Here is a 72,089-nt window from a genome sequence, read left to right as displayed (position 1 = left end):
CTTGAACCTGGGAGATAGAGGTTGCAGTGAGTCGAGATTGTGCCACTGCACTCCAGCCTGGGTGACAGGGCAAGACTGTCTCAAAGAAAAAAAAAAAAAGGAACTATGGATTTGCTAAGGCCAGTAGTCTCTCTACCCCTTAGTAAAATGTGTTTTGGTATAAAAATCCAGATAATTGAACCATTGCCATTAGATGTTTCGAGGTTTCTATTGACAATGTGGAGGTCTTATCATTTAGATTTCAACACTTTTATTTTTAGTTTTTAGAGACGGGGCCTTGCTCTGTTGCCCAGGCTAGAGTACGATGTAGTGATCACGGCTCACTGCAGCCTTGAACTCACTGGCTCAAGCAAGCCTCCCACCTCAGCTTCCCAAGTAGCTGGGACAGGCGTGTGCCACTGTGCCTGGCTAGGTTTTGTATTTTTTGTAGAGATGGGGTCTTGCTATGTTGCCTAGGCTGATCTCAAACTCCTGGGCTCAAGAAATCCTCCCACCTTGGCCTCCCAAAGTACTGAGATCACGGTGTGAGCCACCATGCCTGATCACTTTCAACACTTATATTGTTGGGGCGAAACTGAAACATATGAGGATTTATTCAAAGTATATGTAGAGAAGGCAAAATTCCACACTGATTCTTCCCGCCTTGGACTGGATGTGTTGTGCAGAGTGAGCGTGGAAAATGAGCCAGTGGTCCTGAACTAATAAAATAAGTCTCCCTGGGGGACAGGTATTTGGCTTCCCATTCCACAGGATGGGGTAGATGTGGCTTATGGAACCAGGATTATTCACAAAGAGGTTGTTCTCCTGTATGTAAAGGCTGGAAGAGCCGTGTACTTGGATGTGTCTGCATGGGGGAGGGCACAGGCTGGGCTGGTGGGCCTGGGAGGTGGGGGAGGTGGGGAAAGAGGCTGTCTGGCAGGAGCTGAACATTTGACATTGTGGGACACTTTGCAGAGGAGGCTAACATGGTTTCGAGGAGATACTTAGGAGCTGGTCACAATGGGTGAGTCGTAAAGAGAAAGTTGGAGCTGGGGGATCCTGGAGAAAGATGATAAGAAGGTTGATTCACAGAACCCAGGCTGGACGGGACTTGTGGCGAGCAGTCCAGCACAGCCTCACAGTGCAGAGCATGAGCTTTGGAGCCTGCCCCCACCCTAGCTTTGTGACCTTAAGTGAGCTACATAGCTTCTCATGTGTAAACTAGTCACAATGGTTCTGACCTCAGTGGTTTGTTGTGTTCTAGGAAATGATGCCAGTGAATGCGTAGTCTCAGCCTCAGCACAGGGGAGCCACCTTGAAGCTCTCAAATATCACTGTTGTGAATACAGAGAGGGAAAACCAACTGTAACGTGCTACCCAAATGTAAGTTTTACTCATATTTTGATGTTAGGATGGATAGCTTGGAAAAAGTTGGAGGGTACGGCCTTTACTATGAGGCATCTATGAAGGATCAGGAATGGATGTAGACAAGGAACTAGGAATGGAAAGTGTTAAAGCTGAAGCCTCTGGAAAACCAGAAATGAGGCTGGGCACTCAGGAAGAAACAAGTGAAGGTGATGCTAATGGTAAGTAGGGGAGGAAAGAGGGTTGCCTTAAAGACCTATGCAGTTAGGGAGCGGGCAGGGTGTTGAACCAAGAAGGGAAAGTTGTAGCTTAAGAACATGAATAGAGAAGATACGTGTAACCACACGCTGTTTGTCCTTCTGCTGAATGAGTTATTCAGATTAATACATCATTCATCAGACTTCATTCGTGATCTCGAAGAGTGACATCAGTCTTCCTTGGAATATGAAGAGAATTTCTTTGGTTCTTCTCTTGCATTTCTATTTGATTTATTTTATTTTATTTTATGTTTTTTGGTACAGAAAGTTCATTACTAGTCCTGTCCAGCAACGTGCCTCTCCTGGCCCTAGAGTTCTTGGCCATAGCCCAGGCCAAAGAGGCCTTTCTCCCCATGGTCAGCCACACGTTCCACATGCGCACAGAGGAGTCTGATGCCCCACAGGAGGGCGATGACCTACCCAAGTCCTCAGCAAACACCAGCCATCCCAAGCAGGGTGACAGCCCCAAGTCCCCAGAAGAAACCATCCAGCCCAAGGAGGGTGACATCTGCAAGTCCCCAGAAGAAACCATCCAATCCAAGAAGGAGGACCTCCCCAAGTCCTCAGAAAAAGCCATCCAGCCCAGAGAGGGTAACATCCCCAAGTCCTCAGCAAAACCCATCCAGCCCAAGCTGGGCAATATTCCCAAGGCCTCAATGAAGCCCAGCCAGCCCAAGGAGGGTGACATCCCCAAGGCCCCAGAAGAAACCATCCAATCCAAGAAGGAGGACCTCCCCAAGTCCTCAGAAGAAGCCATCCAGCCCCAAGAGGGTGACATCCCCAAGTCCTCAGCAAAACCCATCCAGCCCAAGATGGGCAATATTGCCAAGACCTCACTGAAGCCCAGCCAGCCCAAGGAGAGTGATATCCCCAAGTCCCCAGAAGAAACCATCCAGCCCAAGGAGGGTGACATCCCCAAGTCCTCAGCAAAGCCCATCCAGCCCAAGCTGGGCAATATTCCCAAGGCCTCAGTGAAGCCCAGCCAGCCCAAGGAGGGTGACATCTCCAAGTCCCCAGAAGAAACCATCCAATCCAAGAAGGACGACCTCCCCAAGTCCTCAGAAGAAGCCATCCAGCCCAAGGAGGGTGACATCCCCAAGTCCCCAGAAGAAGCCATCCAGCCCACAGAGGGTGACATCCCCAAGTCCCTAGAGGAAGCCATCCAGCCTAAGAAGGGTGACATCCCCAAGTCCCCAGAAGAAACCATCCAGCCCAAGAAGGGTGACATCCCCAAGTCCCCAGAAGAAACCATCCAGCCCAAGAAGGGTGACATTCCCAAGTCCTCAGAAGAAACCATCCAGCCCAAGAAGGGTGACATCCCCAAGTCCCCAGAAGAAGCCATCCAGCCCAAGGAGGGTGACATTCCCAAGTCTCCAAAAGAAGCCATCCAGCCCAAGGAGGGTGACATTCCCAAGTCCTCAGAAGAAACCATCCAGCCCAAGGAGGGTGACAGCCCCAAGTCCCCAGAAGAAGCCATCCAGCCCAAGGAGGGTGACATTCCCAAGTCCCTAGAGGAAGCCATCCCACCCAAAGAGGTTGACATCCCCAAGTCCCCAGAAGAAACCATCCAGCCCAAGGAGGATGACAGCCCCAAGTCCCCAGAAGAAGCCACCCCACCCAAGGAGGGTGACATCCTAAAGCCTGAAGAAGAAACAATGGAGTTCCCGGAGGGGGACAAGGTGAAAGTGATCCTGAGCAAGGAGGACTTTGAGGCATCACTGAAGGAGGCCGGGGAGAGGCTGGTGGCTGTGGACTTCTCGGCCACGTGGTGTGGGCCCTGCAGGACCATCAGACCATTGTTCCATGCCCTGTCTGTGAAGCATGAGGATGTGGTGTTCCTGGAGGTGGACGCTGACAACTGTGAGGAGGTGGTGAGAGAGTGCGCCATCATGTGTGTCCCCACCTTTCAGTTTTATAAAAAAGAAGAAAAGGTGGATGAGCTTTGCGGTGCCCGTAAGGAAAAACTCGAAGCAGTCATTGCAGAATTAAAGTAAACATGTATTCTGAAAACATTGCAGGCAGTCAGATGTTTATAGCTTTTGAGTTCTCTTTTATTATTTACACAAAGTGATCAGGTATAACAAAAGTGTATGTCCAAATGGCACTGCTTGTACATGATAATATTAACTCTACCCTTTTCAAAAAAGAGTCCAAGCATTAAAGTACATTGCGACTGTGTTTCTGTTAGTGGGAGAGTATAAAATTAGAAATTCCCCTGGTGAAGACTGCTAAGTCCCATGGTCTCCTATTTTTCAATCTTGGTATGTATTTATTTTTCACTTGTCTTTGAAAATTTCACGCATTTAGTGTTTGCAGCAAGACTGAAAATTTAGATAATTTTTCTATAGAGGTAGATGACTGAAAGGTGAATGGAAACTTCTTTTCTCATGTCACATATCTTTGGGGATTCTGATAAGATATGTTTGGAAATAAGGAATTTGAAAGATTCACATCTTAGCTAACCTCCTTCTTGTGCCGGAAGTGCTACGGAGGCCTTGGGAAATTCAGTGGGTTTTCCAAGATCTGATTTGTTGGTGATGGAAGTGAGATCAAGGCCGCTTCCAGATTTCAAGTCCAGGGCTCTACCTACTATAATCTACGCTCACAAAATCTCAGACAAGAGATCGGAACTTCAGGTTTCTCAGAGGTTGAAGTCCTCTGGATCTTTGCTGCCTTTATGACATCAGTGCCCTGATGGCAGAGTTCCTGGTTCGTCTCCCTGGTAATTGAGTTCATAATACCTAGATCTTCCTCTGACTTTTTTACTTAAATTTGTTCTTATTTTCAATATTGAACAAGCCAGCCTTTAACATGACTCTACCAGCTTAGACATATAGGCCTAGACTTTAATGAATTAACCTAATCACAGTGCTACCAGAGTCTTGTTTGGACAACTTAGTGAGCCCCAGATGTCTATGAGCCCAAAGTCCCAGGTCTGAACCATAGACAGAGGCTTAGTCCAGAGTGGGTTTTTAAAAATGAATAAAACCAGCTTCATTAGGTATAATTGATATACAAAGAACTGCGCATATTTAATGGAGGGAGTTGGATTAGTTTGGATGTGTTGCATATGCCCTTGATTGCCATCTCCACCATCAAAGTAATTAACACCTTCATTGCCTCCAGAAGTTTCCATGTGTCACTGTGCTTTATTGTTATTACTATCATGGTAAAAGCACTTAACAGATCTACTCTCCTAACACATTTTTAAGTGCCCAGTACTGTACTGTTAACTAGGGGCATGATGCCGCACAGCAGATCTGTGGAACTTACTCATCGGTGTGGCTGAAATTTAACACCCATCAAACAACTCCCTGTTGCCCCTTCCCCCACCCTCTGGCAGTCACCATTCTACTTTTTGCTGGTCCAGAGTGTTTTTAAAAATTTGAATTTGTTGCCAACATTTCAAACATCAGGATTTAAAAAAAAAATCTAGATGTCTAGCTTTTCTTGAAAAATTGTAAGATCTGGCAATCCAGGCTTGCCTTACCTCAAGAAAACCAATCTAACCTTGGGGTCTGAGCGGCAGCTGCCTCCATCTGATAGGGCGCACTCTCTCCAGTCTTCTGCTGCAGAACCTGGCTGGCTTCTTCACTTAGCCAGCTGAGTTGCAATCCCTATCTTAAGTTCAAGACTGGGACTGGGCGCGGTGGCTCACACCTGTAATCCCAGCACTTTGGGAGGCCAAGGTGGGTGGATCACCTGAGGTCAGGAGTTCGAGACCAACCTGGCCAACATGGTGAAACCCTGTCTCTACTAAAAATACAAAAGTTAGCCGGGTGTGGTGGCAGGTACCTGTAATCCTAGCTACTCAGGAGGCTGAGGAGGCAGGAGAATCACTTGAACCGGGGAGGCAGAGGTTGCAGTGAGCTGAGATCGTGCCCCTGCGCTCCAGCCTAGGTGATAGAGTGAGACTGTGTCTCAAAAAAAAAAAAAAAAAAAAAAGGACCAAGACTGCCCCATCTCCTTCCATCATGTGCCTATTGTGACTCTCCTTAGTGGTACCTCAGTTATAGGCTTCATTTGCACCCTTAACAATGGCCTAACAACTGCAAACAAAATGAAATACCTTATATGCTTGGCCTTTTTTCCAAAAAAGATTTGGAATTGCCTACAAAAGGATTAATGATAAAGCTAACGAACCAGAAAGAGGAATCAGAGCCGTGAAGTGAGTAACGTGTCAACTCTGTGGGCTCATATCATGGCTCTGTTAGAGCAGCAAATTTTGTTCTGAACTCTTGGCAAGTGAGAGAGAAGAGATAAATTCAATAATACCCAGATGTCATCACCCAAAATAAGCAGGCTTAGGAATTTGCAAAAGAGTCAAAGCTTTTCCTTAACTAAATTCCTGAATGACATTTCTCATCTGGGACACTACATTTGAGACTTCGATGATAAACGAAGTTCTTGACAAGATTTTTCTATAATAAATTCAGGACAGTTTTTCATGTGGATATTCTTGGTAAGACTCTTTAGTAAAAGCTGAAGCCATAATGGCAAAGGGCTTTTCAACGAGAGGATTCTAGATTCAGGTGTACTGCATTTTCATAGAAATGGGCTTTTAGTGACAGTGCATATATCCACCTGTTATTTCCCTCTGATAGAGAGACCTTCTTCTGACTTTTTCAATCAAATTTGTTCTTATTTTCCATAATGAACAAGGTTAGCTTCAACATGACTCTACTAGCCTAGACATATAGGCCTAGACTTTAACCAGTTAACTCAAACATTGTGCTACCAGAGTCCTGTTTGGATAACTTAGTGAGCCTCACAACACTTAAATTAAATTTAATTTTGAGACATATTCTCACTCTGTTGCCCATGCTGGAGTGCAGTGGCATGACCATAGTTCACTATGGTCTTAGGCTCAAGTGATCCTCCTGCCTCAGCCTCCCAAGTAGCTGAGACTACAGATAAAGCCACCACGCTTGGTTAATTTAAAAATATATATATTTTTTGTAGAGATGGCATCTTGCCATGTTGCCCAGGCTGGTCTCAGACTCCTAATCTCAAGAGATCCTCCCACCCAGACCTCCCAAAGTGCTGAGATTACAGGCATGAGCCACTGTACCCAGCCTCCCACTGTGCAATTTTAAGGACCAGGGCCCCTAAAATCTAACATCAGTGACTTATACTAACTGCTTTTTCTGGTACCATAATATTAAAGACATTTCTGTCAAAGGTCCCTTTTTATATTTAGGTTACTAAGTGATGTCACTGACAATGACCTCAAAATATCCTTAAAAATTATTGTGATAGTAGATTCTTAAGATGATTTAATAGCATTCTTAACATAAGTCAAAGGAGGAGGCAAAGCAAAGTTCTATGAAGGCATTCTGTAGGGCCAAGAAAAAGCAACGCAAAGGTGTGGCTCTCTGATGATCTAGTTTGATCCAGGGATAAAATCTAAACTAGCAGATAATCAATTTATGCCCTTCAAATTACCCATTGTGAGAACCACTTCTTTTGACTGTTTGGATAATAGTTGAACAGCAGCCAGGTCAAAGTTATGTTCTCTGGCAGAAGGCTTGAGTATGGACATTTTCTTTTGCTCAGTAAGAAAGATGCATGCACTTAATAAAAAATCAACCAAACGGGGAGTGGTGACTCACACCTGTAATCCCAGCACTTTGAGAAGCCAAGGCGGGTGGATCACCTGAGGTCAGGAGTTTGAGAGCAGCCTGGCCAACATGGTGAAACCCCATCTCTACTAAAAATACAAAATAATTAGCCAGGCATGGTGGCAGGTGCCTGTAATCCCAGCTATTCAAGAGGCTAAGGCAGTAGAATCGCTTGAACCCAGGAGGCAGAGGTTGCAGTGAGCCAAGATCAAGCCACTTGCACTCCGGCCTGGGCAACGAAAGCAAAACTCCATCTCAAAAAAAAAAAAAAAAATCAACCAAGCAATTGTTTTCATCTCTAATATTTAACATGAAGGACAAATAAGAAGCAGTTCTAATGAGAAGATCCCAGATAATCATATGAGCTGTGAACAATGATAATCTAACCAGAGCCTTAAGAATCAATGGAAAATCTGTTAGAATTAACAAGAAAACTCAACAAAGTGGCAGTAATTGAAGTAATATCTAAAAATCAACAGCTTCCATGTGATTCTGTGGCAAATAATTGGGAATCTGTGAAAAAAAAGTCTTATTCACAATAGCGACAAAATAAAATGTCTAGCAATAGTCCTAATGAGAACTAAGGATGACTAAGAGTTAATTAAAACATTCTGAGATGTATATAAGTAGGTTTGAATAAAGTGAGACAGTGCATTTTTCTCACTGGAGAAAAGACTGAAAGATGTTGACGCTTTCCACTTAATTAGTAGACACTGTAATTCCAACCAATATCTCAATGGGATATTTGATAGAACTTAACAAAATATTTAAAACTTCACTGAGAATAATAGACAAGAATAGGTAGGAAAAGTCTCGAATGAGAAGTAATGAAGAGATATGTGCCCTATCAGAGAGTTACATGTGTAGTTGGTACATTAATTATAAAACAACGATATTAATGAAGGAAAAAGAGAGCAATGAAACATAATAGTAAGCAAAACCACACATTGGCATGTAAGTAGTAATATATGACAAGGAAACATTTCAATTTGATGGAGAGTGAGTGGATTTTTTTTCAAAAAATTGGCAAAATTTTAATATTTGAGGGGAAAAATCAATGTATATCCCAATCCCACATCAGACACTAAAATAAATATAAGCTGAATTAAATGATAAAAAACAAAATATGGAATGATTAAAAAATAGAAGAAAATTTAGCTGAAGTTTTTTTGTTTTGTTTTATTTTTGTTTTTGTTTTTTTGAGACAGAGTCTCGCTGTCGCCCAGGCTGGAGTGCAGTGGCGCAATCTCCGCTCACTGCAAGCTCCGCCTCCTGGGTTCAGGCCATTCTCCTGCCTCAGCCTCCAGAGTAGCTGGGACTACAGGCACCCGCCACCACGCCCAGCTAGTTTTTTGTATTTTCAATAGAGACGGGGTTTCACCGTGTTAGCCAGGATGGCCTTGATCTCCTGACCTCATGATCCGCCTGCCTCAGCCTCCCAAAGTGCTGGGATTATAGGCGTGAGCCACCGCGCCCAGCCAGTTGAAGTTTTTAAAAATGTTTTCGAAACAGGGTCTCACTCACCCAGACTGGAGTGCAGAGGCATGATCACAGCTCCCTGCAGCCTTGAGTTCCTGGGCTCAGGTGATCCTCCCAACTCAGCCTCCCAGGTAGCTGGGACTACAGGCTTGCAACACCATGCCTAGTTAATGTTTAATTTAAAAAATTTTTTTGTACAGACGGAGTCTCACTGTTGCCCAGGCTGGTCTTGAACTCCTGGCCTCATGCAGTTCTCCCACCTTGGCCTCCCAAAGCACTGGGATTACAGGCATGAACCACCGCACCTGGCCAAACATGTATGTGATTCATGGATGGAGAAAGGATTTTCTAGACACAATTGCAATTAAAGAAGTAGATTTGAACATATAAAACAATTCAACATTTTTTTTTTTGAGATGGATTCTTGCTCTGTTGCCCAGGCTGGAGTGCAATGGCGCAATCTTGGCTCTCTGCAACCTCTGCCTCCTGGGTTCAAGCGCTTCTCCTGCCTACTCCCGAGTAGCTGGGATTACAGGCACCCACCACCATGCCCAGCTAATTTTTGTATTTTTTAGTAGACATGGGGTTTCACCATGTCAGTCAGGCTGGTCTTGAACTCCTGACCTCAGGTGATCCGCCCACCTCAGCCTCCCAAAGTGCTGGGATTACAGGCGTGAGCCACCATGCCTGACCCCAACAATTCAATTTTTTAAATAAAAAATATAAACAAAATTGACAGGAAACAGAAAAAGGAAATAATATTTGCCAAATATACAACATTGGATTTAATACATGTACTATAAAAGTACTCTTACAAATCAGTAAGAAAAACAGAATATTCTCATAAAAATAGGCAAAAGACATAGTTCACATTAGAATAAAAACAAGTTTGTAATAAAAATAAAAATAAAGCCGGGTATGGCAACAGCTCAGGCCTGTAATCCCAGCACTTTGGGAGGCCGAGGCGGGTGGATCACTTGAGGTTAGGAGTTCGAGGCCAACATGGCGAAACCCCTTCTCTACTAAAAATACAAAACTTAGCTGGGCGTAGTGGAGCATGGCTGTAATCCCAGCTGCTCCAGAGGCTGAGGCATGAGAATCACTTGAACCCAGGAGGCGGAGGTTTCAGTGAGCCGAGATCATGCCACTGCACTCCAGCCTGGGTGACAGAGTGAGCTCCTGTCTCAAATATAAAAATAAAAAATGTTCACTAATAGGGAATAAATAAGAAAATGTAAACAAAAGTCAATGAGATTTTGATAGTAGGGATGTAGGGAAACAGTTACTCATGTACTGCCACTGAGAGTTAAGACTGCTATAAGTCCTTCTGGAACATAGCGGTATGTTACGGGGTAGAAAGATGCAGAACTTTGCAAACTAGCTTGTGTATTTGTCTGCTCAGGCTGCCATAGCAAAATACCACAGAAAGGATGGCTTAAACAGCAGACATTTACTTCTCACAGTTCCAGGGCCTAGAAGTCTGAGATCAAGGTGTTGGCCATTTTCACTTCCTGTGAGGTGTCATCAGCAGCACAAGATCAGACATAGCCAGGTTTACACAGGCTTGTGTCTTTCCACAAGTTCACTTTATTGATGCTTACTCAATTAGAAAAGCCATGAGCCGGGCGTAATGCTGAGATGCCTGTAATCTCAGGAATTTGGGAGGCAGAGGTGGGAGGATCACTTGAGGCCTGGACAATATAGTGAGATTCTCTTCTCTAAAAGAAAATAAAACAGCCAGTCATGGTGGCTCACGCCTGTAATCCCAGCTACTTGGGACACTGAAGTAGGAAGATCACTTGAGCCCAAGAGTTTGAGGTAATGGTGAGCCATGGTCTTGCCACTGCCCTCCAGCCTGGGTGACAGGCAAGACTCTGACTCTAATAATAATAATAGTAGTAATAATAATAATAATAAAATGGTTTCCTCTGTGCTGCACCCTGAGAGGAGTCCTCAGTCCAGCCTGTGAGCCTCATCTTAAGCAGTTATGGGTTGAAATGTGTCCCCCTGAAATTCATATATTGAAGCCTCAACCCCAGTGGGTGGGGCCACACAGTCTGTGCAGTCCAAGTTCCATCCGAGTCCAAGTTCCAAGCTAGGCTTGGGTGGGTCCATCTCTGTTGAGGTCTCTCCACTAGTATGAATTGTGGCTATGCCTTTGTATTTTTCTGATGATCCAGAGCATAACTATCAGAAGAAATACACACATGTCTATGACAGAATCATTTCTCAGTGAGTTGCCCAGCCCCATAAGGTGCTCCCTCCTGCAGGCGCATCTTCCCACTGCCCCCCTTGTCTGCAGGCTGCTTCTTTTCCACCGCTAGGACTATTTCAGATTATGGTGTGCAGCGTCCTCACTTCATTCGTCTTCTCTCAACTTGTCCCAGCAGGCCTACCAGGGATAAGAAAATGGACTCATTGCTGAGTCATTTCCAGGCCTCCAGCCCACTGAATTCTAGTGAGTGGTGCCTCCCAAATGGGAGATATGGGGGTTACCTGTTACCCTCTTCTCGATGGGCTGGCCAGAGTTCTGAATTTCATTTGCTGTATGGAGCGCCTTCCTCCTTCCTGTCAGTGGCTAGCACCTCCAAATTCACTGTGAAAAGGCCGGATGCAGTGGGTCACTCCTGTAATCCTAGCACTTTGGGAGGCTAAGGTGTGTGGATCACCTGAGGTCAGGAGTTCCAGACCAGCCTGGCCAACATGGTGAAACCCTGTCTTTACTAAAAATACAAAAATTAGCTGGGCCTGGTGGCACATGCCTGTAATCCCAGCTACTCGGGAGGCTAAGGCAGGAAAATCATTTGAACCTGGGAGGCAGAGGTTGCAGTGAGCTGAGATAGCGTCACTGCACTCTAGCCTGGGCAACAGAGAGAGACTCCGTGTTTAAAAAAAAAAAAAAATTCACTGAGAAATGAAAACAAGAAAATAAAAAGCAGGTCAAAATACTGAAAACAGAATTATCTCTATTTTATTTTAATTGGACAAAAGGCACAATGTGTTGCCATTGGCTATCACTGTGTGAGGATTTTTTTTTTTTTTTTTTTTTTTTTGAGATGGAGTCTCACTCGTTGCCCAGGCTGGAGTGCAGTGGTGCAATCTCGGCTCACTGCAAGCTCTGCCTTCCGGGTTCACGCCATTCTCCTGCCTCAGCCTCGCGAGTAGCTGGGACTACAGGCACGTGCCACCACGCCCGGCTAACTTTTTGTACTTTTAGTAGAGACGGGGTTTCACCGTGTTAGCCAGGATGGTCTTGATCTCCTGACCTCCTGATCCGCCCGCCTCGGCCTCCCAAAGTGCTGGGATTACAGGCGTGAGTCACCGCGACCAGCCTGTGTGAGGATATTATTTTTACCATCATTCTCATTTTGTTTTTTCCTGATTATATAACAAAAAGAAAAAACAATCAACTGAATACTTTGAAGACTCCAACTGTTTAGATACTGCCAGGGAACCCAAACAACTACTAGAAAATACAAAATCTGGGAAGCCTGAGCAATGGGGAATAGGTGAATGGCCCAAGCTCAAGGGTGTTCTGGCAGAGCCTCCGAATGCTGGCATTATGCAGATGTTCTGTATTCTAGTTGTGCGTTTTGGGCCTTTCAGGCTTCAGATTACAAATGGCCTAAGAACAGACCAAATTGGAAGTTATTCTGTTTGGAGATGAACTACCTAAGTGATCATGGGTGTTATGGGATAGGTGATATATTCATTTTCTCCGTGCAACTGACAAAAGGCCAACTCAAACCTGCTCCAGCAAAAAGGGAGAGGGTATTGGATCTTGAAAATGGAAATTCTAAGGAGATCAATGACTTTAGGCAGATTCAGGGATTCAGACAACATCAGAACATGGTTTTCTACCCTTAGCTCTGCTGTTCATCTTGATTTTATCATCAGTTGCTTCCATGGCTCATAATCGCAGATAAAAATGTGAGCCTGTTTCCTAATAACTCCAACAAAAGTTCCAGGAAAGACTCTGATTGGCTGCATCATGTGCCAATCCCTGAACCACTCTGCATATTTGGAAGAGTTGAAGGACTCTGATTGGTCAGGCTTGGTCACTTGTGCACACTCAAAGCAGGGTCAGGCCCATCAAGCCTTAGGAGCTGAGTGGATTAACGTGGAAAGTGGGAGGAAGGAAAGGCTGCCTGCAATCAGGCACATAGATTTCAAGGGATGGCATTTGAGCACTCAACATTAGACTAAGAGTCCACATTAAGAATATGGAGAATATGGTCAGAATCACCCTTATCCCACTTATAAATCCCCATGAAATATCAAACCCAATAAGAAGAGGTTGTACTTTTATCAAGTTCCTTTTAAACGCAACTTCTCATTTCACTTTCATCCTGATTTCACATTCAATCCGATTTCCTTGAATCTGTCTGTCCAGCCTTAAAACTAAATAGCTATCTGTGCCTTATTCAAATGACAAATTATCTTATAATAGTAACTTTTGCTAACGTTGGCGTATGGGATATAAATCAAAAGAGAATATGAAACCTGATGAGTGAATGCTTAGAAAGATCCAAAGCATGGCTGGGCGCGGTGGCTCACTCCTGTAATCCCAGCACTTTGGGAGGCCGAGGCGGGCAGATCACGAGGTCAGGAGTTCGAGACTAGCTTGGCCAAGAGACTAGCCTGGCCAACATGGTGAAACTCTGTCTCTACTAAAAATACAAAAATTAGCCAGGCGTGGGGGCAGCACCTGTAATCCCAGCTACTCAGGAGGTGGAGGCACGAGAATTGCTTGAACCTGGGAGGCCGAGGTTGCAATGAGCTGAGATTGTGCCATTGCACTCCAGCCTGGGCAACACAATGAGACTTGGTCTCAGAAAAAAAGAAGAAAAGAAAGAAAGATGCAAAGGATGTAAACAGGGTGAGTCAGTTCTGGGGTCTGTTCTTCTAAGTGATGCTTTTGAAACATGTTTTTCTCTAAATATGAACAATCTGGTTCTTCATAGACTATGCCTTCAGTGTTCAACACTTGTGTCTTTTTGAGACTCAAATGGTATTTCAAATAAATTATATTCAGCAAATACTAGAAAGTTATGGTATGTTGTTACTTAGAATTCTATCGTGATTTTTGGCAGATTTTTAAGTTTCCCAGAACTTGTAAGGGAACTGTGAAATGCTACACTCTATGGAGATAAAAGTTAACTAAAAAACAAAGCAAACCAAGAGATAAAAGGAAAAGTTAGGCTGCAAGTTTTGAAATAATAATGGTACTTGAACCATGAGATCCTTTAATACCCACAATGAAAATAGACACCCAGTGCAACAATGACAAATATTTGGATGTAGACACCACAGAGTCAGATAAAACCCAAGGCTGTAGCTTAAAGATTTAAGGAAATAAAAAATTTCAGATTCCAGGATGGAAAAAAGATAATTTATATGAAAATGAAGAAGTCGATGATAGAAAATGGTAGATAGGAAGAAGTTAGGGCCAGTAACGACAGGCAGTAGTTGAAATGAAGAAATGTGGATTGTGAAAACGAAAAGAAAATGTGATCGTTCTACTACGTATTGATTTGAAGTGTAGATTACTTTTACACACACAAGTTGAGGGTCATCTTTGTTTAGGTTAAGATGGTAGTTTCAAGTAAGAGGGAGATATGGCACGGGGAAGGACAGGGAAGAGTAAGGTTGTCCCTGTACATTACGTTTCTGCTGACCTTAATGCTGTTTTCGCGAATTCCTGGTTTAGAAAACTAAAAGTTCTCTGATCTCTGGAGAGGCACCTTTCTGGTACGTCTTGAGAAAAGGTGAAAAAAAAAAATGCTGCTTCTCTCTCCCTGCTCTATGAAAGCCACAAAACGTTGGTGTTTAAAAGACAAAGCTAAATGCAACTCTAATGACTCATAGATCAATATCTTTCACTGACCTTAGGAAGATACACGAGGAAGTCACCAGTTAGCTAATGATTCTCAGTTTAGAAAGGGCAGAGGAGGCTAGCCGTCTCCCAGAGAAGGCTTTAAGGAAGACTTGCTTTAAGTCATACCAGTTAACATGGCTAGACTGTAATATATTGTCATGCTATCAGAAGCAGCTACGTAACTGGAATTTGAGAGCGCTCAACCTTAATGGATTTTTTTTTTTTTTTTGACAGAGTCTTGCTCTGTCACCCAGGCTGGAGTGCAGTGGCATGATCATAGCTCACTGCAGCCTCAATCACCTGGGCTCCAGCGAACCTCCCACCTCGGCCTCTCGAGTAGCTGGGACTGTAGGTGCACACCACCGTATATGGCTAATTTAAAAAAATTTTTAGTGGAGATGAGGTCTCACTATGTTGCTCAGGCTGGTCTTGAACCCTTGAGATAAAATGATCCCCCTGCATCGGCCTCCCAAAGTGCTGGGATTATAAACATCAGCCACCACACCAGTCTGAATTTTTTTTTGAGACAGGGTCTCACTCTGTTGCCCAGGCTGAAGTGCAGTGGCATGATCATGGCTCATTGCAGCCTCAACCTCCCAGACTCAAGTGATCCTCTTGCCTCAGCCTCTCAAGTAGCTGGGACTACAGGTGTGTGCCAGTATGCCCAGCTATTTATTTTTTTTTAAAGAAGAGGTCTCACTATGTTTTTGAGGCTAGTCTCAAACTCCTGGGTTCAAGTGATCCTCCACCTTAGCCTCCCAAAGTGCTGGGATTACAGGTGTGAGTCACCTTGCCCAGCCCAGTAATGGATATTGATGATTCCCACCCTATGTTCATTCCCCTAATTACTTTGATTTCTTACTGTGACGTTAAAATTACTCATACTTACTTTCAAATAATCTCCATTTGTTTTGGCATTTGAAGGTTTTTAAAAAAGTATTTATAAGTCCAGATTATAATCCTATTTCATTTTGGATTGCTATTTTTGTATATGTCAGACATAAACATGCTAAAATAACATTGGTAGTTACATAAATTGGATACCGGTGGTCAACATTCATCCTCTTCAGGCCCACCTATGGCACTTATTCTTTCCTTATGTGCTTAAAAAATAAAAGACCAAGATTTATTATGTGTGGTTCAGATGCTACTCGTGTTTATTCTTGATACCCAGATTGAAGACAGAAAGATCAATGTGTGTCAGGGAATCGACTGCTACAGCAATGAGCCCTATTTGCAGCCCATAGACAAACGGTTTCAAATGCAATGAATATTCAGAGTTCCCAGGTGTGCTCTAGGAAAACTGTTTGCAGGTGAATACAAAACTGAAAACTCCTCTATTTTGAATTAAAACTAAGAAAGTATCATCTAATTCTTAGGATTCTTCTGTGCTTTATTGACTTGCTTAAATATGAGGGCTTGATAACCCTAGTTTTATCTCCCTGAATGAAGATTACATTCCTTTTTAACAATTCAAGTGAAACACATCCAAATCTCCCCTCTCCAGAAAGAACAGTGGTTGAACTGAATAGCAAAGGAATGGGGAGTTCCTTAAGGTCAGGGGGCTGAGAGTAGGGGTCCCTCTCATCCCAGGCAGCAAAGGAAGCAAAAGAAACGGAAAATGAAGTAGTCAGGTCGAGGCGCAAGAAACCATTAGGGGACTTCAGAAGTTGCCAGAACAATAGGGGTATCAGTGGGTTTGAGTCAGAATGTGGTTGCTGGGTGTGGAGATGAGATGGGAGGGTGTGAGATGACATAGGGAAGATATGGGAAGTAGAGGAGGTGTGACCTGGGACCACCACAGATGAATGTGCTGAGGAGCGGTGCAGAGGTGGGTCATCCTGGCTTCAAGGGCCTCGTTGGACCAGTTCTGTTCCTCCCCGTATCTGAGCATGTGCACGTCACCTAGCAACACACTTGCTATTTCTTTTCTAAGAAGATCATTGAACTTCACCACACATCTAAAGTAGTATTGCTTATGAAATTTTCAGAAACTGGATAGCTGTCACTACATCATGCTTACCAATATCATTGTAAATTAGGTAATATGATGGGTGGCAAAAAGTCCCTCTGAAATACAGGCTTTTTAATCCCATAATGGGTCTTGCTGTTGCTTGATAAAAGACAAAAACAAAGTTTACTAATGAGTGGGAAAATATTGACCATTTGGATCTGAGCCTGCCTTTGGCATCCTTTGCACTTAAATTTTGATACTTTTCTACCCTATTATTTTGTTTACAAAAAGGGAGAAATGCAAACTCAAGTATCTAGGGATGAAATACCATGTTATCCAGAATTTGTTTTAAAAATACTGAGGCAGGCTGGGCACAGTGGCTCATGTCTGTAATTTCAGCTCTCTGGGAGGCCAAAGTGGGAGGATGGCTTGAGGCCAAGGAGTTCAAGCCTGCAGTGAGCTATGATTGCACTGCTGCACTCCATCCTGGGTGACAGAGCTGAGCCAGTCTCTCTCTAAAAAAAAAAAAAAAAAAAAAAAGATACCTAGAGTTGCACAGTAATCATTGGGAAATTTATGCACAATTTAGGCAGAATATTATTTTTCACCATGTCTCATTTTTATAAGAGAATTAGAAACAGGAAATAATTTTCACTTTATATAAAACAACCTGTTGACTGAATGTTTTTTATATTTTCAACTAGTGGTAGTTCTATCACATAGGTACTATTTTTTGAATTTTATTTTTTATTTTTTTGTGAGATGGAGTTTTGCTCTTGTCACTCAGGCTGGAGTGCAGCACAATCTTGGTTCATTGCAACCTCCCCCTCCCGGGTTCAAGCAATTCTCCTGCCTCAGCCTCCCGAGTAGCTGGGATTACAGGTACCCACCACCATGCCCAGGTAATTTTTTGGTATTTTTAGTAGAGATGGGTTTTTGCCATGTTAGCCAGGCTGGTCTCGAACCCCTGACCTCAGGTGATCCGCCCGCCTTGGCTTCCCAAAGTGCTGGGATTACAGGCATGAGCCACTGAACCTGGCTAGAAATGTTATTTTAAAAGTACCTAGGCCGGATGGCAGAAATGTTATTTAAAAAGTACCTAGGCAGGGCTTGGTGGCTCATGCCTGTAATCCCAGCACTTTGGGAGGCCGAGGCGGATGAATCACCTGAGGTCAGGAGTTCGAGACTGGCCTGGCCAACATGGTGAAACCCCATCTCTACTAAAAATACCAAAAGCTGTGTGGTGGCAGGCTCCTGTAATCCCAGCTACTCTAGAGACTAAGGCAGGTGAATCGCTTGGACCAGGGAGGCGGAGGTTGCAGTGAGCCCAGATCGCGCCATCGCACTCCAGCCTGGGCAACAAGAGCATAACTCTGTCTCACACACACACAAAAATAGCTGGGCCTGTGGCACGAGCCTGTAATCCCAGCTACTCAGGAAGCTGAGGCAGGAGAATCGTTTCAGCCCGGGAGGTTGTGGTGAGCTGAGATTGAGCCATTGCACTCCAGTCTGGGCAACAGAGTGAGCCCATGTCTCATAAATAAATAAATAAATAAATAAACAAATAACATTTCTGTGCCTTAGGTTCTTTGTCAGAGATAATTTTAACCAAGTCATTAAACTGATGTGAAGATTATTAATACCTACTGTAGAGGGTTGAATGGTAGCCCCAAAGACATCAGGGTCTAGTACTATAAACCTGTAAATGTTACTTCATTTGGAAAAGGACCTTTGCAGATGTGATTAAGTTAAGGCTCTTGAGATGAGGAGATAACCCTGGATTATCCGGGTGATCCCCAAATGCCATCACAAGTGTCCATAGACAAGAGACGTAGGAGATTCAACACACGCGAAGAAGAAGGCAGCGTGAAGACGGAAGCAGCAGCTGGAGCCATGCGGCCACAAATCAAGGCTCCCTGCCAGCAGCCGCCAGAGGCGAAGAACAGATTCTCCCCTGGAGCTTCCCAAGGGATCACAGGTCCGTCAACACCTTGATTTTGGACTTCTGGCCTCCAGAGCTGTGAGAAAATACCTGTTGTTTTAAGCCACCCAGTTTGTGATAATTTGTTACGGCAGCCATTAAGAAACGAATGCACCAGTGAATAAAACATTTTTGCAAAAGGTGTTTAAATGCAAGATAGCAATGAGGAATCAGCGTTAGGATATACTTAAAGGAAATGTGTTCCTGTGTATGGAATAAGCATTTCTAGTATGTTTTCTTCTTCTTCTTCTTTTCTTTTTTTTTTAATCAAGCCTTCTTTTTTTTTTAAATTATTTTTAATTGACAAATGATAATTGTGAGATGCCATTTCACACCAGTCAGGATGGTGATTATTAAAAAGTCAAGAAACAATAGATGCTGGTGAGGCTGTGGAGAAATAGGAACGTTTTTACACTGTTAATGGGAATGTAAATTAGTTCAACCATTGTGGAAGACAGTGTGGCAATTCCTCAGGGATCTAGAACTAGGAATACCATTTGACCCAGCAATCCCATTACTGGGTGGTATATACCCAAAGGATTATAAATCATTCTACTATAAAGACACATGCACATGTATATCTATTGCAGCACTATTTACAATAGCAAAGACATAGAACCAACCCAAATCCCCATCAATGATAGGCTGGATAAGGAAAATGTGGCACATATACACCATGGAATACTATGCAGCCATAAAAAGGAATGGAATTGTGTCCTTTTCAGGGACATGGATGAAGCTGGAAGCCATCATCCTCAGCAAACTAACACAGGAACAGAAAACCAAACACTGCATGTTCTCACTCGTAAGTGGGAGTTGAACAATGAGAACACATGGACACAGTGAGGGGAACAACACACATGGGGCCTGTTGGGGGTGGAGGCGAGGGAAGGGAGAACATCAGGACAAATGGCTAATGCATGCAGGGCTTAAAACATATGGCACATGTATACTTATGTAACAAACCAACATGTTCTGTGCATGTACCCCGGAACTTAAAGTAAAACAAAAACAAAAAAAAAAAAAAGGGAAAAAAAAATTTACATTCCCACCAGCAGTGTACAATGATTCCAATTTTTCCACATCTTCACCAGCACTTGTTATTGCTTGTTTTGTGGCTATAAGTCATTTTAACTGTGGTGGAAAAAAAATGATCAAACTTTTTTTTTCTTTTTTAATTATTATTATTTTTTGAGAGACAGATTCTCACTCTTGTTGCCCAGGCTGGAGTGCAGTGGCATGATCTCTGCTCACTGCAACTTCTGCCTCCCAGGTTCAAGCGATTCTCCTGACTCAGCTTCTCCAGTAGCTGGGATTACAAGCGTGTGACACCATGCCTAGCTAATTTTTGTATTTTTAGTAGAGACGAGGTTTCCCCATGTTGGCCAAGCTGGTCTTAAACTCCTGACCTCAAGTGATCTGCCTTCCTTGGCCGCCCAAAGTGCTGGGATTACAGGCTTGAGCCACACCCGGCCTTTTAATTATTTTTAGTTGACAAATGATAATTGTGTATATTTATTGGGTACAATGTGATTTTTTGATATATGTATACATTTTTAAAAAGATTCAATCAAGCTAATTAACACATGCATCACCTCAACAACTTACCATTTTTTTGTCATAAGAACATTAAAAATCTATTCTTTTAGCAATTTTGAAATATGCAATACATTGTTATTAACCGTGGTTACCATGCAGTACAATAGATCACTGAAACGTATTTTTCTAGTCTAACCGAAACTTTGTACACTTTGGTCAACATCTTCCCTTTCCCTACCCCTCTCCTTCCCTGCAGCCTCTGTTTCTACGAGTTCCCTTGCTGAGTTCCCAGACCTAAGCCAATTTTCACATTTGGAGCTCATGGACTGAAGAGATGGCCAAGTCCCCAGGAAGAAGTAGGCAGCAACACCACGGCTAAGAAAAACCGTGAGGATTCCCCCAGGACTGTCCCAAAGGGACCTATGGCCATTTACTTGGGTCACTATATGTTGGGGAGGAGGGAACACCCAGACCTTGCAAAGATTGTTGGACACGAGGACTTAGTTGACATGAATACCTCGAGATCTGAAATGTCATCTTGCGTGTGTCCCTTCCCCCTCCCACCTTAGAGCCCTGGCTAAAGTAATATGTTTTATATGTGTACAATCAACCCCTCGGTTGCCACGCATCTACTTAGTGGTCACTTTCTTGGGCCCTGGCTGCTGAAATAACACCTTTGAGTTCGTGGTGTGTGGGGTAGGAGCTATCACATTAGGGAAGGCTAAGTGGGAGTCAAAGCTGCCCCCACCCCAGGACCAAAATAGTAAATCAAAGCACTATTGCATCACAGGGTTTAATGCCTATTAGAGCTTGAAAGGATACAAGGTGGTGGTCCCTCCTATCATGTCTCCATTTGCTCAGCCAGTCTGATGCTTGCAATGATCTGATCGTAGAATACCACAAGCCTAACCAAGCTGCGGCCCTGCTACAGCTGCCAAACAGAGCAGTATTGTTGCTAAAGCAGATTATTAAAACCTCAGGTACATGTTATGTGGCCACTGATTTGGCAAATGTGCTCTTTTGTATTCTGAAGAGCAGCAGTTTGTATTCATGTGGAACGGACAACAGCATTAATTTACTGTCTTGCTTCAGGGCATTGTGAACTTTTCTACCCTCTGTCATCATATAGTATGAAGAAACCCAGACAGTCTGGACATCCTGCGGAACATTGCAGTGATCCATTACATGGGTGACATCATGCTGATTGGGCAGCACAAACAGGAGGTAGCCAGCATTCGGAGGTCTTGTTAGGACAGGGACCTGCCACTTTAGGAAAGTTTTCAGGGGTCCAGTAATCAGAAGTATGCCGGATACTTCCTCCAGATTAAAAGATACATTCTTGCTCTTGCATCTTCTGCCACAAAGAAGGAAACAGTGCCCAGTGGGACACCTGGACCGAAGCTGTATTCCTAGCATGGAATGTGGTGAGCAAAGACAGATGAGAAAAACTACAGGGGAAGGAGTTGGAGGGAGCTAGCAATGGGGTCTAACATTGATTTAAACCCACTGCCAAAAAGAACAGGTCCATCTTAAGTCTGAAACTAGTAAAATAGTGTCTGAGGAGTTCAGAGCACAGACTACAGACAAGAGAATTAAAAATACACTGTTTTAAAGGGCTAGTCTCGGAAACACATAGCTTCTGGGGAAGAAAAAGCAAAGCAAAAAAACGAAGGGAATTTGTCAGTACCAAAAACTACATACACTCTTACCTTTTGAACTACAAGTCCCATTTCTAGGAATCTACTCTTTAGAAATACCTCCAACATATGAAAATACGTATGCATAAGGCTATTTATTGCTCACCACAAAGACTTGCAGTGGGGTGGGCATGAGACAGGAATATTTTCACCTTGCATTCATCTACTGAACTGACCAATCTATAAATCAAGCTTGGGCTCCTTCCTCTTTTTCCACCCAGTTGTACAGAACCCTCCATATGGCCACGGGTGTGAGCCTGAGGTAGGAAGCTGGGGTAACCACTGTGGGTGATATAGAGTTTGGGCAACTTGCTCATTGATTGTTAATTGCGAGATATTAGAGACAGCCTAAATGCCTGTGCATGGGAAAGTGGTTGAATAACATCCACTGAGTGGAGTACTATGCAGCTGTAAGAACAAGGAAGTGCTCTATGACCTGTTACAGAGTGAAACTAGTATAACTAGCAAATATCCCATGTCTAGGGTGTATTAAGTGAAAAAAGCAAAGCACAAAAAGGGCATAATATTCTACCCTTCAACTAAAAATGAGCATTATACAGCTTAGGCAACATGGGGAGACCCGTCTCTGCAAAAAAATTAAAAAGTTAGCCTGGCGTGGGGGCACATCCCTGTGGTTCCAGCTACTTGGGGGGCCGAGACAGGAGGAAGGCTTGAGCTCAGGAGGTTGAGGCTGCAGTGAGCTGTGTTCATGTGTCTACACTCCAGCCGGGCAACAGAGTGAGACCTTGTCTCAAAAACAGAAGCGCATTATGTAAGAAAATATACGTACATCTGCTCGTTTGTGCCAAAGAGTAAATTAGGAGCTGAAATTGGTTACCTACAGGTGTTGGGTGATAACAGAGGGGAAATAATGGTATTGCTGAGAATGGAGTCACAGGAATCAGGGAGAGATACTTTGCTAGCCATGTTCATACTTAGAACCATGCTAATTTTTACTCTTAGAGCCATGTTAATGCCTCACAAACTCCCAAAAAAAGTGGTTAAAACAATGGGGATGGGACAAAATGGAATGCGAAAAGTAATACATGAATTTACTATAATTGTATTACGAATGAATAACATAACCACACTGAAGGGGTGGCACTAGCCAAAGTTACTTTGGAAAACAGTATTTTGATTGTATATTGTAAAGGAAAAGGCAAAATGAACTAGACACAAATATTGTACTCTAGTTTCCTATCTGTTTTTCACAGGGGTATGCAAGAATGAGACTCCTTCATATGCATATTATGATTCAGCAGATCAGTAAATTTATGGAAGGTGATGAGACTCAAATGTTATTAAGAATATCATAAGGAAGAGAAACTGTATTTCCAATTCATTTAGTGGAAGTGGATCATCGTAAAGGTCTTCATCCTCATGGTCTTTACGTTGAGTGGGCTGAGGAGGAAGATAAGGGAGGAGTTGGTCTTGCTGTCTCAGGGGTGGCAGAGGTGGGAGAAAATTCCCATGTAAGTGGACCCACACAGTTCAAACCCACGTTTTTCAATAATTAACTGTAATTCAAAACAAAAATTAGAAAACCATAAATACATGTTGAGCAGCTTCCGTGTCTCAGGCCCTGTTGCAGATGCTAGAGATATGCCAGCGAACAGCATGAGGCATGAGGCCCCTGCTCTCATGGGGTTTACATTAAGTCATAGGTCGCATGCTAATCACTCACCATTTGTAATAAAGACAATGAGAATTTACCCTGTACAGATTGAATTATTCTGACTGAAGGTTTACATAATTTATGGTGACACTTGGCTTCTGTCTTAATGATGTCACAAAAGAAAATGTAGAATCAGGGACCAGACATTGTTTACTACACTGCTGAACAGCTCTGGGATTTATATACTCATTTCCAAAAGTACACAGTTACTAAGTCTTCTTGGTGGGCACAATCTAATTTCAGCTTAATGCATTTTTTCTTAAATTGAACCATGCTGATAAGATTGATGTATGATAAGCCACACCTGATAATTGCCCTTTACATGAAAGTCTAGAAACTTCAAGAACGATCCATACACATTTAATTAAATCTATGACTTGTATCTGAATTGTGATTTCATTTCCATTATTTAGCTTTACAATTCTTCAAAATCCACAATTCTATTGATCTTTGACCAGATTACAAATAGGAACAATGAGAGTTGCCGTGGCCATGGGCTCAGTTCGTTTGTCCCATTTGTGTATGAACGCCTTCCCCTGCGGGGAACTGGGCAAGGGGCAAGCCTGGTGGTTCAGTCCTCTGAAGTCCTGATGCTTGTTGGGCTTTTTCTTTTTGCCAGCATGCTCTGGCACTGGCAAACAAGTCATTTAGAGGGAGCTGAGGAGAGATCAACAGAATCTGAGAAAAGTAGGCAATGTGTGAGTTTTCCAAGGGTTCAAGAATTTTTATCACAGCTATAAGGTCAAGTACAATGTTGTGAGCCACTAAGGTGGATACATTAAGTCTCCAGGGTTTTCTCATTCCAAAAAAGAGCCTAGATGCAAAGGAGTGGCTTCCGCAATACAGTAAGGCAACCCTGGAGGAAGTCCGAATGGGGACAACTGAGCCATCCATAGTAATAACCATGGCCTCCTTTCCTACTTACCTCTCTGGCCACTTTTCTTCCACCCAAGCTAACTCATTCTACTTAATGAGATATTTGAAAGTTGCAGTTTCCCAAGAAGGAGTATGAGGTTCTGGTCATTTCTCTGTCTGTATTAGGTGACCTCCTACATGCCCGTGACCATTCATGCTCAAGACTTGGAGGTTCAGTTTTCAGCACAGAGCTGCTGCTCCTGAGTTCCCACCAGAACACTCTATTGCTTATTTAACATTTCCTCATGAATGTCTCAAAGGCATCTTACATCAAACTGGCTTAGTGATCTTTCCTTCCCTGCACCCCAACATCAGAATCTGGTCCTCTGTCTCTGTGACTAGTACCATCATTCATTCACCTGCACACACCAGAAGAAGGGGAGTGATTCCTCACTCTCTTACTTTCTCTTACCACCCCTGTATCTAATCAATAGCTGATTGGTTATTGATTCTACCACCTAAATATCTCTCAAATCTGTTCGTATTTATTTGCTCCATCTCCACTGTGTCTACCTTAGCCCAAACTGTCATTCTCTGCAATACCATCCTCTGTAATATCATCCTCTGTCTTCTGAATTATAGCACTAATCTAAACAGTTCTCCCCATATTCCCTCTTACTCCCTCTAATCCAATCACCACATTGTAGTCAAGAGAACTTTTAAGAATTGCTCATATGACTCTATTGTTTAAACCCTTTGATGGTTTCCTATTTTCTTATGATAAAGACTCAAATCCTTAATATGGCCTGAAACAATCTGCATAATCTGGCTTTTCAGCCTCATCTCCTGCTACTCACTACCCACTTTATTCACCATAGCACATCAGCCTTTCTTCTACAATTTGCAATGAGTCACGCTCATGTCAGCCTGGCCTTTGCATATGCTGTTCTCCTTTCCTGGGTATCCAGATATCCTTCAGGAGATACTTCTTATTACTCCCTGAAGGAGATAATCTCCAAACCCTCAACTCAGTTCCCACGGGTTACTCTCCCAGTACCCTAGACCTCTCGTTCCTAGTGTTTACCACAATTCAAATGAAATAATTGTATAGTTATTTCACTTTTGTCTCTCACTCTTGAATGTAAGCCTATAAGGGTAGGGACCATGTCTATCAGCTCATGACTAATCACCAGTACCTGCCACAGTGCTGGGCACACAGCAGTAACTTAACATTTAATATTAATAAGGTAACAGTGCTGGAATCAGGCACTATTATAAGCTCTTCATGTGTAGGAACTCATTGAATCCTGGTAACAAACCCAGAATGTAGGTATTCTTCTTCTTCTCATTTTACAGATGTAAAACAGGCACAGAGAGGTGGAGTGAGCTGCAAAGATCACACAGTGGAAAATGGAACTTGAACCTAGCAGTCTAGATTCAAAGCCTGTATTTTACTTTACTGCCTCAATATTTATGGAAAGCATGCCTGTTTAAATGTTCACTGAAGTCAATAACTCAGAGAATTGCTCATAAACAAATTCATAATTATAGAGCACCTCTACTGTAAAGTTTAACATGTTTAACTATGGAGAAGTAGAGGGGTATAAGTACTTTGATACCATCCGTACTGAAAACAAAAAAAAATCTTTGCCAAGTCCATAAGAGAGAACTTGTCCAAAGGTGAATACTATTAGTGATTCAAATAGGTTGAAATAATATTCAAAGCCTTTGTACTTCTTAGACTCATGAAAATTTGGTTGCTTGATATGCTGGAGTGTATATATTTGCTAATACTTTAAGGCCTTTCTGTGCTGCATTAGCCAATCTAAAAAGAGCAAACAAAATGAACATAGGTCACATGGTTCATGATTCCTAGCTTAAATGTTAAACAATAGAGAAGTCAATGACATTTTAAATTGTTGCCTTGATCACTGTGGGTTGTCATTTTATTGCGGCTTTGGGAAGAGCAAAAATGCACAGAATAGAACATTGGGCAATGTCCCCTGCCCATAGCTGAGCTCTATTACTAAGATGAGATGCTGTCATCTGTGTTTTCATTTCCACATTTAACAACAAAAGCGGCACTTGCCAACTGTCATGAAGTTGTTCTGAGTAGGGTGTGATGATGTTTGTAAAGTTTGTAGTGCTGGAAGAAAAGTACTAATAAACACCAAAGCACAAACCACTTAAATAGTGCACAATTTGATGTGAAGTAGATGATTCAAAATGACTCAGTGATTATTAATCTAATGCTCTAAAATATGAATAGGGGATTAATCCCAAGATGTTTCACATATTCTTAGAATATTAGAATTTTAAATTCTTATATGTTTTAAGACTATACCTACATGATTTTTGAAGCAATATTGAGAAGCGAAAAAACAGTTGATTCCAATGACAGATGACTCAAATGGGCAGAGATTTCTTAATAATATAGACTGGGAAACTAGAATACATCCAATTCAGGCTTCCCATTAAATCTATAGTGAATGGGCGATCATTCATCCTCCCATAGGGGAGTTACTGGGAATTTCCTCCGCATGCTATTCTGCTAGTTGACTATTTGCACATGGGGGCTTCCCAAATGGTTTCCGGTAAGAGAAGTGTGCTTCCCGCTATGGAGGGACTGGATCAGCCTAGGCTAGCTGGCCCATGGAAGAGAGTTCTTAGGCCGGCAAAAAACTGGAGTTTGTGAGGGCCTTTAGGGTTGTCAATTCACAACTAAACCTATGTGGGACACTATCCTTTGGACTGATTGTCACTTTTAGCTTTTTTTTTTTCTTAAACAAAAACAAAACTTGAACCCCCATTTTAATAAACAATTTTTTTTGTATTCTACCTTAATGATAATTGACTTCTCAAAATAAATTTTGTGAATAGGAAGAAATCACAGTAAAGGTAAATTTAGAATATGCTTCAAACTACTTAAGCACTCTATCCTCCTGCATCCGGAGTTGATTCCTTCCAGTGGGTTCCTGGTCTTGCTGACTTCAAAAATGAAGCCCCGGACCTTCACGGTGAATGTTACAGCTCTTAAAGATGGCACAAACCCAGGCCAGGCGTGGTGGCTCATGCCTGTAATCCCAACATTTTGGGAGGCCAAGGCGGGTGGATCACTAGGTCAGTCCTGTAATCCCAGCACTTTGGGAGGCCAAGGCGGGTGAATCATGAGGTCAGGAGATCGAGACCATCCTGGTTAACACGGTGAAACCCCACCTCTACTAAAAATATAAAAAAATTAGCTGGGCATGGTGACAGGCGCCTGTAGTCCCAGCTACTCAGGTGGCTGAGGCAGGAGAATGGCGTGAACCTGGGAGGCGGAGCTTGCAGTGAGCTGAGATCATGCCACTGCACTCTAGCCTGGGGGGACAGAGTGAGACTCCCTCTCAAAAAAAAAAAAAAAAAAAAGAAAGAAAGAAATGATGGCACAAACCCAAAGACTGAGCAGCAGCAAGATTTATTGTGAAGAGCAAAAGAACAAAGCTTCCACAATGTGGAAAAGGACCCAAGCAGGCTGCCCCTGCAGGCTGGGGTGGCCAGTTTTTATTGGCTTATTTGTCCCTGCCCATGCCCTGCTGATTGGTCCATTTTACAGAGTGCTGATTGGTCCATTTTACAAACCTCTAGCTATCTACAGAGTGCTGATAGGTGCATTTTTACAGAGCACTGATTGGTGCATTTTACAAAACTCTAGCTAGCTACAGAGTGCTGATTGGTGCATTTTACAATCCTCTTGTAAGAAAAGTTCTCCAAGTCCCCACCCAACCCAGAAATCCAGCTGGCTTCACCTCTCACTCCCAGGAATTTCAGGGCTGAAAACACATTCCTCCTGGGTGGCACAATCTTCTGTGAATGCCAGGCTAGCAATTCCAGCAGGCTGTTCCTGGATGGACCCTGATACCTGGATCGCACATGAAAACTTGGATTTGGTGCCTACTTCTAGACTACTGTTTCGTCTCGTTTATTTTCTAGACAAACTGTGCTGCTCCATGGCAGTAGCATCAATATGTCTTTTGTTTCGTGGCGCTACCTAGGGATTTAAATTCAAACCGTATCACAAAATACAATAAAGGTTTATTTACAGCACATTGGTTTCATTTGACGTTCCTGTACCGGACTACCCTGGCAATCGGCTAAAGTTTTGTCAGCAAGTTTGCTGCTGGGATTTTTCTTATTTGGTTCAGTTTACTACAGCCTATCGTAAGTGATGCAGATGGAGTTAGTTTCTAACATGTGAACGTGAGAACTGTTTTGGTTTGGGTCCATCATTAAAACTGAAGAAGATTATTTGGGTTCGATGGTGTAGATTTTTGACTTTTATTTCTAGTTTCTGTGTGCTTTGTCATATTTCCCCTTGCTTCCTAGACGAGGTGCGTTTCCTTATCTGATTTTGCATCACTGGAGAGAACTCAGGAAGCAGGAGAGGCTGAATTGGATACCACGGGGAATGCAGCCCTGCCAACAGAGGATTGGATAGAATTAGAGCAAACGGACACATCCCCCCACGCCTGTTCTCCACAGGGCAGATTTTATTAATATATTTCTAACATTGGGGCCTCGTTTCAGTCTTCAAGTTTTTTCTTTTTTAGCGCAAACTAGACGCGCTCTGAGAGCCAAAATTAGCGTCCGCGAACCCCACCCCATTCGCCTCCAACAGACCTAGCTCTCCTTTCCACCCACAAACAGCCGTTACTACAGTTCCCAGCAAGCACCGCGCAGGGCCGCAAAGGGCCAGGCCCTCGGCGAAGGCCCCGCCCCGCAGGGGGCATGCCGGGAGTTGTAGTGAGTGGGCGCTTCCCTACTACTACTTGTCCCTTCCACTGGGCATTCCCACTTGGAAGAGTGTGATGCGCTGCCAGAGCAGTTTCTCTAGTTCCGTACTCGGAGCTCAAGGTGACAGAGGACTGCGCTTCCAGCCCTGCGCTGCGCATCGCGTCGGTCCCGCGGACCTTTGCCCCGCCTCCTTCCACACCCGTTCCCTTGACAGCTGGGCTGCGCTCCGGGCCGCGGCAAGCCGCGAGCGCGCAGGCGCAGCAGCCCCGCGCCGCGCTAGGCAGGCCTGGAGGGCGGGACAAGCGCTAGGAGCTCCCGGCCGGGGGCGCGCACGTAGGCACGCAGAGGCCGTCACGTGGGTCGCCGAGGATCGCAGTGCGCGTGGCCGTGGCGGCTGGTGTGGGGTTGAGTCAGTTGTGGGACCCGGAGCTGCTGACCCAGCGGGTGGCCCACCGAACCGGTGACACAGCGGCAGGCGTTAGGGCTCGGGAGCCGCGAGCCTGGCCTCGTCCTAGAGCTCGGCCGAGCCGTCGCCGCCGTCGTCCCCCGCCCCCAGTCAGCAAACCGCCGCCGCGGGCGCGCCCCCGCTCTGCGCTGTCTCTCCGATGGCGTCCGCCTCAGGGGCCATGGCGAAGCACGAGCAGATCCTGGTCCTCGATCCGCCCACAGACCTCAAATTCAAAGGTAGGCAGAACGGGGACACCCCCGGGTGGGGTGGGGCGCGCGGACGGCTGGCTGGCGGCGGGGGGCGCGGAGGGCACGTCGGCGTCCCTGGCCCAAGGGAGCGCCCCCTCCCCCACGCCCCGGCGCCTTCCCTTTCCCGGCTGCTTTCTTGCCGCCACCTCGGCCGGCCTGCCCCTTGCTCCGGCCCGCTTCATCCCCTCCCGCCCGCCCGCGCTGCGGTGCGCGCGCCGGCCGGGGCGAGGCGGAGGGGAGCCCGGCCCTGGCGCCGCCGCCGCCGCCATCTTGCGGTCCCGCGGGGGCGCCTCCTGGGCGTCCGGTCCCGCCCGCGCCGCGGTCCGCCTGGGCCCGCGTCCTTGGCCCCAGAGGCCGACGGCGTGCTTCGGCGGGGCGTGGGCGGCTGGGCACCCGAGGGCGTGCGCTCTGGGCTGCGGCGGGGAGTGGGCTCTGGAGGTGGCGCAAGCTGCGTCTGTCGCCCGCTCCCGGCTGTCAGCGGCGCGGGGAGGCTAGGGCGCGGCGCGGGACCCCTTGGGAGTGAGAGCCGCCCCCCGGCCCCTGCCCCGGCCCGGGGAGAGCTCGGTGCAGCCGGCCCTCGGGTTCCGCGGAGGGCGTCGCTTGTCACCTTTCCGCCAGGTTTAGAACTCGGTCGTCAGGTGTAGGACGCGCCGGGGAGGTGGAGAGTCCTTGGAGGTGCCTGGCGAGGGCTGCCCGGTGCTGTTGGCACGGACCCAGGTGCGTGCGGGCAGGAGCGATGCGTCAGCCGCAAACGGAGAGTTGTAGGTTCATAGTAGCGGGGCTTCCTGCCTTCTACGACATTTCAGTGTGCCACCCGCGTGCTTTTATTTAGCCCTTTAGTTGAGCTCCTCTGCTGAGAAACCTTCAGTGCGTGTGACTTTTTTGCTTTTACGTTTGCGGTTTCCGACAGATCCTGAGAAGGCTGATAAGGTGTCACCCAGCTCTGGAACTTTGTAGGTTTTTGTAGTACTGCCGGTGATAAGTTTTTAGTCTGACTTGGTGATCCTGGAAGAATCCCAGGGGCTTTTGGTCCGTTTCCTTGTCAATGTGTAGTGTACTTTAGGAAAGAGAGTTAAAATGTACAGATTTTTATTTTTTTTTCTTTGTTCTTAAGGAATACTGAAAGAGTGTGGACATCTAATAGAAAGTAGGTTCCTTCCTATCTTTAGTTAAGTGTAAAGTGAGTCCCGTTTTGGAAGTCTATGTCTTATATTTCAGTTGTTGAATGAGAACAATTTTTGTGAGGTGTATAGCAATTCTAGTGCTAAAAGAAAAAATTAAATCCTTTATTGTTGTGTAAGGCTGAGTCCAAGAGAAAACCAACTACATTGTTTTCCATAGGAAAAACTTCAGTTTTAGGAATTTAAAATATATTCTGGAATTATGAGATTAATATTGCATAACTACATTGCAAGCTTTTTAGTGCGTTTACAAATTTCTTTGAATAGAAGTGTAAGTGAGCTACTTGTTGGGTAAGGATTTGGTTTTAAGGTGCAGTGAATGTATTTTATTGCAAGTTTATGTAAGTTGTGTGATTTTTACGTAGTTGTAGCTGGGGGAAAACCTTTGAGGAATTATGAAGAGTCCTGACTCAGCCATTATCTTGAGATAATTTAATGTAAATCTGTATGGTGTGTTTTTTTTTAATATTTCGTTTTTATCTTTTGATTGGCTGTGTTTACAGTGAACATTTCCTCTACTGGATAACTATGTGTAAATTGCCATTAGGGATTTATAAACCTTTACAACCAGTTTTAGGCCAGGAAATGTCCACAGAGTTTGAAGTTTTCTTCTTAGGGAAGTTGTTATGTTGCTATAGTAAGGGAGTAATAATAGTGGAGAAGCAGGTTTAAAAAACAAGCAAAAGCCCTACACAGTGACTTACTCATATATTTCCTTTTTTGGGGGTGTTGGAGAATTACAGCTATGATTATAGAACTCATTGTTTTTGTGTTGCCAGTAAAAATAAGACTAGCCAGGGAAGCAGAAAAGGTGTGTAGATGGTATAACAGAGACACAACCGTGTCTGAGGAAAGAAGCCCTTTCTCTATGTGCCCCATCCCTCCCTTAGGAAGCATTTAAGGAAAAGGCTTGTTTTTCATTTCAGGGGAGGTTTAGGCCAAGAGAGTGATTGAGTAAACACACTGCTGTGAGAGAATGCCTGGTACTTAAATGCCCAATAGTTTGTTGTGTGTTTCAGTTTAAAGATGGAGATAATGGGGAGGATTGGGAGGTGACATTTGGTGTTTGATTCCTTAATATTATCGTTTTAGTCAAAGGTAAATTGTTGGCTTTGATGGAAACCTTTGTGTATTTAAATGCACAGTTCAACACTGAGGAGATTCATTTAGAATGTACAGTCTACTTGGGCTTAGTTTATGATAGAAAAAAATCATTTAACTGACTTACCCTAAGTCATTCAAAACTTTCTAAGTGAAGGACTTTTAAAAGACAGTTTTGCAAAATTCTTTGTCATCTTCTAGTAGGTTTATTTTAGTTACTTTGATTCTGAGTTTGAGATGGTTTCTCCAGGAGTGACTCAGGTAATCATTCTGAGATTGGATGGTTTTTCTTTTATACACCTAACAAGCATCTTGAAGATGAATTAACAGTATGTTGCACAATTTTGCAAAAGCAGATACCAACTATTTCAGTACATTTTTCTGTATACCTCAGTATTTAAAAAAAAGTTTGTTTTATACAATCGTTAACATAAAAGTGTATTTACGATGTAATGAATTCTGAAGTAGATCACTTGTGTTAGTAAAGAAAAAGAAGTAGACACTGCTTTACTTCAAATTCTGTTTAAACCTTGGAAGTAATTTTACCTAGATTTCAGATTTGAAACTTGGTATTTTATGTGAAAGATTTTTTTGTCTTTAAAATTTTTTACATGATAAAATTCCATTTATAATGTATTACACATTTTATTTTTCTACCTATTAGCAGTTTTTAAAAATTTTTTTATTTTTTGAGACGGAGTCTTGCTCTGTTGCAGTGGCTCCATCTCGGCTCATTGCAGTCTCTGCCTCCCGGGTTCAAGCAATTCTCCTGCCTCAGTCTCCAGAGTAGCTGGAACTACAGGCATGCACTACCATGCCCAGCTAATTTTGAATTTTTTGTAGAGACGGGATTTTGCCAGGCTGGCCTCGAACTTCTGACCTCAGGTGATCCGCCTGCCTTGGCCTCCCAAAGTGCTGGGATTAGAGGCGTGAGCCACCGCACCTGACCCCTATTAGCAGTTTTGTAGAAAAGTTTGAAGAAGAAAGTTTATAAAATGCTAAAATAAATTTCAAATATATTCTTCTTAATGATCAGAGAGAGACGAAAATAAACCAAAATCCTTATGTTGAGAGTGGCCGATAACAATAAATCAACAAAGAAAATTAAGCTCTCTGAGGGATCGAGGGACGTGTGGTGTTAACATCAGCTAGTGCATCTGCATAGAAGCAGCACGGGGCGGGGGGGAAATTAGAGAATACTCCTCTGGATGGATATTTAGCACATTTTTAGGTGTTTCCAGTCGGCTCTTCATGTTTCCCAGTGGCTATACAAAACGCCTGGGGCTCTAAAGACATGAATGTAATCTTTAATCATATTACTCCATTCCTTAGTTTTTAGGTAACTCTCAATTGCTCACAGAATAAAAGTCAGATTTTTTTTTTCAGTAAGACATACGATCTCTTCCATGATGTGCCTTCCTCTTGTAACACCTGTTAGTCTGTACACATCCATACTTTCTTCCCTGAGAAAGAAAAACCCTGCTCATACCCAAGGTTCTTTGTTCCTCTATTTTTGCTGGCTAAGGTAAAATTCCTTATGACTCAGACCATGTTCCATGAGATGTTTTCCCGCTGGTTTTCAATCACTGGCTGCATTGTTTTAACATATAAATACACCAGAGTCTTTCATTTTAAAAACAAATGAGCAGACATGTACTTCTTTGACCATAACTCTTTCTAGTATGTGTCACTCCCTGTCCTTCATTTCCTTTGCATTCAGACTTTTTGGAAAAATAGTCCATATTCACTGTTTTTCCAGTTACTCACCTTTTATTCTCTCCTTAGTCCACGGTACTTTTATCCTCTCACTACTTATTGCTAACTTAATCATTTCCAGTTTTTATCTTACTTGACCTCCCCCTGGCTCTTGACAGTACCGACAGTTTCTCTAAAAAAAACCCTCAATTCTTCTGGCTTCTATAACAGCATTGTCTTCTAATTTTCTTATTTGCTCCATTTATTGTCTTATTTGTGGCATTTTCCTCAAATGCTCATGTTTCTGAGAATCTGATTTGGTTTCATTTATCTCACTCTGTGAACTTTCTTTGTTCATTTCATTGTTTTGAGGTTTTCTCTTTATCTTCCTTGCTCTCTGCAGGTATTGCTACACCCCCAAGTCTGTTTTAATTCACATTTTACCGTCAGTCAAGAGCACATACTCAAACAACTTATTCACTATTTAGATTTGAATATTGCACAGATATGATATTCTAAACTCAAAATATCTCAAAATTTTTACTACCCATGCCTACTCTTCTTCCCATATTTTTTATTTTTATTTTTGAGATGGGGTCTTGCTCAGTTGCTCAACCTGCAGTGCAGTGGCATGCACGTTCTTGGCTCACTGCAGCCGTGACCTCCTGGGCTCAAGTGATCCTCCTGAATAGCTAGGACTGTGGGTGCATGCTACCATGCCCAGCTAATTTTTTACGTACATATGGGGGTGCCACTGTGTTGCCCAGGCTGATCTCGAACTCCTGACCTTGCGTGATCCTCCTGCCTTGGCCTCCTAAAGTGCTGGGATTACAGGCCTGAGCCATTGCACTTGGCTTTATTTTTATTTTTTAGTGGCATCATGATTACTTACACCAGAAACAATATGCATATCTAATAATTAAAATCTGTGTTTCTATTTTTGACATAATCCCTTTGTCCACTTCAATGTGTTTCTACTTCCAAATTCATTTATTTTAAAAATTCATTCAATTATGGATCTAATTTGATTAGATTTGAGTATCTGCTACATGTCAGGTATGATGAATAAATATTGGAACTACAGTTATGAGTGAAACACAAGCCATGTTTTCATGGGGCAGTTCTAACAAGAGGGATAGATACTAATAAAATAATCAGAAGAATAAAGTGTACCCCTGAAGAGCTATATAGTGCTACGAGAATGTAAAATAAGGGTCTTCGATCAGGCTGTCAACAGTTGAACTAAGATTCCAACAATGAGTAAAAGTTATCCTGGTGAAGAAGAAAGGAAAATGCATGTTGAAATATCCGGTAGCAGGAGGGACTGTGAAACATTTACCATACTGAAAGAGGTCGGCGTGGCAGTGGTGAAAATAGTCAAGATGAATGTAGTGCTGGTTTAGTAGGTCAAGTTAGGAGTTTTGTTTTTATCCTGAGCCACTAGGGTTTTTAAGTGAGGGGAGGAGCAGTAAAGATGGAGGGAATCGAATAACATCACATTTGCATTTAAAAATAATTCTGGTAGCAATGTAAAATTATACTAGAGGGGAGAAAGATGAATTAGGCAGCTGCAGCAGTACTGGCAAGTGGTGACCCCTTGGACTGAGGTCATGGTATTGGAGGTGATGAAAAGTTAGGTTAAATCTGTGAGACTTGGTGGTCTTTATGTGCACTGAGAGAAAAGGGTATGAATGTCTGAGATTTCTGCTTATATAACTGGGGAAATGGTGGTGCTATTTGTTTGAGAAACGGTGGATGTCTGGATGAGGACGAAATGCATCTTCTTTGGGGGTGTGTGAGAGAGGTGTAGGAGGAGGACGTATGGTAGATATGTTTAGGTCTTTCAGGATATTAACAAGAAGGTGGATTTGGTTAAATGGGTGTGTTACTTAAGAAAAGGTCTGGGCTTTGGATAATTTCCTTCAGGTCCTTTTATATTTACTAGTCAGCAGACATCTCCTTTTCTTTTCTTTCTTTCTTTCATTTTTTTCTTGAGATGGAGTCTCGCTTTGTCACCCATGGTGGTGTGCAGTGGCGCTATCTCGGCTCACTGCAACCTCTGCCTCCCGAGTTCAAGCGATGCTCCTGCCTCAGCCTCCCAAGTAGCTGGGATTACAGGCGTGCACCACCATTCCTGGCTAATTTTTGTATTTTTAGTAGAGACGGGGTTTTGCCCTGTGGGCCAGGCTGGTCTCCCTGACCTCAAGTGATCCACCTGCCTCTGCCTCCCAAAGTGTTGGGATGACAGGCGTGAGCCACTGTGCCCAGCCTCCTTTATTGTCAGCTCTTTACCCTGTCCTCCACACTGCTGCTGGAACTACGCTTTGGAAAAAGGAGGCTGTTACTGTTAGTCCCTTGGTTGAAGAACTCTATATGTTTTCTTATTATGTACTTGAAAAATCCAAAATCCACTGCCTAACTCTCCAGCCTCAGTGTCTATTCTTTTTCTTCTGTCCATAACTTTGGCTATATGAAACCATTTTCCCAAACACTCCAGGCCACTGCAATGCTTTGCACAGGCTCTGCTCAGAATATTGTCCTCCCTCACGTCTGTCAGGCAGCCTCTTATTTCAAGAATCACTTCCTCTTGAGAAGTCGTTGATGCTCTACCAGTCCAAGTTGGTCAGAGCCTTCATGCCACTGTTGAAGCTTGTGCTTACCTGTAATAACAGTACTTTCACATTAGATAGTAGTTAGGCTTACATATTCTCCCCTCCCAAACTATACTATGAACTCTGAGTATATACCTGTTAATGTTTGTAGTAACAAGTTCTGGCATCATAAAATGATTGCCCAGTAAGTGTTGATTGAATTAATAAGACTCAGATGATTTCTCCAGTAATTTTTATTTTTTGGTCTTGGATCTTGACTCAGTTGGAGTTTTCACCTGCTTTTGCAGGTAATAGTGCTTTCAAAATTTTGTACTTCCAGAAAAGGGGTGGTAGGCTATTTTGTAAAGAGCTGACTAACCCTAAAGATAGGTTGTTTGATGTTTGTGTTTTTTTCATTTGTAAAGTGAGAGGTTAGGACTAGGTGATTTCTTGGGTGTTCTGTCTTTAAAAGTTTGTGTGAATATATGACAATTGAGTACAAAAAGAAAATGCTATTTTTCTGTGAAGCAGAAAAATGCATATAAAGAATAGGGAAAACTATACTTTTAATCCTTTAAAAAGATTTTATTGTGTATATTTGAGGTATACATATAACATGATGTTATGGGATACATATAGATAGTAAAATGGTTACTATAGTGAAGCAAATTGACATATGCATCATCTCAACATAGTTTCTTTTTATCTTACCTTTACTGACCATTTAGTGAAATCTTATTTGCCTTTCAGAGGTGGAAGTTGATACAGGATGGATCTTGCTCTCTTTTGATCATAAAGTTAGTTTTGGAAAAAAATTAAATGTGTGAGAGGACTGTTAACTTGCAAATGCTTGTTTACTGGTTTAATTCATTTTATAACTGAAATGTGACTCAAATTAGTTTTAAATTAGTAAGTTTTAAACGTTTGAAAACTTTCAAACATGAGCACCTTATAATATGAACCTCAGTATGCGTTAATTTAGTAAATTAAATTTAAATATAAATTTAATAATTGACATTTTACTATAATCATACGTGTTTATTTATATATTTTTGTTTGCCTCCATGTTTGTATTTTTTTGCAGCGGTCTCACTCTGACACCAGACTGAAGTGCAGTGGTGCTGTTATAGCTCACTGCAGCCTTGAACTCCAGGGCCCAAGCGATCCTTCTGAGTAACTAGGACTACAGGTGCATGCCACTGTGCCCAGCTAATTATTATATGTTTTATTTTTTGTAGAGACAGTCTTGCTATTTTGCCCAGGCAGATCTTGAACTCCTGGCCTCAAGCGATCCTCCTGCCTCAGCCTCCCAAAGTGCTGGAATTACAGGCATGAGCTACCATACCTGGCCTGCCTCAGTATTTTTAAAACAAATCCTGAATGATAGCATAACATTTCATCCCTAGATACTTGAGTTTGCATTTATAACCAAAAAAGGACATTTTCTTTGCATAATCATGATACTGTTAAAACGTAATAACATTAACAGTAATTCTTTGATATCCTCTAATATTTAGTCTATTACAAAGAACAAAATCACACTTAAGAGTTTATTAACGAGCAATCTCAATGGCATAGGAAATCAGGTATACCTGGCCTCACAGGAAGAGGCTGTTTATAATCTAGATTCAAGGCCAGCCAATGTATATGCTGGTGACTGACCAGTCAAAATTTTGATGCCTCACCTTGAAACACAACTATAAATAGATGGTTATAGGTTTCAGACCTTCAAGGTCATATGGACTGGGAGACAAAACAGTGGCTAATTTGGACCAGTGGCAAGCAGAAGCAACTAATTGAGAGAAAAAAGGCAGAGAAACGTAGGCAGAGAGGTCTTTTGATCCCAGGAATTAGTTTCTCTTGAATACAGCCTCTTCCTGTGATGCCAGTTATACTTCATTTCCTGTGCCATTGAATTGCTTACATCTTTATGATGAACTCTTCAGTATGGGTTTTTTTAATAATAAAATATTCTTTGCTTAAATGAGATTGAATTTGATATTTTCTGAAGACATATTTGTAACACATTATTCTTTAACATTTCACTTTATAAAAAATAAATTCTGTAATCTGTTATACATATTTCACTTTGTAATTGTTATTCTGTAACACATATTTCACTTTATAAAAAGTCTAAACTAGTGTCTTCAATGCTTATAAAAGAAACCTCCACATCATTTTTGCTGACTTATGCATCATTAATATACCATAGCATGCTTAGCTGCTTTTCTCTGGTGTTTGGATGTTCTTTATAACTAGTTATCACTAATGTTTGATACTGTTCTGAAAATTCAGATTTAAAGGAGTGAGAAGTTTAGTTACGTATCTTTTAGCTTTTTAAGGAAATGATTAGATTGAATTACCATTAAAAAGTAGGGATGTTAATTAAAAAAGAATTGTTGCTATGAGAGGACTTTTAAAGGTATGTTTATAGTATAACTTGACAAATTTCTCATGGGCCTATGTTTTGACAGCTCTTTTGTTTTGTAGCTGTATGTTTCATGTATGTGTGTATATGTGTGAAGTGTATATGAATATGTATATAATTTTAATTCTTGAATAATATGACATGGAGTGACTGTCATACTTTAAAGACATAGGGTGCCTTTAAATCATACAGTGTGTTTCCTGTTTAGTTTTTCCTGTGAAAAAATTTTACTTTTTAAAGCCTGCAGGGCCAGAATCTCTTGGTCTTGTTTTCTGAGTACTGTTCCCACTGAGAAAAACCTCACTAACAACAGATCCCCAAAAAATCTGTGGTTCTGAATTTTTTCAGTTTTTTCTTCCAGGATTTTACAAGTAAGAGGATTTATAAGCAAATTAAGCTACTATGGGTACATGTTTAAAAGTCCCTTGTTATATAAAATCAGTGCTAAATTAGAAAATGGAAAAAGTATAGATATTATAAAGCCGTCTATGGCCATACCACCCTGAACGCGCCCAATCTCGTCTGATCTCGGAAGCTAGCAGGGTCTGGTTAGTACTTGGATGGGAGATATTATAAAGCCAATAAAAATTACTCAGTCTCACAAAATAACCTCTGTTAACATTTTGATAAACTTTTTATAGCTATGCTGTGTATAATTATATATTTATATTTTGTATGTTTTTAGTTAAGATTATTGTGATCATTTTTTCATGTTATATTTTCCCCTAGCAAAAACTTTAGATCTAAATAATAAAAAAAAAAGTTTGTTTCAGGTTCTCTGAAAATGTACCTTCTTTTCTATTTCTTTACATCCTACCTGTCTAGAATCCAAAAACTTAAACTTTAGATGTGGACCGCTCGTTTCTATTTTAATCAAGATGTTAAATTATTAGTAAGTAGCATGCACTAATTTCACGTTCATTCTTGAACACTAACATTGTTCTTTTACAAATAATTTACGTATGTGTACATCTTATTGTTCTTTGGAAGTTTAGAGTGGAGGGACATAAAATTGGTATGAAATGTTGCAAATCAAAGTGTTCCACTTCTGTGTTAAGACTATTGTTTATTTTCTCTGCCTTGTTTTCAAGATTATGTCACCAGGATTGTTTAGGTCAGACTGAGCAGTGTATACATCAGAATACCTTAAAAAGCACTCCTAAAACGTTTAAGGTAGTTTTTTAAAATGAAATGTCAATAAAGCTGTGATGGGTTTAAGATTGAATTATCTCCCATCTTTACCACAGGGTAGAAGATGTTCTTTAAGGTGGTAAGTAAAGTTAATCACAATGTCACATGACATGAGAGAAGCCTTAGAGATCATTTTGCCTACAAATTCTAAAATGAAGCAGGTTAGACTGGGATAGAGAGGGGAAGTGATTTACCCAAGGTCCATCAGCTAGGTAATGGTTTTAGCTGTTAAGCCTCAGATTGAACATACTACATTATGCTTTTTTTTTTTAAAGTCATAGTATAACATCAGTAACAGAAATGAGCATCTCCCTTGCCCCAGAAGGCTGCCAAAAGAATGGAAAGAAGTGTTTTCATTTTTTATTTAGGTACCTGTTTATGTAAAGGTGATGGATGAGTATTTATACGACCAGAACAATAAATACTACACTGTATGAAAATGGTGTAAAAGAAGTAAAAGACATGGTCCCTTCCGGTTGGTAACTTTTTCATACTGTAATTTTAGGCTCCCAGAATGGGAATACTGGTTTATAAAAAATGATTACATGACTGTATTAAGTGGATTTTGGAGAGTTTTCATGATACATTCTGAAACTGTTGATTGTATAGTATGGATAAACTGATTGTATAATATGATTGTATAATATGTTTGTATAATTGTATAATATGATTGTATAATATGGACAGTGAGGCAATTTCAGTAATTAAAGCCCTTAGAGGCTTAAATAAAATAGTGCAGTCTTGCTTTTCCATTAATCTCAGGATCCATACTTTTATGATGTTAGTGAAATCTTATGAAGAGATATGTTTTAGTGCTTCAATGACTAAGTTTTTAAAAATAGAACTAAGACTCATTTTTTTTCCCAGAAAGTAGTACTCTATTTGTACAAAAATATTTATACAAAAATATTTCTTCAGTACCTACTACACCAGGCATTGTGTTAGTTGCTGGGGATACAGCAGCTAACGAAACAAAGACCTATTCATGGAGCTTACATCAAGTCTGATATTTCAATGTGTTTGAAAAAAAAATAAGGGTAAATTCAAGTGACATCATTTAAAAAATTTGTAATAAGAATGTTTTAGGGCTTTCTTGGATGTAAAATGTAAAATATTTTTTGAGTGCTTGATACTTATTTCAGGAAGTGTTCAGTGTTGACCTGTGTGACCAAGAGAAATACAATATCAATTTAAAAATCTTTTTCATATATTGCTAATTTGACTGCACTTTCATGCTTTATTGTGGCAGAAGTCTACCTGGAATACTTATGAATTAGAAAATAAATACCGTTTGGTTATACATACAAAATTTATGAGAGTTCAGGCCCTAGAGTCAGACCTGGTTTGACTTCCCACTTTCATTGCTTTGAGTTATATGACCTTGGACTACTGTTTACCTTCTAAGTTGAATCATTTGTAAACTTGGTATATTAAAATGTAATGAAAGTATCTACTTCATGGACTTGTGAGGGTTAAATAACATAGTTCATACAAAGTTATTGATACATGAGTGCCCAATAAACGCTAGCTGTTCCGTTAGTAGATATTCTGTGTACTATATAGTATTAATATATGTTTTGTATATATGATTACCTTAACATGATGCCACAGATACTCAGCAGCATAACCCTTGTGTAACTGGGAAACAGTTTAATCAGTGATACAACTTAATTAGCTAAAACCTGTTAGAAACATTGAAGGTAGTCATCACCTGCATTGCTGTGGCTACATTGTTTGTGTATTTGAACAGAGCACCCAGCCTTCCTCATTAGTCTGCACTGCATAGCTAAGAATTTACAAAGACCTTGTCAAGAACTGTGAAGGGACTGAAAATTTAGCCTGCTGCAGTTTTGTAGATGTTGGTAGAAGACATGAGATTTCCTGAGTTAGACAGTGGACATCATTGTTCATGGCACTGCAAGTGGAATGGGCTTTATATTTGTGTTGTTTTCCTTGCCCTCCTCAAGTTCCATGGAGGTGACAGAGGTGTTCGGGTAGATGCTACTCACATAGTGAGTTTGCATCATAACTAGAAACCCTGAGCTTAGAGAACCGGAATCTTTCATAGTGGGCTGCACAGAAACCTACCTGACCTTTGTTCCAGTAGAAGACCTTATCTTGATTATATTGGTCAGTGAACAAACCTGCCCCTCTCCTCAGAAGGGAGGTGTTGTCTTCTAAGACAGTTCACTATTTAATACATTCTTGAAAAGATAGCCTGGGTAAAAACCCCCAGGACTACTTCTTGCAAGATGTGCAGAAATGCTAGAGGCCCATGGAGAATTGTCTCCTAAACACACCTCTGAGTAACTAGCCTAAATGGGGGTCACAGAGTTCATTAATTAATGTTCATGTGCATTGTCTGTTTATTCTTAAGTTACATTTTAGAAGTGTTTTCTGTTTTCTGAAATGCTCTGTGTGATATACTACTGCTTATCCCATATTAAAATTTTATTCTCTTAACAGAAAACAAATACTAAAGTTGATATGCATACTGAGATGTTCAGGAGTGACTATATTGGTGTCTTCAGCTTAGTTTGATGTGCATCAAAAATTAAGTGGATGTCTGGACAGGGCAGATAGACATGCTGCAAAGTAAATACAGCAAAATATTCATCGTAGAATGTGAGTGATGAGTGTATGAGTGTTTATATAATTATCTCAACTTCTGTGTCAAATTTTTCATAATAAAATGTTGGGGGAAAAGCTAGCTGTTCCCCTCCTCCACAATTGATTCTCTTTGCAGCTGAACTCAACTCAGCCTTTCAAGATAACTTTGTTATCAGTAGTTCACATCAAAATATGGATGAATGATAACAGTTTTTAAAAACTGTTACAGTGGTTCTTTTTTTTTTTTTTTTTTTGATAGCTCTTCTTAGCTTAGTGGGATTCCTTTTAAGACTGGGTGGTTTGGAGAATAAAGGTCCCGCTATTTAAAAGGAAGTCATTGTTCTGAATGGTTGAATTTTACATATATGGACTGACTAAAAAGGGTATTTCCTGCTGGAAAAATGTTTTTAGGCAAAGGAGGCAGGCCAGTCTCACTTGACTGACTTCTGGGTGAGCTGCCTTAAAATTTTCTAATATTTTTGACATCTCAGGCTCTAAGTTTTTTTAAAACTTATGTTCAGACTTGTTTACTCAAAGGCCACATTTATGTATGTGTTACATTTCTGTTTGATTGTAAAAATTTGGGACTGGGAGTAGGATTTTGGCTTAATGACAGTGACAGCTGTAGAGGAGTTGGGACAGAATACTTAGTGGCAGGAAATGGTAGGGCTTCCAAAGAACAACAGCCACATAATTGAAAGGTAGAAGTATTTTAATTGTAGATTTTTTTCAATATAAGAGTGCAAATAAATGTAATGTATGCAGTTTTCTTTTTTCATATGGGATAGTTCATTATAAACAGTGACATATCTCTAACATAAGTTTCTATCAATACTTTTGATTAAAATGGACTAGTTAAAAAATTGTTTCCTAAATGTTAAACTAAGCATTCATATTGGGCAAATGATAGGATTTCCCTGATTTATAGGGATTAAGTTTTAGAAATCCTCTAAACATATTTATTACATAAATTGCATCAGATGTTCACTTTGTCATCAAAACTGCTTTTCACTGTTTTTTCAATTTTTCAAGGTTATTTCAAGGATCAGTTTTTCTGAAAAAACATTTTTATTGTTTTTCATAAATAAAAGATATATACAGTTCAAGGAATTATCAAAAGTTAAATACTCATATAATCACCTCCAGGGTTAGAAATAGAACTTGGCTAGCATTCGGCAAAGTGCTCCTTTTACTCTCTCCCAGTTACTTCCACTGCAGGATTAACCATTATCCTGACTTTTATGGTGGCCACTAGTTTCTCTTGATGGTTTAATCACCTAAGCCTTACAAAGGATACATTTTCAATTAGTGAAGCAGATTATTGGTTTAATTCAGGGGTTCTTAACTCTAACTTCATAACTCATTTTTATATTTTGTAATGCTATTGCTATCCTGAAATGAAATTCATATATAAAATGACCAACATATGTAATTAAAAATGTTAAAATATATTTGCCCTAGCTATAACATAAGCGGAAAAGGAAGTAATTTTATAATGGAATGCTCATTTTAAGTGTAAATGTTTGGGCGTGACTACACTAGAAGACATAATGAAGTTGTCAGATACTTGTACCCGACTTAAGTTTGTAGGTACAGTAGTCAGATGTTTGTATCTACTTAAGGTGAGTAAGTTTGGATTTAAGAGAAATAAGAGTTATCCGAATAGTACTGACAGTTTTCTTAACATTGTTAAAAGGGCAAAATAAGAATATGCCGTTTTAGGGCATATAGGTAGATTCATGTGAATATAGGTAGATTCATGTGAATGTGTTACCTACAGATGCCTGCTGACTAATTCAGATGTGTTGTATTGGTGATTCAGGTATGAGTGGCATTGCTATTGTTAGAATAGTCTTCAGTAATAGTGAACTCACCTTTTAACATTTTGAAGAAAAGAGTACACATTTTTCCTGTTCACGTAATAGATGAATACTTGGAAAAGAGGTTTTTCACCAATATGAATTTCTGGAGGAGTATTTGAAAATTCGGTGCAATGGGAACCTAGTACTTCATTGTGTGGGTCTGCATTGCAGAATGTCTACCGTCCTGTTTCCTGCCCCCACCCCCTGCTCCTAATGAAAGGAGCAGTTACCACCTAAAGGGTTATGTTTGTAGCACTTTCAGTAAAGTATATAACTTCTCTTTTTTGAAGATCTTAAGGTAGATTTCTTCATCAGGCCTTTTAATCAGCAGCTCCTGGCGGGGTGGGGGTACATGATACAACCCCTCCATCCCTGAACTCAGCTCTCCAACTCATTTTACCTTCCATAAAAGTCAGTGTAAAATTTTTTTGAATATTTACCTATGTATGTTTTTATGAGGTGGGATATGGCTTTCGTCAGGTTCTTAAAGGATTCTGTGACTCACAAAAGTGGACCAGATATTTCTTTTCATGACTTTTTTAAGCTATTAAATCTGGTTATTCCTTTGCTAATGGTCATCAGTACTTGATAATTTTCCATTTTAAACTAGGAAAGGGGCTCAAACTCTTAGCTATCTGCTGGGAGCAACCCTCATTGAGAGGCTAGAGGGATACAATGGAGCAGAAAATCTCAAATTCAGTAGTTAAGTGGGTTTATTATAGATAATTCTACGTTTTACTCGCAAGGTTAACATGTCCTGTTAAGAATTTAGTTTTGAAAGAGTGAGGTGTATTTCTTTTGATATATTATCATCATCTTTAGATAATTTATATTTTTATGTCTAGAAAGCCCACAATCTGTATTGACAATTTATAATCCCTGGTGGGCAGTATCGTGAAATGTAAATACTGTTTCAGAATTCGTACAACTCTTGTAGAGTTTGTTGATGAAAACTGACCCACAGTCATTTTAAAAATCAGTTTAAAAAATTATTTTACCTTAGTTTGGATAATTGGTACTTTTTAAAATTGGGGAGAATTAAAATTAAATTAATAAAACATTTAATTCTAAAAACTTACATAATTATGTTATGAAAATACATAAATATGTAATTAAAATAATTAGGCATTCACTATGGATTAGGATTGTTTAAAATTAAAATTTTGTGACATGTCTTTTTTGTCATGTTACTAAGAAATTGGATCTTTATTTTAATCTGTGATTGCTACTAATGTTAAAGTCCTAGTCAAAATAGTCCTATAACATTTTACATTTTTAAGCGTTTGTAGTAATTATGGGTTTGAGAATGTTAAGAAATGGAATTTGCCTTTAAGACTTCTAGTTTTATCAGTTCAGAACGTATCTCCAGCCAGCCATTTTGTGGATTCATGTAGTGAAATGGACACATTGGAGTTTTCGTCTTTACTCTCATACTAGTTTTATGGTGGAGTTGTTAATCAGATGCTTTTCAAAAAGATTATGCAAGCTCTTGGGGTTGAAGAAGCAGCAAGGGTTGTATGTTGTAAATGGAATGATTAGTTTGACCATATAATGAAGCAAGCAGTTCAGAAGATCATACTTTGTCATATGTATGCTTTTTTTTTTTTTAAATGCAGACCTGTTAGTTATATTAAAATGCTTTCTTTTCTATAACTGGTTCTCTGCCTTTCTATGCTTTCTTCTAATTTTCACTCATTTTTATCTCCTTCCTCTCATCCTAGTTCCAAATTTTTATTTATTAGAAAATATTTTACTACTAACAAACTTTAAGCATAGCATAAAATCATTTTGCTTCTTAGGGCTTGAAATAAGTGTCTTTTAATGACTTTGCCTTTGTAAAATTTTAAAAGACATACTTGTTCTTAAGATTGAAATAAAGAAAAGAGAGCCTTTATAATAGTTGTCTTTGATTCCAGCCTTCTAGCTTTTTTAAAAAATACATAACTTTAAACGAATTGTTTTTAGAACGATTTAAAATTACTTTTGGAATACTTAGAACTGTGGTTATTGTTCCCAACTGGAACATGTTTTTATCTTCTTCCTCCAAATTAACAGGTATTTATTTTGTTGTCTAAATTAATCTGCATAATTTTTCTTCAGGCTTTTCTTCAGCAAAATGGATCAGCCTTTTGGGTTCTTTGTTTTGTAATTTTATGTTGTTTGGGTGCAGAACCAAAGCTTAAAAACTTTGTATCTAGAGCATATGGCATAATAAACACTTAACAAATATGTGAATGAATGAATGGATTGAATGAATGAACAAACAAAATTGAGGTGAAGCAAAAGCACTGATGTCATAGGGTGTAGGGTCTTCAGATGTAGAGATTTTTGCAGTTGGCCTAGTAAAATGAACTTGAAGATTGGCACTGGTTTGCAGACAACTGGGAAATTCTGTTATTTTCAGCAACGTATTAACAACATACTGTAAAAATACAGTTGTAAAGTTCATAGATCCAAAGTTTCATAGTACTTTTTTGATAGAAATCATACATGTTTATGGTAGAAATTTTGTGAAATACAGGGAATGAAGAAGAAAATATGACTTGTTTTTAAGTCTGCCACCTGGAGAAAGGCAGTGTTAGTAGCCATTTGGGATATTTATGCCTACAAATGTCAGCACTTAATTAAAATTGAGGTTATATATTTTCAGTTTTGAATCCTTCGTTGTTGAGAATCCAATTAAATTTTGTTTTCTCTTTAATTTTTAAACTTTACAGGCCCCTTCACAGATGTAGTCACTACAAATCTTAAATTGCGAAATCCATCGGATAGAAAAGTGTGTTTCAAAGTGAAGACTACAGCACCTCGCCGGTACTGTGTGAGGCCCAACAGTGGAATTATTGACCCAGGGTCAACTGTGACTGTTTCAGGTAGCAAATCATGTTCTGAATTTATGTACATTTGAATTTTGACCTTTTATGATTATGTTTTTGTTTAATAAGGTTTCATCTGGAGGGAGGGAAATAATTCTTATATTATTCTGGTTTTGCCTTTAAAGACGTCTTGTTACAGTACTATGCAAGCTGTTTCAGAAAATTTCTCACTCATCTTCTGTGTAGGGAGTGTGGTCAGTTTATAAGAAATTATTGTCAATTACAAACTTTATATCTAGTCTTTATTTCTACAGCTAACCACTACCTTCTCTGCCTTTGTTATTTTATCTTTGAAAAATTGTATCATTTTTCTGATGGGTCATTCTCCTTCAGATCATGATCATATTACACATTGCATGCAGCTATAGAAGTGTCATAATTCTTTTGCTTAAAAAGGTGCAATGCCACTTTTTTGCCTACTGTGTCAAATCAGATGAGTCTTTATGCCTTTCATTGTAAATGTCAACAGCGTCCTGTGTGTGAAAACTTTATTTTTATTTTACTACTCTCTTATGTGTTTACTTGTCAAAGAAGTATGCATGCCATATATGGATTACTTACTCCTGCTATGGAGTTGATACTGGTACCATATCTAATGCCCCCTATAAACTGTTTCTTTCTTTCTCAGTCCCTCTGACTTCACTAATATAGCTGAGAAATAGGAAATAGGAAGTAAATATGAGAACTTTTATGGTTCCATGTATTTTACTTAGGGGAGAACCTCTCAGGCTGCATTTACTCTTTCTTTACAGCAGTACTTCTCAACTCCCACTATATGCTGTAATAACACAGGGAGCAGGAACACACATGGATTCATCTCTCCCAGATTGGAATCTCTAGGAGCATGACTTAGAAATGTTATATTTAGGCCGGGCGCGGTGGCTTATGCCTGTAATCCCAGCACTTTGGGAGGCCGAGGCGGGTGGATCACGAGGTCAGGAGTTCAAGACCAGCCTGGCCAAGATGGTGAAACCCCATCTCTACTAAAAATACAAAAAATTAGTCGGGTGTGGTGGTGGGCGCCTGTAGTCCCAGCTACTTGGGAGGCTGAGGCAGAGAATTGCTTAAAACCAGGAAGCGGAGGTTGCAGTGAGCCGAGACTGCACGAGTAAGACTCCGTCTCAAAACAAACAAACAAAAAAAGTGTACCTTAAAAAAAAAAAAGCCTGGGTGATCTTGATAAGTAATCCTAAGATATTATAATAATGCTGTATCAGTTTTCAAGTCCACAGCAGAATTGGGTACAGAGAGAGAGAACCCAGGGTAGGCTCATTGAGAGAGTATTTAGAGGTGGAGCCTGACTACAAAGGCCATGAAGGACAGACCATAGAGTTCTTGGTGACACTAAATCTTCCCTCAGCAGGTATAGCCAAAAACCTCAAGAGCTAGGAAAAAGATGTTTTAGTGAGTCTTGCGGTAAGGAGGCCTGGGAGGAGTGCTTTTCATGTTTCTTTGCTAAGTCTAATTCATCAGTTCCTGGGAAAGAGAGATGGGAAATAAAGATGAAGGAATGCATGCACTCTGCGTGTTGCTGCTTTCTACTACATCTTTAAGCCTTTAGCACAATTGGAAGAAGAGAGAATTCTTTCTTTTTTGAGACAGTGTCTTGCTTTGTTGCCCAGGTAGGAGAGCAGTGGTGTGATCTCAGGTCACTGCAACTTCCGCCTCCTGGATTCAAGTGATTTTCCTGCCTCAGCCACTTGAGTAGCTAGGATTACGGGTGTGCGCCAACATGCCTGGCTCATTTTTGTATTTTTAGTAGAGGCAGGGTTTCACCATGTTGGCCAGGCTGGTCTCGAACTCCTGACCTCAAGTGATCCGTCTACTTTAGCCTCCCCAAATGCTGGGATTACAGGCGTGAGCCACTGCGCCTGGCCAGAAGATATAATTATTTCAATCCACATGGCTAAAAATAGTTTATTGGTACAAACAGTTATATCCCCAGGAATCCATACAACTATGCAGAATGACTTTTTCTTTGAGGGGCCTAGATTGCTGGTTTCTGTGTATTAATATTTCTTGAGAAAACAACGTATCAAAACACTTTCTCCCACAGAAACCTGACTTATTAAAACCTTCAGACAAACTGGTTACTGATTACGCAAACATGCCCTTGGATTGTTCTACTTAATTAGAATTTGGCTTTTCCAATTTTTAGTGTAGTGTATTTCCATTTACAGTCACTCAAAGCTATGCTTCTTCCAACAACCTTCTCTGGTTAATTCTCTGTACTACATGCTCATTTCTCTTTTTCCCTGTGTCCCTTTGACGCTTTGTTTTTTGAATTTGCTTCAATTTGTGCACATTTTTATATATGTTTTCAAGATCGTCTTTGTCTTGTTATGTGGTCTGCAACCTAAATTAGAGTATAACTCCTATAAGCTTAACCATGTTGTAAGTTTTCGTTTTATTCACAAATTTTTGGTTCATAGTGATTGGCTTATAATGATTAACTCAGTGAAGGTTGCTAATGGAATTTTATTTAGCTTAAGCTGTATTCTGAGGCATTTTATCCAGTACATTTCCTGCTGCTGTGTATTTGGCCCCTTGAAAAAGTTGTCTTAACCTTGATAGCAGTTAATGGACTTCTCAGACACACCTTATGAATAAGACTTTATTACATAATTATTTCTTACATTTATTTACCCGTGTTTATCTTTTTGAAAGTGTAGAGATATATCTTAGAAATAATCTAAAGTTAGGGAAATAATTTCTATAATACCATGTACATATTTTGTGTAACTGTTGATTCATTCTTTGTATAGCCTGTTATATTGGACTCATGTTACATAAATTTAGCATGACTTACAACCACATGGAACCTTAGAAAACTTAAAAGACGAGAAATTATAAATGCTTAAAAATTGCTCACGCCTGTAATCCCAGCACTTTGGGAGGCTGAGACGGGCGGATCTTGAGGTCAGGAGATCGAGACCATCCTGGATAACACGGTGAAACCCCATCTCTACTAAAAATACAAAAAAATTAGCCGGGCATGGTGGCAGGTGCCTGTAGTCCCAGCTACTCGGGAGGCTGAGGCAGGAGAATGGCGTGAACCTGGGAGGCAGAGCTTGCAGTGAGCCGAGATTGTACCACTGCACTCCAGCCTGGGCGACAGAGCAAGACTCCGTCTCAAAAAAAAAAAAAAAAAAACTTAAACATTTTGAATGTTATTGAGACTGTAGAATAAATTTTAGAACTCAAGAGGCTATATGGTTTCCTTGTGTACTTTTGTTTTCTTAGAAGATTTAAATAAATTCATAAACTCTGAAATAGATGTTTATTTAAAATACATTTTTGAAAAATTAATTATATTAAAACAATATATGGGCCGGGTGCTGTGGCTCACGCCTGTAATCCTAGCACTTCGGGAGGCTGAGGAGGGCGGATCTCTTGAGCCCAGGAATTCTATACCAGCCTGGGCAAAATGACGAAAACCCTTTCTCTACAAAAAATACAAAAATTAGCTGGGCATGGTGGCATGTGGCTATAGTCTTAGCTATTTAGGAGCCTGAAGTGGGAGGATTGCCTGAGCCTAGGGAGGTTGAAGCTACAGTGAGCTGAGATTGCGCCACTGCACTGCAGCGCAGCCTCAGCCACAGAGTGAGACCCTGTTTTAAAAAACAAAAAACAGATGGTAGTGAAGTTTTAAGTTACTGAGTATTTCTCCTTTAAATATCTCAGTTGTATAATTTTAAATCAGAAAACACTAAAATGAAGCCTAAATTCATAGTTTTAATAACTTATATTTAATCTGAGCTTATAGGCATTATAGTTAACGTTGGCAAAGTTTTGAAAATTTTCACAAGCTGAGTTTAGAAAGGGCAAAATCATAGATTCATATTTAATTTTTAATTGTAATTGTTTATTTTGTTGGTTGTGCAAAACTTAGTAAATTAGAAAGACAGACAATTTAAAAATACTTGGGATCCATTAAGTTGATTCTTAAACATTCCAGTGTTTGGTTTCTTGAACCCTTCTTGGTTTTTTTTAAATTTGCATATTTGTGAAGTAATAGGAATACTATTGCCAGATACGGTTTAAGGCAAATCCCAGACTTAGTATAATTTAATCTGTAACTGTTTCAATGTATGTCTTTCAGACATGCAGGAGACAATATAATATATCCTTTTTTTCTTATTTAGTAATGCTACAGCCCTTTGACTATGATCCGAATGAAAAGAGTAAACACAAGTTTATGGTACAGACAATTTTTGCTCCACCAAACACTTCAGATATGGAAGCTGTGGTAAGTATAGAAGAAGAATTTGTTTTGGGAAGTGGAGTTTAAACTGTGGGTGTTGTTTAGCAGTCAGTAGAAAAACTTAATTTCTAAAAACTAAAAGTTAAATTTAGGTTTTTAAAAAACTGCCAATTTCTTCATTATAGATAATCCTAACTTAAAGAATGAAAGAATTTTTAAATAGTATTTTTTTTAGAAACAATTTAGAAATGCTGCTACTGGCCTGGTGCAGTGGCTCACACCTGTAATCCCAGCCCTTTGGGAGGCCAAGACGGGAGTATCTCAAGCCCAGGAGTTTGAGACCAGCTCAGGCGACATGACAAGACCCTGTCTCTACAAAAACAAACAAACAAACAAAAAACAAAAAAAAACCATCACAACAAAAATGAGCTGGGTATAGTGTTGGACGCCTGTAGTCCCAGCTACCCAGGAGGCATGGGAGGATTGATTGCTTGAGCCCAGGAGGGGCGACTGCACTCCAGCCTGGGAAACAGAATGAGACCAACTGGAAAAAAAGAAAAAAGAAAGAAATGCTGCTCCTAAGAAGAAAGTCCTATGGTTGCTAGTAATATCATCGTGATTTTAATGGATGGTGATAGTAACTCTAGGATTATATAAAGGTTCTGTGACATTAGCCGATAACAATGGCAGGGTGATCAATAAAGAGTGCACCAGTGTGTTTCAGCCAAGCCAGGCAGCTTCACTCATCTTTTAGCTGTCCCGTGAGGTGAAACTTACTTACCATGATCATACCTCCTATGTCTCATGTTTGGTTTTGTTTATTTTTAGTGGAAAGAGGCAAAACCTGATGAATTAATGGATTCCAAATTGAGATGTGTATTTGAAATGCCCAATGAAAATGATAAATTGGTAAGTAGGAGAATGTAAAAAAAATTGGGAGCTGTTGAGCTCTCAGTTCCTTTGATTAATTTTGCTTTTATTTTTGACCTTTGAGGTATGTGTGATATGGCTATTTCACTTCATAAGACTCAGTGGTTAAGTTTTAAAAAACTTGGTATGCCTTTTTTTTTTTTTTTTTTTTTAAAGTAACATTTTGTTTATCCAAGAAGAAAGAAAGACTCACTTTTAGGTCAAGACTGCATCCTGGAGAAGAATCATTTAAGTCTACCAGATTTTTTGTGACGTAAACCACTACAGGTTCTTTTTTAGAATGAGATGTGTATACATAATTTAAAAATACATATAAATTGCTTTTTGGCCACTATGTACCGGCAGTTTGGGGATAAATTCACTTACATGGACAGTTTATTCCAGGTTTAGTTATTCCTAGGTATTTTGCTCACTTTTGTTTTTAGTCAAATCCATCTGATTGTATTCTTTAGTAAGTAATAATTATGTTGCTTACTCATTAGTGTAAGTCTAATACAATTTGGGGGACTGAGGGATGTATTTGTTTATTCAAAAACAAACAAAAAGTAGTCTGTGAATGTACAGAGTGGGTTGTAGTCACTTACCTTGTCCATTTCCCTGTCTGGATTGCAAATTTGAATCTTTTCCTATGGTGAGAGAGACTTGAAAGATAAATTTTTCTGTGTGTGTATGTGACTTAATACATACAATAATATGGATAAATAGAATGGTTTGGCACAATTTGGTTAGAATCTGACATGACTACTGCCCTTAATCTAGTGGCCATTTGCTCTATTGAAAAGTAAACATGCAGATTAAATATGTGGGCTCAGTTATTGTGTTCCTCTTTCAGGATAAGCAGAAATGAAAAGGTCTCTGGTAATTAGGTGTTGACCAAATTATATTTTGAATTTTTAAAATGCCTCTTTTAAGTGATTTTTGAGGTATTTGCCAAAAGCAAAAAATTGTGAACACATGTATTCTCTCTGTAAAGTGAGTGTTAGATGGCCTGTGTATGCTTCCCATTTGGAGGTTTTCTTTTTTGCTTAGGCGGAGGGAAGCTAATAGCTTGCCCAGCTCTTACTGTTGAAACCAAGAAAACAAAACAGCATGTTGTCTGGATTGACTTTAAAAAAAAAAATTGGATATTTTCTCACTGAGAGTTTTATGTCATTTTTTACAGTAATTCGGTCAGCGTAAATCTATCTTCTATCTGGGCTTCTGCTATGCTCTGGATAGCACACACTTTGAGATGTGTGAAAAGGATTGGAACCCCAGGTATTTGATACTGCTGATTAAGAGTAGCTCTCACTGGTTTAGAAACCAAACCAGAAGTTGATGGGAATGATACGGCAATAACAGTTGAACCTCGCCATTTACACATCTTGGGTGAAAAGAGCAGTTATGCCTACCTATTGGTCTAGCCCATAGTTATCCAAGAAAGTAGTTTTGGGTCTGTTTTAGTGCTTGAACAAATACTGAATGGAGTTCCCAGAATCCCTTGCGGTGGAACTCGAGCAGGAGTAGTTTGAGCCTGGAACCTTTTCAGAGCAGGTATTACTAGTAACCTAAAAGCTGTTAAGTAACTTCAAAGTACTTTAGAGAATATCTGAGTCTGAACCTTGATTAGCTAGCTGCAGAATGTATTTTTACTAATTGGATTATCTGGACTTGTATATTAAATTGTAGGAAATATCTGCTAAAGATAATTTTTAAGATTTATTTTGAAAACTTAGAAGCACCTAGAAGAGTAGGTAGGTGGAGTACAGTGAACCTCTGTGAACTTATGAGCAGCTTTAACAATGACTAGTTTGTGGTTAAGCTTATTATATATAAATCCTGTTAATTCTCATCTTAGGTATTGTTTAAGGCAAATCCCAGACTTGGTATAATTTAATCTGTAACTGTTTCAATGTGTATTTTTCAAAGTACTTTAAAAAAAGAGATAAAACAGTTTTAATGACAATACTGTTACTATGCCTTTAAAAATTTAGTATATCCTTAATATCAAGCTGTCCAGACAGCATTAAAACTTGTCACAAATGTCATTAAAAATTTTTTTTTCTGCAGTTTGTTTGAATTAGATGAAAATAAAGTCCAAATAGTTCTTATTTTTTTTTTGAGACGGAGTCTTGCTCTGTTGCTCAGGCTGGAGTGCAGTGGCACGATCTTGGCTCACTGCAACCTCTGCCTCCCGGGTTCAAGCAGTTCTCCTGCCTCAGCCTCTCTAGTAGCTGGGATTACAGGTGCACACCTGGCTAATTTTTGTATTTTTTGTAGAGACCGGATTTTGCCAGGCTGGTCTCAAACTCCTGACCTCAGGTGATCCACCTGCCTTGGCCTCCCAAAGTGCTGGGATTACAGGTGTGAGCCACCCCACCTGGCCAAGTCCAAATACTTCTATTGGATGATATGTTTCTTAAATCTCTTAGTTTGTTACGTTTCCTCTCTTTTTTTTTTTTTTTGCAAATTATTGAATGTTTTTATTATTAAACTAGGTTTGCCTATAGACTTTCCCACAGAATTGATTTTGCTGATTCCATCCTTGTGGTGCTATTTAACCTTTTTTCCCTGTCCCTGGTATTTCCTGTGATCGAAAGTTTGAAATGAGTGGTTCTTATCCAGGGGCAATCGATTTGCTCCTCTGGGGACCGTGCTTGGAAACATTTTTGGTTTTCACAACTGAGAGGTAGGTAAGGGTGCTACAGGTAACCTGTTTAGTGGGCAGAGGCCAGGGATGCCTTTCAACTTCCTGTGATGCACAGAACAGCCTCCACAACAAGAATAATCTGGCTTAAAATGTCAGTAAAGTTGAGATTGAGACAGTATGACCTAGGTCTGTTAATTCATTTAAGATTGTCTGATGGTCATACTCTGTCATTCCTACTTCATACACTACTTACAATACTTGTGTAAGGAGAAACTTGTGCTTATGTAATATTTGATTATTCAGTGGTAGAGTTTAAAAAGGCAGAACAAATGCCAAAGTTTCTCTTTAAAGGTTTTAAAAAATGAGTTGGTTTATAAGCATCCCACCTCGTGATGTACAGTTGATCTTCCACCTTCCATCCTTTCTTTCTTCCCTGCTTGCTTCTATATTGATAAAACTCATGAATTTAAACATATTTGAATTTTAACTCTTGGTAGTTAATTATTATTATTGATCCTCAAATTGCCTGGTAAGGAGACTTTTTAAATTGGTCTTGAGTTTGTTTGACCCTCATAGTCTTTGGTAATTTTCTTGTCTAATGTGGCAAGATTTTTCCAGGTCCAGACCTGGAAAGAAGCTCAGGGCCATTTCAGTGGGAGATGGTATTTCAGAACTATAATCGACCGGGTACCTGTGACAAAATTGATTTTTAATTTTATCAAACTTTCTATTCATTTTTTTGACCAAGGTAAGAGTGGAGGCCCATTTTTCACTTGAAGGTACTTCTTCAAATGGTAAAATTTTAATGATAAAACTGTGTCAGCAGCATATAGGATGATGTGGATCCTTTTATTTCTTGGGGTAATGATTGCATTTTATGGTTGGGTTATGTTGGGTAATTCAAAATGTGCAAAATCCAATACTGATCCTGAAAAGAATGGGTGGGTACTTCTATGAACCAGCTGAAGTGGTGTTTCAATTATAGCAATACATAAATACAGCTTATGACTTTGATGGCTCACTGGCCTCGTCATTATGATTTTTGATGGATGTTTTTGAGTGTTTATAATTTACATTTCAAGTTTTACACATAAAATGAGACTTAAAGATTGTAATATATCACTATTTCAAATTTATGTAATTCAAACTTGCAAAAATTGTGTCTATACTATTTAGGCTAGAAGTGGCCTTAATTGATTAATGTGTATGTTAAAGAGAGGCTAAAACACAATTGTGTTTTTATAAGGCAGTATTTCCCAGTGTATTAGGTTGGAAGCGTTCTGTAGACAGGTGAGCTTGGAAAAATACTGTAAATGTCTCCAAGAGGAATCACATTGTGTATTTGCCTATTAAAGGCTCTGAGAAAACGTAACGGTAAAGAAATATATTTAACCCAGTATTTTTTTTAATTTAAAATAACCTAATTAACTTAGGAAATATCTGATGTTCTGAAAAAATATACTTTGGGAAATACTATTCCTGCCTAAACTCACTGTTGTAGTATTAACTACCCTGCAGATTGTACAAGAAATGTTACTTACTGAGAAATGTGTTTAAACTCAGTGCAACCTGGCACAGACCCAACTCCATCTGGGTTGTTAGTTGATTATGTGACTTTCAAGTTAATCAGTTTAATGTTGCATCTCATCTTTTACAGAAAATATGAAATCTTAAGGTACCAAATCTGAAGTCTTATGATAGTACAAAATATATAAGAAGTTTTTGTTTCTAACAATTAAGGATAAAACCTTTTATGTCTATCTAAAGATAAACAAAACACCTCTTAATATTTTATTCATGTGGTAATAAGACCCTATTGATAATTGTATCCTGCTGTTTCTAGGTCAATAGTCTCTATAGATGAAGTTGATAAAACTGGTTAAAAAAAAGTATCTTTGACATGTTGGTTTCTTTCTAATATCTGTAGATAAAACTAGTAGTTAATATTCCTTTTCTTTGTTTAGCATGAAATTTGGCTCTTTGGAAATTAGGGCATTATTGGATAGTGTGATGCATAGATACAGTTTGTTAATTTACTTCAGATGAATTGATAAAATGCTGTATGATGCTGAATCCTGACTTACACAGTTGCTGAAATGACACTCCCTTATTCAAAGAAAATACATTTCTAAATGTGCAAGGTTAACAAAAATGGTTTGAAAACTGTTGGTGATGTATTTTTTAAAAGTATAGAGTAGAAAATATACTTTTTATCTTATAGTTATGATTGTGATATAGAGAATTCTTTGAGATCTTTTGACCCTTTATTCTTTTAGTTTATTAGTATGTTGTAAAAAGTATGTTAACTTAAGCAAAATCAGTTTAGCTTTTAACTGCGTTGCTGGTAACAACTTAGGATTTAACGTAGAACTCTGTGGATGGCATTTGTATTTTTTTATTCAGCTTTAGTGTTTAGAGCAGTGCACAAGTTCATAGGGGTTCCTTACACCTTTATTTTTTGTTTCAATATATGCATACATTATTAAATGATCACCACAGTCAAGCTAATTAACCTATCAATCACCTCAGATAAGCACCATTTTTATGGGTCACTTTATTTTAAAGAGTCGATCAAAATTTCATTTTTGGTAGTCAACTTAGAAATATTTGGTTAGTGTTCAAAGCAGATTCTGTAATAACTGTCATAATTGTTGATGCACTCTCCTCAAATATTGTAGCGATAACAAGTCTTGAACTTTATGATTTTTTTTTAGTGTGTCTTAACCCCACTCCCTCACTTCCTCAGCCCCCCTTCCTGTATCTCTTTGCAGAAAGAAGTACGCTGGTATTTAAGTACTGTATTAGTCTGTTCTCACATTGCTATAAAGAAATACCTGAGACTGGGTAATTTATAAAGAAAAGAGGTTTAATTGGCTTACAGTTCTGCAGGCTGTACAGGAAGCAGGGCGGCTTCTGCTTCTCAGGAGGCCTCAGGAAACTTCTAGTCATGGTGGAGGGCAAAGGGGGAGCAGATGCCTCACATGGTGGGAACAGGAGCAAGAGAGAGCGAAGGGGCAGTGCTACACTCTTTTTAACAACTAGATCTCATGAGAACTCTTATCATGAGAACAGTATCATGGGGATGGTGCTAAACCATTCATGAAGGACCCACCCTCATGATCCAGTCGCTTCCCACCAGGTTCCACCTCCAACACTGGAGATTACAATTTGACATGGGATTTGCCGGGGGACACAGATCCAAACCATATCAAGTATGTTGTATGCGTATACCCCACTTGTTTGAGGATTTTGATCTTTTTATGGATGCTGTTAATTCTTGGGTGTTTACATGTTTGGAACACATGAAAAAAGAGTATGATGTTATTTTGTTGATTTCTTTAGACTTTTTAGGACCTTGATACTGAATATATAAGTAAGGAAATGATTGAAGGTTTGTGGTCATCTTATAGGGTGAAAAATGGAGCCAGCTTTAGAAGCACAGTGGCTGAGTCCATGGTTTTATTTTTATAGTTTAAATAAATCATTTATTTGTGACAAAACAATTCTCATTTATTTGAACCATCACTAAAGTATGGGCTACTTTTTGGGAAATAGCTTTCTGATTTGGATCATAGATAAAGTGCCCCAGGAAACTTAGGAACCCTTTCATTTTAGAACAAAAAGACTCAATATTTTTTCCTGGATAACAAGCATAAGCAAATACCATCCTTAAGCACACTAAGATGTGTCATTACCCTAGTCCTCGGGATCAGCAGGTGTGTGCCAATACATTTCATTTTGTTAATGGCCCCTAGTGTCTTCAGTTGAGTTGTTGTCAGTGCTAGTACTGAAAGCCATTGAGCCTGTTCCCTGTATTGTTGACAGCTGGAGGCACATGATACGAAAGCGCTATTGTACAAAATAGGGTTCTTTGAATTATTAGCTCTGTTTGGATTGTCAGCTCTGTATATACGTAATGTCCAATTAGTGGTAGTGGTTATTTTTTAAGGATCAAATGTGGTTTTATTATTTTTGAAGTTTTATGACCTATTCAGTTCTTTGTATTCACTTCTAAAAAATTTTTGAGGCCTTAACTCTGACATTTTCTAAATTTCTTAAATGTATTGCATTTCATTTATGTCCTCCATCTGACATTTGAAGGTGACATATTTCCTTTTTTTTTTTTTTTTTTTTTCTTGAGACAGTGTCTCGCTCTGTCACCCAGGCTGGAGTGCAGTGGCGCGATCTCGGCTCACTGTAAGCGCTGCCTCCCGGGTTCACGCCGTTCTCCTGCCTCAGCCTCTCCGAGTAGCTGGGACTACAGGTGCCCGCCACCACGCCTGGCTAATTTTTTGTATTTTTAGTAGAGACAGGGTTTCACCATGGTCTCAATCTCCTGACCTTGTGATCCGCCCACCTCGGCCTCCCAAAGTGCTGGGATTACAAGCGTGAGCCACCGCGCCCGACCTTGAAGGTGACATATTTTCTAGAAAAAAATACTGATTTTTTAAAAATGAAGACTGAGGGGCTGTAAAGAACAGGGATTTCAGGGGTCTTATAAAGGGATTTCAGGGGTCTTATCATAAAATGGTTGAATATACATTATTTTCTGTTGAGACAGAACAAATGGGGTATCAGTAAGTATAATTAGGGAATCCCTTTCTCACCTGTTTGTATAATACAGTATTACTTTTATCTATTAAAGGAATTTGAAAAGAAAGGAAGAGAACTATGGACTTAATGGTTATATGAGTCTTTAAGTGTTTATTGGCCTGGGATGTGTGTGAGAGAGTGAGTGTATTGGGGGATAGGCTTTAAGTACAAGAGAGGTTTATGAAATTGTTCAGATTGAGTGTTATCAAAGATAAGACATACAAGTGCTTGTTTTTCAGATTATTGACAATTATTAATTAGTAAACATTAAAAGCCACAAAGAATTAGATGGTATTCATTTTAAAACAATGTAAGGCTGGCATAAATTTTAATAAAGTATGTACATTTAATAGGTGCATGTAATGCAAGTAGATTATAACTAATTTTGTTTGGGAAATATAAAAAGCGAGTTCAGAAACTGTACTTTTGCTTTAACATAGCTATTATTAGTATTGTTTCTTATGCATTAATGCATTTTTATAAAGTGTTAATGTTTAGAGCCTAATGCTTTCTGTGTCAGTCGTTCCCAATATCATGCAGAAGAAATCAGAGTTCGGTGAGAATCTGAGAATATGTTTCCCATGCCATCTCAGGGTATAACTCCACCAGGGAATGCTCCGACTGTCACTTCAATGAGCAGCATCAACAACACAGTTGCAACACCTGCCAGTTATCACACGAAGGATGACCCCAGGGGACTCAGTGTGTTGAAACAGGAGAAGCAGAAGGTTTGTTATAGGGAGTTAACAGACTTAGGAGTCTACTAGTGTCAATGGTTAAGTTAATGTAGATACCTAGCAGATAAGTGGTATTGTGAGTATGTTGTATGAAGTAGATAGAATTGAACTATGCCTAAAATTACAATAAAACTACAAAGCACTTAAAAATCATGCATACAAACTATTCTGTTCTAAAAAACTTCTGAACTTAACTAAAATCTATATAGTGAGCAGGACAGTATAAGTGTGAACATTATGAAGTTGCTGTAATTTTTTTCTTTGAGATTTGGGGAATATACTCTTTTTTTTTTTTTTTTTTTTTTTTTGAGATGGAGTCTCGCTCTGTCACCCAGGCTGGAGTGCATGGCACAATTTCAGCTCACTGCAACCTCTGCCTCCCCGGTTCAAGGGATTCTCCCACCTCAGCCTCCTGAGTAGCTGGGACTACAGGCACGTGCCACCATGCCTGGCTAATTTTTGTATTTTTTTGGTAGAGATGGGGTTTCACCATGTTGGCCAGGCTGGTCTCATTAAACTCCGACCTCAGGTGATCCACCTGCCTTGGCCTCCCAAAGTCCTGGGATTATAGGCGTGAGCCACCACATGTGGCAACCCCACAGTTTTAACAGATTGTTTATACTTTGATTTGGTTTTGCAGATGATATGCATACTAAGGCTTTAAAAAATTATCTAAATGTTTAATACTTTTTTGTTTTTGTGATTGGGAATTATTTACTTCTGGGAGTCATGATCCTAAAGAAACAGTAAATTGGCTGTTTAGAGTGGGAAAAAAAAACTTCAGGTAACCTTGTTACTTAAATCCTGTCTCTTAATTCATAGGTTAAGACCTTAATTTTGCCTCTCTCGGTTTATGACAGTACTCTTGACTTTAGCCTTTTAACTCCCTTTATGTGCGTTTTTATCCATCACTCCTGTTAGTTGTAAGAATGTAGCCCCACGTTTATGTCTTTTATCTCCTTTGTTCTTCCCAAGGCTTCTTTGCAAACTTTTTCTTGTATTTCCAATTCCTAGTTCCCTCTTTTTCTAATTAACCCCCAGTAAAAATACTTGGAATATTAGAACTGAAATTCTGATGGTTAAAAAAGAATACAGAAGTACAGTCATGCATCTGTTAAGGATGGGGATATATATTGAGAAATGCGTTGTTAGGTGATGTGTTGTATAAACATCATAGAGTGTACTTACAAAAACCTATATATGGTATTGCCTGTTGCTCCTAGGCTACAGACTTGTATAGCCTGTGGCTGTACTACAATGGTAAGTATTTGTGTATCGAAACAATCTACACTGAGCTTATTCAACCTGCAGCCTGCGGCCCACACGTGGCCCATGATGGCTTTGAATCCGGCCCACCTCAAATTCGTAAACTTTCTTAAAACACTATGAGATTTTTTTTTTTGTGATTTTTTTTTTTAATAGCTCATTAGTTATTGTTAGTGTTAGTGTATTTTATGTGTGGCCCAAGACAATTTTTCTTCCAGTGAGGCCCAGGGAAGCCAGAAGATTGGACACCCGTGACTATACACAGAAAAGGCGCAGCAAAAATATGGCATAAGAGATAAAATTGTATACTTGCATAGGGCACTTACTGTGAATGGATCTTGCAGAACTGGAAGTTGTTTTGGGTGGGTCAGTGAATGAGTGGTGAGTGAATGGGAAGGCCTAGGACATTACTGTACACTGTAGACTTTATAAACACTGTACACTTAGGCTACATTTATTAAAATTTTTTTCTTTAATCTTAGCTGTCCGTAACTTTTCATAAACTGTAAAATTAAGATTTTTGACATAAAGCACAAGCACAGTGTATAGATAAATAAAAATATCTTTTTAATGTCCTTATTCGCTGCCTTTTTCTATTTTTTAAATAAGATTTTTTAAAAAACTTCTTTTCTTAAGACTAAGACATAGCACACACATTAGTCTAGGCCTGCACAGGGGCGGGATCATCAGTATCACTGCCTTCCACCTCCACATCCTGTCTCACTGTAATGTCTTCAGGGACAGTAACACGCATGGAGCTGACATCTCCTATGTTAACAGTGCCTTCTGGAATACCTCCTGAAGGACCTGCTGGAGTCTGACTTAGTGTCCTTTTTGTTTTCATAAGTAGAAGGAGTACACTCTAAAATAAATGATAAAAAGCATAACACAGTAAATACATAAACCTGTAACATAGTCATTTATTACCAAGTATTCTGTATTGTACATAAATCATATGTGCAATACTTTTATATGACTGGAGTACAGTATGTATATTTACACCAGCATCACCACAAACATGTGAATAATGTATTGTGATAAGACCTCACTAGGTAATAGGAATTTTTCAGTGCCATTATTATTGTATGGGAACACTATCATATGTACGAATCATTGTTGACCAAAACATCATTATACAGTACATGACTGGACAACTCATAGATGGAGGATTACTGCAGATAGGCTAAATAATATAGTGGAAACTGGACAAGATTGGTTTATTGTTTTAGTTGATACACACCTTGACCTTCCAGCTTATTCTGAATTGCAGTGTTAAATGTAAGGTTACCATTCATCAATTTACTAAGAGTCACAGCATGTTGAATCTCTCTGGTGTGCTTGTTTCATGGTTCTCAGAACAACCAGTCTTTTCTTTCTGGACCAGTTTGAAGCAACTCTCAAGAAACAAGCTGTTTTATTGGAGCCAAACCTCACTAATAGAGGTCCTGGATGGAAGCATATACTTAAAGTTACACCTGCTTAATTTTTTCCATCAGGCTCTTCAGATTGTCACTCCATGCATGACTCAAAGCCCACCCTCCCATCACACTTCCCCCCATTACATATACATATATAGCATAACATATACATATGTAGCATATGTATATGTAAATAAATTAGATTTTCTTGCACCTGTTATGTATGTTCACTGGTTTGTAAGGGGCCTAGGTAGTATGTGATATAACTTATTGGGCACACTTTTGAAGTGTGTTTCGGCTTCACTGTATTCTTTGCATTCTATTCTCTTTATGCTCCACATATTGGTTATCATTTCTTCTCCTTTTTGTTACAAAAGCAGTATAACATTTTTAAGAGAAATTCAACAACAAAAAAATCTAATTCTATTTGCTTAGATAAATTCTAATCTAATTCCAAGTCTAATTCTATTAGAATTAGAAAAATCTAAATCTAATTCCAATCTAGTTATCTTTTTATGGAATGTCTTCCTATGGACATGTTATTTAAAATTTGAAAGAATGGAAAGCTGCCCATCAAATGCTTAACAAAAGTGAAATGTTTAATTTTGGCAAGGCATAGAATAGAATATTTAATGACATGTCATTTAATAATAGTAATATAAATAATAGTTTTGTTGATTTGACAAGATTGTGGGAAATGACTTTTTCCCTTCCCTCTGTAATTTAAAATTTTATGCAATGTAAAGAATTTAAAAATAATCAGTTGTCGAGCTTGATGATTCTTTTAGTTTTTTTTCTCTTTGGTGTTGACCCCATGTATATCTTTTTTTCCCCCTTTTGGAGACAGGGTCTCACTCTCACCTGGGCTGGAGTGCAGTGGCATGATCTCGTCTCATTGCAACCTCCACTTCCTGGGCTCAAGCCACCTCAGTCTCATGAGTAGCTGAGATTACAGGTGCACACCACCATGCCTGGCTAATTTTTAAAATTGTTTTTTGTAGAGACAGGGTCTCCCTCTGTTGCTCAGGCTGTTCTTGAACTCCTGGGCTCAAGCAGGCCACCCATCTCGGCCTCCCAAAGTGTTGGGATTATAGACATCAGACATGGTGCCCTGCTTCATCCTCTTTTAAGTTTTTATCAGTTTTCTGGTATGAGTATGATACTTTTTCCCAATTTTTAACCAAAACCTGAAAGTTCTTCTATTGCCATATTGGTGGCCATTGCCACCTCCTTTATAGAGGAAGTCAGTGTGCCAACCTCATTATCAGAAGTTGGATTTGTGCTAGGATAGAATTTGACCACACTGAAAATCACAAATGAGTTCTAACTACTATTAAGGAAAAGAACAGGAAAAAGTATTGGCAGGGTAAAATATATCTGAAACAGTTCTTTAATAATAGGGGTGGCTATTATTAGATTGGTTGGGGTGGGAGAAATGGGGGTGAAAAACAAAAAAGCTAGCAAGAGAAAAACTCAGAGAAAGAATTGAAGTAGGCTTCTTTAAAACGTTTCTTAACTGGGAAGCTTGAAGAAAAATGGAAGAATCTGCCGACAGGTCACATACATACTGTTGTTCATTAGAACCTCATTATAAATTTTCATTTTTAAATAGATTTTACATGGATTTAGGCATACTAATCATATCACATCCCCTTCATAAGAATAACAAGTTTTGCCCTTTGAACAATCTGTTTATACTTAATATAAAATTGGCAGCTGGGATGGTGTGGTAGGTGTGCAGCCTCTGATAAATCTTATAAAATGAGTATTGTGGAATGCCATAAAGTTGATTTAGTAAATGTCTTTTTTAGCAGTTTATAGCTGAATAAAGCAGATTTTACCTAAAATTATTTTAAAGCAAGTAAATTTAATTAAAATGAAAAAAGCTTGTTACACTAATACTGCTACGATGTGTGGTGACATAAATGCTGTTGGAGTGAAGGATGTTGGGGTACTTTAGACAACGGGCTGAAGAATACATAGGTGCTGTCATAGATATTTATCTCCAGGCCTTCACTAGCTTCAAATGGTTCAATGTTGGTGAGGATTAAGATTTTGGGGCTCATAGTCTTCAAAGCATGCTAAGTGCTACTGTGATGTTGAATCACATGAATTAAAGCAAACAGCATTACTAAAGATGACAAATTAATAGAAGTTAGCTTTTCTTGGGCATGTTTTTTCTTAGGTAGTTCCTGATTTTATTGGAATGATTACGATAATATCCCCCTACCCCCCAGAACCTTATTTGAATTGCAGAACCAGAGCATGGAAAATGACCTTCAATGGATTTTGTTGATGTCATTCAGCATACTTTCATTGAATAACTACTCTTGACCAAAGTGCTGGTTTTAGGGGTAAATACAAAGAGAGATGGCTCTTGCTCTCTCAGCCTTTGAAGTATTACAGGAAAGAACTTGAACAATAATTATTAAGATACATAATAAAGTGCTATGGTAGAGGTACGTGCCAGGGATTATGGGAATAGAGGGAGTGGGCTGGTTATTTAGACTAATCTGACTGCTGACATGTACTGATTTAGGCCTTTTAAAGAGTTTTTCATGAAAAAAGATGTAGAATTTATATTGTTATTTGTTTAAAACCTGTAAGGAGATTTGGTTAGTTAAAAAATTCCCAATATCTTTGTAATGCAGAATGACATGGAACCTAGCAAAGCTGTTCCACTGAATGCATCTAAGCAAGATGGACCTATGCCAAAACCACACAGTGTTTCACTTAATGATACCGAAACAAGGAAACTAATGGAAGAGTGTAAAAGACTTCAGGGAGAAATGATGAAGCTATCAGAAGAAAATCGGCACCTGAGAGTAAGTTCTGTTGGTTGAAAATAAATTGATTGAAATGAAGGTATAGGACATGTGAGTGTTATTAGGCCATTTTAGCAATTAGCTTTTAAATTTTTCCTTGGTCAGTTCTTTCTTCTTTTCCCCAGTGCCTTTGCTCCCCACCCTACTCCTCTTTTAACAGTCTTCCCGTGGTTTCTCATTGCTGCAAGTTCCTTACTTTAGCACACATTCTAATTATTTGTGATCTGGCCTGCAGCATTGCCAGCTTCTGCTCTTGTTTCTCATGTCCTTCCCATTTTATGCCCTAGTCATACTGAACTGCCTAGGATTGTGTTGTCCCACATCATAGCCATTAGTCACCTAGGGCTGATGAGCACTGAAATGGGATTTGTTCAAATTGAGCTGTGCTGTTGAGTGTAAAATACTGATGTTGAAGAGTTAGTACAGAAAAAGGTAAAATCTTTTTTTTTTATGGTTACATACTGAAATAGTAGTTTGGGTATATTGGGTTGAATCAAATATATTATTAAAATGAATTTTACCCATTTCTTTTTACTTTTTAAATGTACTGTTGGAAAATTTAACTTTACATACGGGGCTCACATTTGAAGCTCACATTGTATTTGCGTGGGGCAGCATTGGGCTGGAGTATGCTGGAGAAGCATCTGTTTATCACCCCTCTTTGCTTTAGTGTAAGCTCTTCGCTGTGACTGGAAAGGCCCAGAACCCTGCCCCTCCCGACACGGCACATACACACATTGACGTTTTGCTACTACAGTATATAGCCTTTGCTGGGACCCTCTCCAAAAGAAGAAAAAAATCGATTTGTCATGTCTGCTTTGTGCCTCCACTATGCTGATCGTCTTCTACTGCTCTTACTTGTTAGAGGCCTTTCTCCCTCTAGTGGGCAGTAATTGCCTTGGGGGCAAGGGCAGTGCTTCATTTATCTCTGCATTCACCATACAAGCATGTGGTAGTCATTCATGTATTTGATTGAATTAAATGGATGGCGAAGGAGGACTGATTTGAATATGTCTGAAATTTATGAATAATTTGTCTTTGACAAGTAATTACTTGTTTCAAGACCTAAATACCTATACGTTGCTCTCTAGGCTTTGTTTGAAGCTCTTTGCAGCAAAGTAGATGATACAAAAATGTATGTAACTAAAATAAGCTAAATGATGGGAGTTATTTGATTATGCCTTTTGTTAGGTGTATGTAGGAACTACACTCTGAATTAAAGGCACTGTGTTTTAAGTCGATCTGTGAACTCCTTTGCTGAAATGCTTTTTAAAGTGAATTTTTGTGTCTCTTCATGCTTGATATTTCATAGTACCCCCTCGAGGGGTACCCGTCTGCTTCCAAGCACTTGTCTGGGTAGCGGAAAGAATATCTTTATTTCACACCTACACGCCATGGATCTTTTAAAGGATGTTGTTGGTTACTTTTACTTTATCTGCCATGACTTCCATAGTTCTGTTCTTTGATAAAGATGTGCTCCTTAGGGTGCTCAATAGATTTCTTTCAAAAGCCACTGTTTACCTCTGGCAGGGAGGGGAGAAGTGGAAACAGTGAGAATGACATAGGTGTGGCAGGGCTGGAAAATAGGAAGAGTGAACCAGGGAAGTAGGTGAGAGAGACTTTATTCCTGGTTTCTACTCTTTTTATGCTAATGTTCTGTATGAGATTTTATTTGAGAGATGATTCTGCTGCTGGAAAAGTAAAACAAAAAAGCTGGGCTGGGCGCGGTGGCTCACACCGGTAATCCCAGCACTTTGGGAGGCTGAGGCGTGTGGATCACCTGAGGTCAGGAGTTCCAGACCAGCCTGGCCAACGTGGTGAAACCCCGTCTCTATTAAAAATACAAAAATTATCCGGGTGTGGTGGTGGGTGCCTGTAATCCCAGCTACTTGGGAGGCTGAGGCAGGAGAATCACTTGAACCCAGGAGGCAGAGGTTGCAGTGAGCGAGATCACGCCATTGCACTCCAGCCTGGGTGACGAGCAAAACATCGTCTCAAAAAAAAAAAACAAAACCCTTGAAGACCCACTGGCTTACAGAATTTCAGACCCTATACACAGGCCCATCATAATTTTTTGCCAGGTTCACTTTCTTGCTCCTGTCTGTTCACTATCCCTTTTAATTCCCCTAGCCCTGTGGTTCTTAATTCACACTGCATGTGAATCACCTAGTGAGCTTTAAAAAGTTACAATTGACCAGGCTTTCCCCAGACCTAATGAATCACAATCACAGGAGTATTAAAAGTTCTGTAGATGTTTGTGATGTGTAGCTGAAACTGAGAATTACTGTTTATATAGGACTAATTAGCATGAGACCAAAAAAACCCAACTCCAGAAAATCCAGTAATGCAAATAAAACTGTGCCATTAGGTGTACTCTTTTAGTTAGTGTTTATTTATAAGCACAATAAAGGAATCATGGGAGAAAATATTGCCTTGTACTGAAAAAAGTAAAAAACTGTCCTGCCATTTATCAGATTGGTTAACAGACAGAGATAAAGACAACTGTGTAGTTAACAGGTATTAGTATTTTTCCCAAGGTTCACATTGCACACAGTGTCATAACAGCTTCCTGCTTGGAGTGACTTCTGCTTTCTTCTGAGAAACCTTCTGCTCTAAAGACATAGTGCTGTGTGAAGCCATATCAGCAAGAATGAAGCAGCCTACTCTTGACTGGAGGATCTAAGTCATTTTGACACAGAGAAGCACCCTCATTTTCCAGTCCTGGTGCAGAGCTTCAGATAAGGGTTTCCTATGTACATTTCTCATCTAAATTTGTAGTTTCTGAAGAAACAGTATTCTTTCTCTGCTTTGCAGTCGAGACCTGGTGCTACCACTTTACACACAGCCCTCTGCTTTGCTTTGAGCATATAAAAACACTGTTACTTAAATTTCACGCTAAACTGTTTCCTTCCCCCAAATTCTGTGATACCGTATCTCTGTTTATGGCAAGAACACCCTTTTGTGCCTCTGCTGTTCCGGTTCCTTAGTTGCAGTGGGTCAGTAAACCCAAATGGCAGACTACAGGTCTGGGTAGTTTTTGGCTGATTGGGCTAGGACGGATGTAACTGATTTTAAATACCATGGGCCACCTTGGAAGTACTCTTCTTTAATTATATTTTTAGTGGGATTTAAAAAAAGGTAAATATAGCCTATCTAACTTTTGTTTTTTAGGAATACATTTCTCAGCTCCAGTTTTAAAAAATCAGTGTTATTGAGGTATAATTTATATCCCATGGAGACACCCACTGTGAGTGTACAATTCGTTGATACATAGAACTTTGTAACCATCACTATAGTTCAGTTTTAGAATGTCCATCCACCCCCGGAAAGTTTCCTTTTGTGGTTAGCAGTTAATCCCTGTTTCCGTCCCCAGCCATAGGCAACCACTAATCTACTTTCCGTCCCTATAGATTTTTAGCTCCAGTAGTCTCGTTAGTATGCTTGTTTTTAAAAACCTTTTGTGTGTGTGTTTTTTTTCTAGGATGAAGGTTTAAGGCTCAGAAAGGTAGCACATTCGGATAAACCTGGATCAACCTCAACTGCATCCTTCAGAGATAATGTCACCAGTCCTCTTCCTTCACTTCTTGTTGTAATTGCAGCCATTTTCATTGGATTCTTTCTAGGGAAATTCATCTTGTAGAGTGAAGCATGCAGAGTGCTGTTTCTTTTTTTTTTTTTCTCTTGACCAGAAAAAGATTTGTTTACCTACCATTTCATTGGTAGTATGGCCCACGGTGACCATTTTTTTGTGTGTACAGCGTCATATAGGCTTTGCCTTTAATGATCTCTTACGGTTAGAAAACACAATAAAAACAAACTGTTCGGCTACTGGACAGGTTGTATATTACCAGATCATCACTAGCAGATGTCAGTTGCACACTGAGTCCTTTATGAAATTCATAAATAAAGAATTGTTCTTTCTTTGTGGTTTTAATAAGAGTTCAAGAATTGTTCAGAGTCTTGTAAATGTTATTTTAATAATCCCTTTAAATTTTATCTGTTGCTGTTACCTCTTGAAATATGATTTATTTAGATTGCTAATCCCACTCATTCAGGAAATGCCAAGAGGTATTCCTTGGGGAAATGGTGCCTCTTACAGTGTACATTTTTCCTCCTTTACCTTTGCTAATATCATGGCAGAATTTTTCTTATCCCTTGTGAGGCAGTTGTTGACTGAGTTTTTCATCCTTACAATCCTGTCCCATGGTATTTAACATAAAAAAAAAAATAAAACTGTTAACAGATTCTTGCTCGATAGCTTGTTTGTGTCTGTCGTGTTATTAGAGGGAACTCCACTATATATGGTCACTTGAAATTATGATGCAAAGGTTTCTCTTGCATTGAAACCCTCTTGGATATTACAGTATTTTTAATTGAAAGTCCTAATTCTGTTAAGGAAAGGAGTTGATTAAATTTTAAGGTACTACTGGTATTTTGGGAGATTATAATCAGTTTGTTTTCAAGATAATAGAAAATAAGGTCCATGAGAATAGAAGTTATGTGATTTCAGTGAGTTGATGTGTACAGCATGGCTGTGCTCCATCTGATTTACCCCATTCTTAAGTTCTGAAAGTATGTTCTCAAGGAAGATTTAACTCTCTTTGGTTTTAAATTACTTTTTAACCAGCCTAATAAATAAGTCTTACTACTTTTCATAATATTTCATAATAGTTAAAAGTAGGTGTTTTTTCGTGCTCAATTTGGCACTCAAAATAATGTTCATTATGGAAGTTTGGTAATACTGAGCAAGCCTGTGGAATTTTCTTTATGAAAAATGATTTTAGCCTTTGCAAATGTTAACCATGTGAAACACATTTTCAGTATAAGTATGCGTTACAGGGTTTGATACTTTCCTGCACTTAGGTTTGTCCTATTCTTCATTTATTCATACTAGAATAGAAAATTTTGGAATCAGAAAATAGATCCAGTGTTTAGCTACATACAATCTAGTACAAGTGAATTTTTATTCTTAAACATAGGTGTTGGCTCTTTTTTTAAAAGATGCGCTCTACCTGAAAAGGAAATTGGATTTTAGAACTGGATGTGGTGCAGTGAAGTATTTTAGGCCCAGGTCTGTGTACACATTTTATAGAAGAATGAAGTACTCTGAAGTATTTTGGTTGCCTTTTCATTTCAACTGTGTTTTGAATTTGTCAGATCACACATATTGTGTTATTGGGCGCTGTGGTATCTTTTATAAAACCTCTTGCTTGTGTGCAAAAGTTCCTAAAAGGAAACACAAGTAATGCCTATCCATTACTAGCATGCTATGCTGCATGCTTTACTGCCATTGCTGTATGCTTTACTGTCTTTGTAAAAATCCCCCCCTCCCCTTTTCTGGTAACTGGAAAAGCATGCTAAAAATAGTCTTATATTTTCACCCCATAAGTGCAGAATCAGTAATTCCTTGGCTTAAAGCTCTTATATAATCAATATTATTGGTGGTAAATACCAAGTTTGGTGTATCATAGCTATCTTTTTTTAAAGAAATTAAGTTCTTGAAAATTTAGCCAAATCCCGTTTTATGGGAATGCTCTTTAGAATTCATTTTGTTCAGCCCCTTTGTTCTATGGTTGAGAAATCTGAGGCCTTACGAAGGTTAAGAGAACTTTCCCCGTGTCTCACAGGTAGGTAGAGGCAGAGCTGGAACTGGATATCTGGTCTGTTGACTCTAGCTCAGTGTCTTCTGGTAACTGTTGAAAATTGTCTTAGTTTGAGAGATGGCTGAAATAATGAACATAAAATGCTATTTATAATAACAAGTATATGTGAAATTTCTTATTGTAAGACTACTACCGGCTTACTGTTAAATAGTTTGGTTATAGTGTTTAGGCTAGACATGCCTCCCACATTGGTAATAAATAAACATTACAAAATACAATGTATTTTTAGGTAGGCATTTTATAAAATGCATTATGCCATGGTTGCTTTTGAGATAGATTGTAGTCTGGGTAGCATCTTTAAAACGTATGTGGGCTTAACTGTTGTTCATATCAGGAGATGCTCTGATTGTATAGGTGAGACTCTGTTTCTGTTATTTTTAATTGCTGTATGAAATGTGATCAGATTATTTTACTACCAACAGTTATAGTTTGAAAGTCCAACTGTATTAATTGACTGATAATATGATAATATAGAGATTAAATTGTTTGTCTTCATTCCTTATATGTTTAGAAGTTTTTGCTTTGTCTACCTGTATGTAAGCA

General features: G+C 39.7%; 2 protein-coding genes across 3 annotated transcripts; both read left to right on the top strand.

Annotated features, from left to right (window-relative positions):
• The first annotated feature begins 1,254 nt into the window (after positions 1-1,254).
• TXNDC2 (thioredoxin domain containing 2) lies at positions 1,255-6,355 on the top strand. Its single transcript, XM_034943755.2, has 2 exons — positions 1,255-1,565; positions 1,866-6,355. Exons 1-2 carry the CDS (start codon positions 1,457-1,459, stop codon positions 3,593-3,595), a joined length of 1,839 nt encoding a protein of 612 aa, XP_034799646.2. The 5' UTR covers positions 1,255-1,456; the 3' UTR covers positions 3,596-6,355.
• A 22,690-nt stretch (positions 6,356-29,045) lies between these two features.
• Positions 29,046-70,140, top strand: VAPA (VAMP associated protein A). 2 transcript variants are annotated; one of them, XM_034943802.3, is made up of 7 exons: positions 29,046-29,737; positions 47,126-47,278; positions 51,427-51,530; positions 52,314-52,394; positions 60,231-60,365; positions 65,710-65,883; positions 69,365-70,140. In XM_034943802.3, the coding sequence occupies exons 1-7, from the start codon at positions 29,659-29,661 to the stop codon at positions 69,521-69,523; spliced, it is 885 nt and encodes a 294-aa protein (XP_034799693.1). In that variant the 5' UTR covers positions 29,046-29,658; the 3' UTR covers positions 69,524-70,140. The 2 variants fall into 2 exon arrangements, with proteins under 2 accessions (XP_034799693.1, XP_034799694.1); XM_034943803.3 differs by lacking the exon at positions 60,231-60,365.
• Positions 70,141-72,089: the final 1,949 nt, after the last annotated feature.

This window comes from Pan paniscus, chromosome 17 (assembly GCF_029289425.2).
Source record: "Pan paniscus chromosome 17, NHGRI_mPanPan1-v2.0_pri, whole genome shotgun sequence".
Taxonomy (NCBI): Eukaryota; Metazoa; Chordata; class Mammalia; order Primates; family Hominidae; genus Pan; species Pan paniscus.
This window is presented reverse-complemented; position numbering and strand designations above follow the sequence as displayed.

What these genes read in the sequence shown, in the direction of transcription:
- VAPA (XM_034943802.3), top strand. Translation starts at nt 29,659, where the DNA reads ATGGCGTCCGCCTCAGGGGCCATGGCGAAGCACGAGCAGATCCTGGTC. An exon ending in CTTCAGATATGGAAGCTGTG is followed by an intron (nt 51,531 to 52,313) that starts GTAAGTATAGAA and finishes GTTTATTTTTAG; the next exon opens with TGGAAAGAGGCAAAACCTGA. An exon ending in TGAAACAGGAGAAGCAGAAG is followed by an intron (nt 60,366 to 65,709) that starts GTTTGTTATAGG and finishes TTTGTAATGCAG; the next exon opens with AATGACATGGAACCTAGCAA.
- TXNDC2 (XM_034943755.2), top strand. Translation starts at nt 1,457, where the DNA reads ATGGATGTAGACAAGGAACTAGGAATGGAAAGTGTTAAAGCTGAAGCC. An exon ending in AAGTGAAGGTGATGCTAATG is followed by an intron (nt 1,566 to 1,865) that starts GTAAGTAGGGGA and finishes TTTTTGGTACAG; the next exon opens with AAAGTTCATTACTAGTCCTG.